General features: G+C 48.7%; 2 protein-coding genes and 4 long non-coding RNA genes across 7 annotated transcripts; 5 read left to right on the plus strand and 1 right to left on the minus strand.

Annotated features, from left to right (window-relative positions):
* The first annotated feature begins 1,142 nt into the window (after window positions 1-1,142).
* LOC135290776 (serine/threonine-protein kinase PAK 3-like) lies at window positions 1,143-7,918 on the plus strand. Its single transcript, XM_064404712.1, has 5 exons — window positions 1,143-4,021; window positions 5,151-5,263; window positions 5,788-5,905; window positions 6,544-6,643; window positions 7,076-7,918. Exons 1-5 carry the CDS (start codon window positions 3,992-3,994, stop codon window positions 7,309-7,311), a joined length of 597 nt encoding a protein of 198 aa, XP_064260782.1. The 5' UTR covers window positions 1,143-3,991; the 3' UTR covers window positions 7,312-7,918.
* A 12,242-nt stretch (window positions 7,919-20,160) lies between these two features.
* On the plus strand, window positions 20,161-23,132 carry LOC135290193 (uncharacterized). The gene is made up of 5 exons (XR_010352901.1): window positions 20,161-20,573; window positions 20,704-20,824; window positions 21,409-21,989; window positions 22,346-22,460; window positions 22,813-23,132. It is a non-coding gene; the product is annotated as an uncharacterized LOC135290193 (long non-coding RNA).
* A 5,248-nt stretch (window positions 23,133-28,380) lies between these two features.
* LOC135291044 (uncharacterized) lies at window positions 28,381-34,145 on the minus strand. 2 transcript variants are annotated; one of them, XR_010353913.1, is made up of 3 exons: window positions 33,772-34,145; window positions 30,146-30,259; window positions 28,381-29,234 (listed from the first exon to the last, which is right to left on the minus strand). It is a non-coding gene; the product is annotated as an uncharacterized LOC135291044 (long non-coding RNA). The 2 variants fall into 2 exon arrangements; XR_010353912.1 differs by lacking the exon at window positions 28,381-29,234 and having other exon boundaries at window positions 29,797-30,259.
* A 2,002-nt stretch (window positions 34,146-36,147) lies between these two features.
* LOC135290897 (serine/threonine-protein kinase PAK 3-like) lies at window positions 36,148-45,351 on the plus strand. The gene is made up of 7 exons (XM_064404916.1): window positions 36,148-36,282; window positions 37,229-37,292; window positions 39,169-39,217; window positions 40,347-40,459; window positions 40,984-41,839; window positions 42,273-43,168; window positions 43,317-45,351. The coding sequence occupies exons 2-5, from the start codon at window positions 37,231-37,233 to the stop codon at window positions 41,159-41,161; spliced, it is 402 nt and encodes a 133-aa protein (XP_064260986.1). The 5' UTR covers window positions 36,148-36,282; window positions 37,229-37,230; the 3' UTR covers window positions 41,162-41,839; window positions 42,273-43,168; window positions 43,317-45,351.
* Window positions 45,352-50,941: 5,590 nt separating this feature from the next.
* Window positions 50,942-55,630, plus strand: LOC135291110 (uncharacterized). Its single transcript, XR_010353977.1, has 4 exons — window positions 50,942-51,808; window positions 52,649-52,815; window positions 53,782-53,902; window positions 54,993-55,630. It is a non-coding gene; the product is annotated as an uncharacterized LOC135291110 (long non-coding RNA).
* Window positions 55,631-55,853: 223 nt separating this feature from the next.
* LOC135290436 (uncharacterized) lies at window positions 55,854-57,379 on the plus strand. Its single transcript, XR_010353210.1, has 2 exons — window positions 55,854-56,113; window positions 56,466-57,379. It is a non-coding gene; the product is annotated as an uncharacterized LOC135290436 (long non-coding RNA).
* The last annotated feature ends 11,600 nt before the right edge of the window (window positions 57,380-68,979 follow it).

Below are 68,979 nucleotides of genomic sequence, written 5' to 3' on the forward strand. Positions count from 1 at the left end.
GCCTGAGCATCCAGCATCAGTAAGTGGCAGCTCTGGGTAGTGCTGTGGCTGGAGCAAAGCATAGCTGCAAGTTTCTGATCAGACAGCACTTCCCATGCCTGGCTGAAGATGCTGAGGGCTGGAATCTTTTCCAGCCCTTCCCCCAGTCAGTTAGGCTTGGAAAAGGGGAGTGGAAATTGGATTGTTCAGACATCTGAACAGTAGGCAGTAGGCACCTTCCTACTGTTCTGAAAGGGGCTGTGAATTTGTCTTAGCAAGAGACAAGAGGTAGCATTAGGATGTCTTTGGATGCTCCTGGGGTACAAGTGAGGCCCTTGGTGGCCAGTGGCTGTGCAGGCTCCCTGTCCCCTGTGAGGAGAGCAGTGCAAAGATGCAGTTCAAAAGCTTGCAGGATATGAGGTGGCACTGTCCCCAGGAGGGACCTGGCCCTCCCCACAGAGCAGCTGTCAGTAGCTAAAGGAAGAGCTGAGCTGCAGCAGGGCCTGTAGCTGAATATAGGTAAGGTTGTGAATGACAGGTTCTTTCCTGTCCCTCGTGCTGCTGACTGTCCACAGAGCACAAGGGCAGCGTCAGCACCTGCTCTGGCTGCCTCTGTACCTGAGGAAGAGGCTGAAGAGGAGGAAGGTGCCAATGAACCTGGCCCTGCTGTCAGCCCAGGGCTGGAGCAAACAACACCAGTAAGTGCCCCCTTTGAGTAGCAGCGTCTTTGGTGTCATTTTGTCCATCATGTAAAAGTAGCTTTTGGATTTTGTGCCTTGAGCTGTTGAAGCAAGCTGCACAAGCTGGGAGGTGAAGAGCCCTGGGTGTGGCCAGCAGCATCTTCCTAGGGGTGTGCATTTGAAATGAGATGGGAGGGGCATCTCTGCCAGGCACATTTGTGACCCAAATTCATTTCTTGTCCCAGAGCTCCACCTCCTCTGTCCTGGCAGCTGCAGGAGCTGCAGCTGAAGGCTGGGAAGAAGGCTCCAGTGCCCAGGCTGGAAGCTCAAGCACGAGCAGCTCATGCACCTAGAGCACAACTAGCTCCTCTGGCAGCAGAGAGCAGCAGCGAGAGAGCACAGAGGACAAGTGCCTGGCCATGCTGAGTAGGTCCTTTGTGATCCTTGTGTGCCGGAGCGGTGCCTTGTGTGTGCGTGTGTCGGCATGAGCTGTCCCACCTCCTGCTCCTGCTCAGCTGAGTGCCAGGTCCTGAGGCCTCCACACAGGACCTGTTGTTGTGCCCTGAGGTGGTGAGGGATCAGCGGGGTGTTGCTCCTGCCTCTGAGAGCAGCTCGGCCTGGTTTGGCTTTGCCTGAGCTTCCCTGTAGGCAAAAGGCCAAGCAGAGCTTGCTTCTGGCTGAGCAGGAGGCTGTGACCTCGCGAATGAGTAGGCCTCAAGGAGCTCCTGCGGGGCCCAGCTGCTGTGGGCACGGCCAAGGTCATCTTCAGCACTCAGCCTGTCCTAAAGGCTGAGGGGCCTCATTCCTGAGGCCATCACAGTAGCTTATAACATGAGCTGCTGCTCCTGAAAGGCTGAAGGGCATTGTTTAGGCAAAGTCCTGCTTAAAGCTGGACATCTGGGCTCTGCTGGAAGCACACTATTCTTCCTGTTCTGGAGAGAGCAGCTGATGATAAAAATTGATGCCAGAACCCAAGATGCCTTTGATGTTTGCAAGGATGAAAGCTTGTGTTGAATGTCACGGAGTGTTCATTGCCAAGAACAGCAAGGTTTTGTTTTTCCTGCTGCCCTTAATGTTTCTAGAAAACAATCATTTCTCTTGGTTAGAGTTTTCTGATCCCTGTCTCCTCTGACTGTTTCTCCATGTGCTTAGATTGCAGTTTAGACTTTTAGTTTAGTGCAGGCCATCTGCGCTGCAGGGCTGCTTGTCTTGCTGCTGCTGTTTTTGAGGTGGTGCTGGTGCGGTGGTGTTGTTGTTTCCCGACTGACTGAGTTGAGAGGGCCCAGTGTCCCAGAGAGTGGGGCTGCCTTTGTGATCTGCTGCAGGGTGTGATCTCTTTTGAAGTGAGCATCTTTCCTTGGGCTTTTTACAGAGATGCTGGTGAGCAAGGGAGATCCTGAGGCGAAATACACAGAAGTGGAAACTCTTGGCAAAGGGTGAGTGCAGCCACAGTTCCTTCTTCAAAGCAAGGGGCTGTGCGTTTTGCTGGTGTCACATCTCCCTGGAGTGACAATCTCCAAAGCTGCTCAGACACTGCGTTAAGATGATGCCTGGTGATCTCTCAGTGCTGGCCAGCATTTATACCTGTGGTCTAAAGGCACAGCATAGACACCGGGATGCTGACAATGTCTTTCCTGCAGCAAAGAGCAGCACCTGGCAGATCTCCTGTCCCTCAAGTGTGTTTGAACCTGTTTGCCGCTTTTTGTAGGAGAAATAATTTTTGAGTGTCTCAAAATAATACAAAATACGTGGGAATGAAAGGAGGAGAAACCCCATTGCCTCAAAGGTCAAGTTAGCTATCAGGAAGCAGCTCTCGGTAACATTTCTTTCCTGTATTTTGCTGAAAACAAGATTCAGTGGTCAGGATGACCACCACCTAGTCTAGAAGCCAAAAGCAGAAATGAAAGCAGCACCTCTCTTTTGTGACTGAGGTGGCAAAAGACAAAGCTTCAGGGGAATGCCCAGTGCCAATGCACTCTAGAGGAAAAGGCATCATTTGCCTGATGGCAGACCCCTCATGGATCCTGTGGGGTTTAGGCCTTTGCTGCAAAGAATCCACCAAGCTGTTCCCCTTGAAAGCCAGCTCTGCTGACTGTAGATGGGATTGATTTGCAACATTTTCTCTGTACCATGTGTCCTGGTTTAGGGCAATTTTGGGAGGAAACCTCCCGACAGGGCCCCTCCCAAAAGGAAACCCACATGGCCACTGCCCCCAGCCGGTGTGGGAACAATTTCCTTGGAGATAAGTGGAAAGAAGTTGTTTATTTAACAGGCAAAGCACTCCCCAGCACACAAAATGAACAATACTGGATGTCAAAACTCATTTGCTGCTCTGAAGAGATGGCAAGTTCAGAAAGTCTCTCCTGGGGTTTGTCACTGTGTTATCTGTCCCTCCAGTGCTGGGAAAGGCTGCAGAGTAGGCCCTGGTGGGCTACAAAGTGTGAGCTCTCGATGTTTTGCCGGGTCCCAGTCTGGAGCAGGTTCGAATGGTTCCAAGAAAGGGGAAAGAAAAACAGTAAAGGGAAAACTCAGACTGCCTTAGCCAGCTAAACTAACTAACTAACTAAAAAGCAAAAGGAGTGTGGTGCTCTACCCCAACTGTGCCTAGACAACAACACTGGAGTTCCGTGTTCCAGCAGACTGCGGGGCAGAGTGCAGTTGATAACAAAACTCTGTGCTCCCTCTTCTCCTGACACCTACTGTCTGATCCAGTCTTGGAGGCACAGAATATAACATCCAGCATAAACAGAACATGTGACTGGGGGTGCAAGCATCATAATGTCACCCCAGAACAGAAGCCAAATGTACAAGAAGTCACCAGAAAAGCAGAGTCCTTCCAGTGTCAGGTGCACTGAAGAGAAGCAGCTGCCAATGGTTCTGGACCCAGAGCACAGCTGTCTAAGGATCCTGTGTTTTGAGGACTTCTCCATTTGTGTGTGCAGCAAGGGAAGCCTTTGCCTGCTCTGGCTGTGGCTGGACACTATTTTCCCTGCAAGCTGGAAAAGGAATCTGTGTCTAGAGGATTTCCTCCAATGGCTGTTACAGGGCTTCAGGCTTCTCAGAAGGCCTGAGTGGTGGTGCTTGGGTTTAGCAAACAGACTCCAAGGAGAGATGTGAGAAGACCCAACTGGTAAATTCCTGGAAGAATCAGACACATGGACAGATAGAGAAAAGAAAAAGGAGAAAAGACCCAGAGAAGAATCTGTCGTGTTCCACTTACTGTTTGCCCAAGGACTTTTTTCCCGTTGGACTGCAGTGTTTTGCACTTGCAGGGACTAAAGGATATCTTTCTCTGCTGCTGTTTTGTTTCTAGGGGTTTCGGCACTGTGTGCATGGCAGTGGAGTCTGCCACAGGAGAAGAGGTAAGCGTCAAGCAGCGCCGCAGCTTCTGCAGCTCTCGAGTGCCCTCCCCTCTGCTGTGAGCTGTGGCTGAGCTTTGGGTCGCCAGCAGAGCTTTGCTGCAAAGGCAAATGGAGTGCAGAGCAATGTTTGCCTGCCAAATACAGTGGGGACAGATTTTGTCCTTCCCAGCTGCCCCAGGGGATGCAAGGAGGCCAAGCGGTATCGTTCAGAGGAGGACACGCTGGCTGGGTCTAAGTGCCCAGGTGGTGTCTCAGAGCATGGCACTGCTCTTTGGGGCTGCAGGGTTCCTGAATTCTCATTTCTGGCTGTTAGCCAATACATGGGAATCGTGCTGGTAGTTCTGTAGCCACCTGCAGTGCTGCCCTTGGGATCTGTACTTAGAGAGAGAGAGGTCTGCAAGGAGTCTGTCAAGGGCCTAAGCCCTGCTCAGAGCCTGGGGTACATCCCTAAAGGATCCAGGCTTGGGTTATTTCTTTTTACAGTCAGGCAGTAATTGCAAATATCAGTGGTGTGAAGTAAAGTATTTTAGTGGAATGAAATGCAAATTCCTGAAGTGAGGAAGTGCTAGGATTGTCTATTTTGTCCTTAATGATGGTTTCATCATCATGGCATTTTTTCTGTGAAATAAGTAGGGTTGTATTTCTTAGGGGGAATAACCCTCAGGATGATTTTAGGACAGCATTGTATCTGTCCTGTCTGTAAGAGTTTGCTTTGTAGTTGTGCAATGGAGAATGCCAGTGGTTGCTGGAGGAATGATCAAGCCCCCTAGAAGTGCCCAAGGTTTCCCAGCACTTTTGCTCCATTTTTACTGGCACAAAATGGCTTCCTGCTTGCAAGAGGTGTGTCAATGACAATGGGAATGATAAAGTAAGGCCCTGGGGGAAGACGGTGGGCACAGTGAGTGTTGTTAGAGGTTTGAGGTGGAGAGCTTAGACCCTGTTTACAAGGCAAAGGGTATCTGTCTCTCTGTCCAGGGAGGTGCCCAAGCAAGCAGTCTGATGTCCAGTCACAGGGCAGTTTGGCCCAGCCCAGCTGGGCTACGGTCATCCCATAATCACTGTCTCCATCTTCGCCTTGTGGACGTGTGCCACACACTTCTTTGGTTCATGGTTTTCCATGTTGTTTTAGGTGGCCATCAAGAAAATTAGTCTCCTGCAAGGGAGCAGCAGTGAGCTGTGCCTGAATGAAATCCAGGTCATGCGTGGCACTAAGAATGCCAACCTTGTGAACTATGTAGACAGGTGAGTGGTTCTGCTGTCCTGCCATGAAAGGTCATTCACATCCTGCAAGCCAGAGGTTCAACCACTCCTTTGGGCGCTTGCAAAAGAGGATGGAGCTGTTAATTCCTGTTTCTGGGCTGATTTACAGCATCTTGGAAGGAGATTGCATTGGGGCTGCATTAATCTTTCCTGGCATACCTAGTGTGAAGGGCGCTTTCAAAGACAGGACTGGGCCCTGTCTTACTGAGCCAACAGCCTCCAAGTTCCTGTCCTCTCTCCACATTGTTTTGTTGGGTTTGGGGTTTGATTTTTCCCCTGGGTTTGAAGTGCTAACAAAGCACTGTCTATTGTATTTCCCTTGGCCTGTTGCATTGGTGTGGATACCGAGCTGTCTTTTACACTGCACAGAGTTCAAACCCTGTAGAGCATAGTGAATGACTACTCACTTCCTCCTGTGTTCCTCTGAGAGAGACACAGAAAACAAGAATCCACCAGGTCATGTAAGTGCATGCCTTCATCTCCATGCTGTTGTTTCCTCCTTTCAGCTACCTGGTGGACGAGGAACTCTGGCTCGTGATGGAATACATGGACGGAGGTTCTTTACATGATGTCATCAGGGAGACTCACATGGCAGAAGGAGAGATAGCAGCTGTCTCTCGGGAGGTAAGGGATGGCGCTTGTGCTTCCCATGGCTTGGTCGGGATGGTCCTTCCAAATGGGTGATAAGGAGAGGAGAGATTTCATCTTCCAAGACTTTCTCTTATGTCCTTGGCAGTAGCAAGACCATCTGAAGTGCCTGCCAGTGTCCCTGCCCTTCTTCTAGCGTGTTTGTGTTTGCCTCTCTAAACACTTCCCTGATGCCTGTGTGTGCTGCATTCCTTCCCTGTAAGGGCAAAGGTGATGGTGGCGCAAAGTGAAGCAAGGGGCAAAGACAAAGAGATACTCACAGGACTCTCCCAGAGCTCAGCCTCAAAGGAGAGCCTTGCACCCAAAGTGGTGTTTGCAAAGGCATCCACTGCTGTCTGGCTGGAGAGAGCACAGCCACTGCAGCAGGGCTCCTTCAGCCTGTGTTTGCCGAGCACTGGCCAGAGGAACAATTGCCCCTTCTCTCTCAGAAGCAAACACACCCTCACTTAGAAAGGCACTGCTGTCCTCGTGGTGGAGCAGCAGGCTCTTGCCCTTGCCAGCAGCCTGTCCTGCCATGGCTCACCATCCCCCAGGAAGTCGGTGTTTCAGATGTGCCACTTCCCTGCTTCTGGGATGAAATCCACTTAGGCTCGTGTTTCTTTTTCCTCTCTCAGTGCCTGCAAGGCCTGGATTTCCTGCACTCCAATCAAGTGATCCACCGCGATATCAAAAGCCACAACATTCTCCTGGGCTTGGATGGATCTGTCAAGTTGGGTGGGTGTTGCTGGCCAGGCTCAGCCGTGGCGGGCTGCGGTGTGGGGCTGCCTTTGGGTGGCTGCCAGTTCCCTGCAGAGGGGCCTGTGGCAGTGCAGGCTGCCCTGCTGCAAGCACAGAGCACAGCCACAAGGTGCAGAGAGGTGTTGCTGGGAAGAAGGGCCCAGGAGTGGCTTTGGGTTGTGTGTGTCCCTTCCCAAGCAAGGCAGTTTCAGTCTAATAGCTTCAGGGACTAAAAGCCACTGCCTGAAACTGGGGACTTTTGCTAAGTGGCCAATTCTGTATTTCCTCGGCTGCAGGCTGAGGAATGGCTGTATGGCCCCTTTACAGCTGGGTTCCACACTGCATTCTTGGACGTTGGTACAGTGGGGATTTCTTTTGTTTGCTTTCCTAATTCACGCTGGCTTGATCAGAGTGGTTTTTCCTCCTCAGCTGATTTTGGCCTTGCTGCTCAGCTCACTGCTGAGCAGAGCAAACGGAGATCAGCTGTTGGGACTACTTACTGGATGGCGCCAGAAATTTTCACCAGGAAGCCCTATGGCCCCAAAGTGGACATCTGGTCTTTTGGAATTGTGGGGATCGAGATGGTGGAAGGAGCGCCTCCGTACCTGATGAAAACCTCCCGCACGGTACGCTGCAGCTGCTCTCAGATACTGCTGTCACCCTGACAAAATCTGCTCCCATCCTTCTGCCTGGGAAGCTTGCCAACACCTGAAAATGATAGGTTCCAGGCTGCACAGTCTCTTGTGCTTCTTGGCCAGATCATCCCCTTGCCATTTTTGTGCATGAACAACACCAAAAAATCGTGATGCCTTTTGCTTGGCAGAAGCTTTGCCTCAGGGAGCAGGGAGCAGTGCTGAGCTGCATTTTGTGGAATAATCCTTGGAAATAGTAGAATGAGATGGAAGTCCTTCTTTTAAAATGCCTGAAGAGGTGGTGTCAGTGCTCAGAGAAGCAAAGTGTGCTGTTGCTGATGGAGCTGCTGCTAATTCCAGCAGCCAGTGAAATCAGGGGTCAAGGCAAGAGCCTTTGCATACTGGACTGGCTATGGCTGCCTCTGGCTTTGGGTTGTTTTAGTAGGGCTAGGAAAGGCATCTGGCACCCTGTGGCAGGGAGTAAAGTGCCACTGGAGAGTGGAGCTTGTCCAGTGGGGTCTGTGTGAGCAGTTTGGGGTGCAAAGGAGACAGGTAGAGTGTGGCATTTCCTTCTTCTCTAGGTTCAACAGCTGATAAGCACCGGGGCCCCCCCGAAGCTGCAGAAGCCCAGGCAGCAGTCGGCGTGGCTGCGAGACTTCCTGCACTGCTGCCTGGAGAGGGACGAGGACAGGCGCTGGTCTGCCCAGGAACTTCTGCAGGTAAAAGGCAAAGCGGCTGCACGTCCTGGATGTGCAGACAGCATTGCACAGAATGCCCTCCTTTCTGTATCTTTCTGGTAGCCAGAGAAAGCCTGTTTCAGCCTGTGGGGAAAGTAGAAGTTCATTGCTTCTTTTTCTCTTTGGGCAGCATCCGTTTGTTACATCAGCCAAGCCGACCTCCACCCTGGTGCCTCTGATCATGGCCACACAGCAGTTTATGTCTGGCAGGAGATACTAGCCCTGGAAGAGGCCTTTGTTGTTGTTTGTAGTTTGTAGTCTGTAGTTTCTAGCTCGTAGTTTGTAGTTTGTTTAGAGTGAATAAATACTATAATAAATAAAATCTTCACTGTGTTGGAACTTCTCTTTGTTCTCACCTTGTGAATAGGCTCTAAATTTCTTCTGAATGGTCTGGTGTTTCTCCAAGGTGGGAAGACCCATGGATGGGGTTTGTGACATGGTTTGTTTGTGAGCAAAGGTCATCTTCCTTCATCGCCTCCAGGCCACAACCTCTTGTGGAGATACAGGCTTGCAGCTGTGACTAGAGGAGCAGAGCAGGACAGAATGGAGCCGAGCAGTGGTGTCACTGCTGGGGATGCTGCTGTGCCTGTGGTTGTGTTGCAGCTCTTGGGAAAGGTTGGGAGTGTCTGTGTTGCTGTGGGCAGAGGGGGAGGGATCCAGGCTTCTCCACAGTATCAGGCACAGGTGAGTGTCCAGTGGGAAGGCAAGTTCTGCCATGGGAACTGAGGCCAACATGAGGGAGTGAAAACTTGTTCAGTTTGGATCTGTGTGAGCCACTGTGGACACTGCTAGGGGACTTCCTGGGGCTATGCCCTGGAACAATGTTCCCTAGAACTTTAACCTCTCCCATGGAGTCCTGTTTTTCATTTCAATGTACAGTGATTATTGAAAATTATTGAAAATCATTTACTGTGTGATGTTTGGTGTTAAGTGACAGTATATTTGATGACATTTAAATTCAAATTTAGTTGCACAATATTTAACAAACTTCCTTTCCCAGTTTTCCTGTTGTACCCCTCACTTCCCTGAACCCACTATCCCTGAGAAGGAGAGGATGGGAGATGGAACCTGCTCAAGAGCACAGGTGAGCCACCAGTCATCTGCCATCTCCCCTCCTTTTCTGTCCTCTTGCCAGGACAGCACTGGCCATGCCAACCTGGAGTCTACCCTAACCCACTTTCTGACAGCCCTCAGCCCTACTCTTGCCTTCCTACTGTATTAGCCATTCCCCATTTTTGTTGGAATTCATGTTTTAGAGATCAAACTTACAATGAGATTTCACAATAAAACAGCCAGAGGACCGACTCTGTTGCCCCCACAGGAGACCTGTTCCTGGCCCTGCCAGAAGGTCCCCCACAGGCCAGTCTGCCGGGGTCGGCTGCCAGTGGTCTCTGCCCCAGCACGGGAAAAGGTGGTTCTGGGCAGGCCGCACTCTCGAAGAAGGAGTCTGGACTCTTGCTTTTCGGTCTTCAGTTGAGTTTATTGTTCCTTATCTACAAAGTTTTTCTGTCTGTCCAGCCGAGGTCTGATCAGCAAGACAGCCAAGGGCACTCTCTCCCGCCCATGGGGCGGTTGTCTCTTTTCTAGTAAAAACTACGTAGAAGATATTTACCTTTAATTTCCAATACTTTTCGCCCTTGTTGGCAAGTGCACTTTCCCTATGAACCAATCCACACATGCCAACATCATCCTGAACGTGGATGCCAAGGAGAAGAAAGAAGAAGGACAGGACATGCCCAAATTCCTCCATCTTAGTACCCCTGACCCCCATGTACAGAATTTCAAAACCCCCCTGTACAACATATAAAACCCCCCTGTACAGTGCGTTATAATTCAAGTTTTATCAAGTGAGTATCTTCCCCTCACCATTCAGGCCTGAATTTCTCTCATTTTCTCACATTCAGGTGTCTTTGGCTTCCTGCCAGGGTCTCTGAGACATCCAGGGCATCCAGAGAGATGCTCTGGGTTCCGACACTAGTCCTCCATCAAAGCTTTTCTTTTGATTTGTGTGTTTGGTGAAGGGCACAGGGGAAGGTGCCACCACAAGTCCTTTTGATTTTCTGTTCTCTTGTTTTGTGGGTGAGTGAGGGGGAATGGAGTGGCAGGGAGCAACCTGGGTCTCAGGGCTTTAGAAGCAAGGGGGAATGGAAATCAAATTCTCTTATTGTTTAGCTGTGCTCTGCAATATGAACCCACCTGTTAATTTAAATTGTCAAGTTTAGTTAAAGTCTATTAAGTGTTGTGTTGTTTTTAGTTAAGACAAAATTATTATTTTAACTATGATTGTTATACATTTAATTATAAATCAAACAAAAAAGGGGGAGTCGTGGGAGCTTGTGCTGGAGGGCAGGGGCCAGGAACTGACCATACAGCCACACATCAGACAAACAACGACCAACACCAAGCCTCAGGAGAAGAGAAGCCACAAGGGATGACACCCAGACAACTTATGGGGAGCTTCTCATGAAGAGCAGAGGACTCTGGATTGGGAGTGGCCATGCAGATCAACAGCCTGCCTGGACCCATCAGGGCAGAGGGAAAACAGGTGATGGCTTTGGGATGGGCACCCAAATCTGCCTACACTATCCCTCAATGCACCATCCAGCACCAGGAGAAGCTTTGCTTCATTTTTTCAGTATTTTATCCAATTACTTTTGATTTTTTCTTCTTGCTACCTTCAACATCTGTACATAGTCCTCTCATTCCTTTGATGTTTCTACCTCTTCCTTTCTTTGCACCTTCCCCTCCCTAATTGTCAGCTGAACTATTGACAGATGGCTTTTTTCACCCACTGGTACCTGATGTGCCAGCAGCAAAATAATTCTCATTATTTTGCCCCTAACTGCCTTCTCATTGGGGCACTGTCACAGCTGGCAAAGCTTTGGTCTTTCATGTGTTTTTTGGGCAGGAGGTGGGTGAGGGCAGACCAAGTGACTTCCTAAGGCCTACAATGCCCTGCAAGCCAGACCTGTTCTCTTTCAGGCAAATCTTCTTGGAAAGGACGTCAGAATTCCATCATGGAAATGAAGCACTGTTGACAGAGGACTAGACTCTGAAAGGATTTGAAAGGGGAGAGGAAGCTCAGCTTGCACATGAGCCACAAGAAGCTTTCTCCCCACCAGAATTTTGGCATCACAATAGCAGTGCTCCATGCTGGCCATCTCTCCCCAGGATATCCCCCACGTGCACGCCCCTCCTGCTGGCAATGGGCTCACTTTGCTGTCTTGTGGGGCAGAGAAGGGAACAGGCACCCAGAGAGGGAGCATTTCACTGTGTTTCAGAAAATGACAGCAGAGCAGCCTTCCTCAGCAAAGTCATCTGAAATGACTTAAGAGTCCTAATAGTCTGGAACGCCTCAAAGGTAGGGGTCAAAGATACAACAAAACTCAAGAGACTCCAACCTCCTCAGCATATCATTTCAGTCAGGGTACTGGGTTCAGGCCAAATACCATTCCTGACTTTACCTAACCCTTCAGTTGTTCTCAAACCCAAAATCCTTCTTGTCTTTTTTCAGCTTAACCACTTATGCCTCTTTGTCTACAGCTGGAGAGAGCTTTCCAGCTGCCACCTCTGCTCCTCTGTCAGCACCTTTTCTGTTTCCAGGGGCCACCAACAGTTTCACATGCCTTTCTTCTGCACAATTACGCTGTATGCATCCCCTACCATTACTACACGCAGTTGTCTTGGTGGAGTAATTTTGTGCTTTGCTCTGAGGAGATGGCAAGAGGTCTAAAAACTTGCCGAATGTCATAAAAACCACAGCTTTGGAGATTTGATCAAAAATAGGGTGTTTATTTAAAGGGGAAAAACAAAGGGGGGGAAAGAAAAAGAAGAAAGGAAAGAAAGAAAAAAGGATAATATCGCAGGCCTGAGGATTGAGGAAACCTTTACCCAAACCGGCGTTTGGCCCCAAGACAAGAACCCAACGGCCCTGCAATGAATGCAGTTAGTCTGCCCTCAAATCTGGATAAAGGTCTTTAAAAAGAGATATTGACCGAAGTCTGTAGTGGGTGGTCCCCTGCTGTGGCTAAGTCACAGTCCAAGGAACAGTAAAAGACAGCAAAGGCAGCTCTTCAGGTCTGGTTGCCCCTTTGATATTCTCTGTTTCAGCTATGAAATGAGAATCTCTATCTGATGACATTACAAAAGGAATTCCTAATCTTAGTAGTTTTTGTTTTATTATTACTTGAGGTGATTCTTAGGGTTGGGTTTTTTGTTTGTTTGTTTGGGGTGTTTTTTGTTGTTTGTTTTTTGTGGGTTTTTTTGTTGTTGTTGTTGTTGCTGTTGTTGTTGGGGTTTTGTTTTGTTTTGGTTTGGTTTGGTTTGGTTTGGTTTGGTTTGTTTTTTTTAATGACAAGAAAAAGCCTCTGGGCATGCAGAAAATGGGTCCACTAGACTGCAGCAGGATTCATGGCTGGACAAGGCCATGACATTCTCCTGTGGGAATTGGAGAACCTGGCCTGCAGTCTACAGAGTTACCCTGAAGACCATGTACTGTCCCCGGAACAAGACAGACCATGTGCTGTCCTCAAACAGATACACCAAGCAAGAAGGAGCATTGTGCCCAGATGAAGCCAAATGCCAAGCACACACAAGTGGGAACTGCTAATTTGGCACACCTTAGCTAAAGATGCTTATGGTGTGACAGCCAATCAGTAATTAACATGCATGTGTGAATGCAGCTACTGAACCAAGGAGCATTAAGCATTAGTGGCGTGAGACAGTGTCTAGGGAAGGATAAATGTGCCAAAGTTGCTTAACAGAGCAGAACAGCATGTAGCCACAAGGGCTGTGAGTGTCGTTCCTCGGCCGACTCTCCGTGGGACCCTCTTCCCTTTGGCGCCTGTGAACAGGGACTCTCTTTGCTGAAATGCAGTTCGCTTAAATGCAGTTCCCCTAAATGCGGAAGACTCCGAGCATCAGGTTCCCAGGCACAGCAGGAATCTATGGATGCACTAATGGAGCACTAACATTCTCACCCTGCTCTATTTACTTTACATTTGAATACAGGCTGGTAGAAGGAGAGATCTGGCTTTGATTTCTCCCCAAGTTACCTGTTGCACTTTCAGCTTAGGAGTACATGTAAAATGCAGCTAATCACTCTCTCTACCCATGAATATTCCACCAGTGGACTGACATAGAGAAACATCCTTTTTCTCTTTCTACCTTCCCAAGTGGTGCCATAATGAACAGGAGACTTGCAGAAATCACACAGAAAATCACCACAATTGCTGAAATTAACACTCAATTCCATGATAAACGATTGTGAGAAAACACTTGACAGCATCACTGAACAAACTCAAGCTTGGGAGAGAAACATTCATTTTAGCACTGATCAAGGGGAAAGAAAAAGAAATGCTGTAAAATTTCCAAGTGGAAGATAAGGAGAAAGCCAGGAAGCACAGGAAGAACAAGGCCCTGTCAGATGAGCTGTGGAAGGTAACTTTGTGCCCCAGCTCTGTCAGAGGACGTTCCCTGTCATTGGTGCAAGCAGCTGGAGACAGAAATACTGCTTGATTTGGGGGCCACAGTCTTGGTAAGTGCAGAAGTGGTTCAATAACGTGACATGAGGGAGTTCCCCCAGAGCAACTGGGATGCCTGAAAGAAGTGAACAGCTCACCACAGCCCGGCCCCTCAGCTGCTTTTCCTTCTGACCCTCCTGGGGAGGCTCTGACATTTCCTCTTCCCTGATGGAAGTGCAGCTGCTGCCAAGGGAAACGTCCCCATACTGACTCAGTGTTCCCTTTGCTTCCCAATGTCCCATCTGCTGTCCCTGTCCAGGAGAGCTGCTCTGCACGGGAGGAAGAGACCCAGGGAGAGCCTGGGAACATGGGGGGCTGCAATCCCTCCTGATCTAGTTCTGTTTATGGATGGGTAGAGTTAGACTTGGATAGTTACAAGTGTAGGGATATTTACATACATTGACTGATATTTGTATAGGTGTCTATGTATGTATATTGTTATATTGTATAATGTTATATTGATGCATGTATATTGATCTGTTTACATCTGTAGTTATATTTACATACTTGTACATTTGTGTAGGTAGTTCTATTGCTGGAGTTGTATGGATTTTTTTGAATCGTCCATTGATATTAGTACATTTATGTTTGTTATGTGTGTATTATATGTCACATATGGAATAAAATATGTAGTACATATTTACATCTATATATTCTTATGGATATGTATGTATTTACTTCTACTTAAATATATATGGAGTTGTATAGTTCTAAAATTGTATTTATTTAGTTCTGAATCTAAGATTCTTTAGAGAGGGATATTGATATTCCTGTATTTGTATACAGACTGTAAAGTGGTAGTAATGTGCAAAAAATTTCATTGTTAAACTTCAATTCATACTTGTGTATAGTGAGTTGTTGTAGAAAGTTGCAATAAACTAAACTTTTTAACTGAAGTTGATATTTGTATATATTTACAAAGCAAAATTCTCACAAAAAATTAGATTTTAAACTTAAATGTATATTTGGATGTTCATACATTGGCAGGACAATTGTAGCAAATTAAAACAAATTTAATTTTTAAACGAAAGGGTTTTTTATATATTTCTACATTACTAGTGCAGGTGCAGGTGTAGCTATCTGCAATAAATGCAATGATTCAATTGAAGGAAGTGTAGATTTGTGCTACCCAAAGCCAGGAGCAGATGGAAATGCTGCAGGATTGGGCCATGGAAATCCCCGGCCATGCCCAGCACATGCCCCACCTGCACTCAGGCTGGGCACGGGCAGCGCAGGTTTGGGATGGCAGCAGAGCCACACGTTGGCTCAGCACTGGCTGCCAAGGCCTGCTGAGAAAACTCCGGGACTCCACTGAGAGCAAAACTCCAAGCAGGAGCCACCTGGAGAGGACAAATCCACCCCCCATCCCACGGGCAGCTCTTTAGGAAGAGCTCCAAGTGTCCCCCTGAAGCTCATCCCAGAGCCCAGAAGCCAACAGGGATCCCGAGCCAGCTCTGCTGCCTTTGGTAGTACTTGGGCTGGAGAACTGGGAAGCAACAAGTTCTGACAAGCACTGAAATGATGGAAGCCCTTTGTGTGAAGTTCCCTGAAGGAACTCCCAGGGACACAGATGCTATAATAAGTAGTATGAGAATACACAAATGCAGTAACACCAGGAGATGGTCTGTATGACCCACAGGCAATGGCTGAGAAAAAGATTAAGTCTATATTTTATATCTTCTATTTATTATAGTATCTATATTAAAATATATAGTATGTAGTCTACAGATGATAAATTACATATATAATCAATTCATATGTGTTGTGTGATACATTTTGACATATTTTGATAAATATTTTTATTTTGTATAGATTTGATATGTTCCTCCAGCCTGGAGAGTGAAGATGTACAGCAGTCCAAAACCTTCTGCCCACACAGCAGTCAGCCCCGGCTGTGTGCATGCACACCCACCCACTGTCCTTGCTCTCCTCAGCACTTCAGGGCTGCTGTTTGCACAGAACTGGGATGAATTTAACTCAACAGAGCCACGAGTGAGGTGTCCAGCTGGTCATGAACACTCTCAAATCACATTATCACATGTCCTTTCATTCCTGCTGGGCACTGAGGAACTCTTAAAAGCACCAAAGACACAGAGAAGAGGTGAAAAAAATTGGCATCATGCTACTGCTGGTATCCTCATGGAGGAAAATCTGTTGGGTTTCTTAAGGTCATAGCTTTCCAAAAACTAGGAAAACTGCTCAACACTACAAGCCCAATTGTGAGTGGTTTCCTTGACTTGGCAAAGCTGGGATGGTAACAGTGGACTCTGTCCTTGGCTCAAATCACCTGCCCTCACCTGCAGACAAAAGCACCACCACCAGCAGAAGCTACATCACTCAATTTTCTCAAAAAACTGGGTTAAATTTGGGAGAGAAAAGGAAAACATATCAGACACTGTGGATTAATGACAGGACTCTGTGAAACAGTTGCAAAGCAAAGGGCAGCAGCTTCTCTCTGGGACACTCCTTGTGCTCCAGGGCAGCCGGGCTGTCCCAGCTGCCCAGGACCCGGCGCTGCGTGGGCTCTGCAGAGCTGCACAGCGGGGAGGCAGCTTCGGGCACCTCAGCCCCTGGCCAGGAGTGGCTTCTTGCTCTGGAGGGCTCCCTGGGGGCAAATGCAGGCTGCTGGCCTTCTGCTCTTGGCCCTAGCCTGGCCTTGCAGGGCTAATCCTGTTCCCTGTCTCAAATGTGCTAAAGACAGACTTGTTTGTTGCCAGCTCTGCACAGCATTGATTTGCACCACAAAATACTGAAGGACTGAAGGCCAAACTTCAGACCCTGGCTGAAGCCTCAACAACAGAACCTGAGCCAAAGCTGCCTTCTAGGTGACCCTTCCAACCAAATGTTCTGTGTATCTGCTCCTTAACCAAGTATTGCTATCAAAAGGATCAATGCATCCATTCACTGGGGAAACACGTCTGCACCTTTCTGCAGTAGGAAAATGGACAAGGCCACACCTGGCCCTGGCTCCTCCTTGAGCCCTGGGCAGGCTCGGGGAGAAAACCAAGAGGAGAATGAAATCAGATGTCCCCCAGCAGAAGCTGTCACGTTGCCTGTCCAGCACTGTCAAAGCCGGGCTGCTCTCACAGCGCAGTCGGAAGCCTCGTGGCTGGCAGAGGTGGAGGCACCGCAGGATTTCCCAGTTCCCGGCCGTGGCTCTCCAGGGCTTGGCTGGGACAGCTTCCCCCAGCTGATGTGCGGCTCTGGATGAAGGGGAAAGCATTGGGGTATCTGCTGATCTATCTTTCTTAATCACTAGAGGCAACCTTTTGTAATAATGCTGGGGTGCATTGCTTGGCTTCTCCTCTTCTGACTTTCTTGCATTTTGCATTACAGTAAATGACACTATTCCTCCAGCTGGTGTCTGTGTCTGCATCTCTGACCCTCCCCACCATCAAAACAAACACACAGCCAGTTTAGGACCAGACCTGCCTCTCTGCCAGCCCATCTCTTGGAAAAATCCCTGATGGCCATCTCTGCAAAGGAAATTCTCACTTGGCAACTTCCTTTTCTGCAGGTGGGTGAGAAAAGGAGCCACTCCCAGCTCTGGACACCTCTGGAAACCAGCTTCTTTCAGCAGTCACAGCCCTGAAATATCAACCTCCTTCCTTAACCTGACACTGGGAGCTCCCACCAAGAGGCCTTTTGTCCAAGGATGCCCACAGAAGAGCTCGAGGAGGGAGCAGTTTGGAACACAACTCCTCCAGAGTTTAAACCTGCCTTTACCTAATGAGCACACACCAACCTGTCCCAAAGGGAAAGTAGGCAGGAAAGAGAAGTGCCTTTCCCACAACAGCAAACATTTTGATTTCTTTTGTTCCAGCTGGAGAGTGGAGAGCATGGCCTACACCTCAGTTTGGGAAGGAACCCTGGGAATTGGCCTGATCTGGGAGCCTAGCAGAGGGAATTTTCCTAAAGACATGGAAAAGATTCTCTGGAAGCAAAAGATTATGACAATATTTCTGCAGGGAAAAAAAAAAAAAAAAAAAAAAAAGAAAAAAGAATTGAAGCATTTCAAGAAGTTCCCAGACTGAAATTTGTGTCCCAACATGACAGCCCCAAAGTCTCTGTGGTGTGTCAGGAAGCTCAGGAATGAACCTGCAGGGCTTGGATAAACATCATTGGTGTGCGTCCCCCAGAGCACAGGCAGCTCCCCAACAAGACTTCAAGGCTGAGGGACAAAGCTTCCCCCTTCAGCTCTCCACAGCAGCTCTAGGGAGTCTCTCTCCATTGCAAGGTCTCCTTTGTCAGTCTACAGTGACAAGAGCTGGCTGCAGGAGGCATTTGCATTGGAACTCTCCCCAGATGGGGGGAAGAAGAGGCGATTCCTGAGGAAAGAAACGTGCGACACCATCTGGGAAGACACCAGCATGAGTCCCCCACAACTCTAGGCCATTAATTGGTGCCCAAAAAGTAGGTAATAAAACAGTGCTCCATAGTGTGGGGCCCATAGGGTAGGTATTGGTTTGTTCATCACCAGTAGGGAGGGGGATAGCTCCACCACAAACTCACTCGCCTGTTCTTCACACAGTACTAGTTTTATACTTCTTTTTTTTTTTTTTTTTTTTTCCTTCATGGGCACATTAAACTTTCCTAACCTTCATCTTGTAGCATATTTTCTAATTATAGGATTTAAAAGCCCTGGTGGCACACTTGCAGTTTCTGCACGAGGTGGTCATCACTCTCCTGCTGGTCGTTTTGGATGAAGGCTCAGAAGGCTTCCTCGGGCTTGAACTTCTCACCTCTCATTTCTGCACAGTCTACGAGATTGTCTGCTCAAACACCAAGTGGTTACCGTTTGCAGTTAGCTTGCTCTGCTAAATGTGCTGATTTCTAGAAAGCGCTTCATTCCCAATCCCTGTTACAAAGGAAATGCTTTTTTTGGCACAGCTACAGCTTTTAGCATAGCTCAAGCATTTCCTCATTGCCTCAGCACCAAAAAGAAGCAAAGTAGGAGGGGGCAAACCAGGGACGCTGATGGGGCAACATTGTCTTCTTGCCCAGGCATTATAATTCCTTGGGTAAAGCAGCATCCATCCATAGGCCAGCACTTTAGCTTGGATGACAATGCTGACAAACCTGCTGCCCATCCCTGCTGCTGTAGCTGACTCGAAATCATGAGAAATGTGCCAACTCTGCCAAAGACTGGCAGACACGGTGAGATAAAAAGAGCCAGTCTGCTGAAAATGAGACCAAATGAATGTTTTCTAATGCCCCCTTCTCATCCTTTCCCCAGCCAAGCCAGAGCAATGTCCTTCCTCTCTGTCACCGATGGTGACCCAGGCACGGGATGCACAGTGGGGACAGAGCCCGCAACTGCTCCCAGTGCCTTCGCCACGGGCTTCCATTGCCCTGAAATGCCGTGCCGGGCGCTGCCCTTCCGTGCCGTGCCGTGCCGTGCGGAGCCCGGCCAGCGCCGGGAGCCGCCCCGCCCGCGCTGTGCCTGCGGCCCCGGCTCTGCCGCGCTCGTCCCCGCCAAGTCCGGCCCGCGCCGGGGCCGCGCTGGGCGCGAGCGCAGCGCCCCCCTCCGGCCGCGCGCCGCCGGCGCAGCCGCGGCCGTTGCGCCGCGGGCGTTGCGGCCACAGGCGGCGATCGGAGCCATGGCGGAGCTGCCGCTGCCCGCCGGGCTCAGCGCCAGCGCCTTCCCCGCCAAGCTGTGGCGCCTGGTGAACAGCCCCCGCGTCCGCTCCGTGCGCTGGGACAGCCGCGCCCAGGGGCTGCTCGTCGACCGCTCCCTCTTCGAGCGGGAGCTGCTCGGCCCGGGCCCCGCCCCCGGGGGCGGTGGCGCTGGGGCGGGGCCGGTGCCGCGCCCCTTCAGGGCCACGCAGTTCAGCAGCTTCGTCCGGCAGCTCTACCGCTACGGCTTCCGCAGGGTGCCGTGCTGGCTCGGCGCGGCTGCGCCGGGCGATGCCGGGGGCTGGCTGCACTTCAGCAGCCCCTGCTTCCGCCGCGACCGCCCCGACCTTCTGCTCCGCCTCCGGCGCCGGAGCGCGGCCGACAGGCGGCGGCCGGCGGCGGGCCGGGAGGGCCGCAGGCGCCCGCCCTGCGGCTCCCGGCAGCTCCCCGGGGCGCGGCCGCTGCCGGACGGGCGGCACGGGCGCGGCCGCTTCCAGCCGCTGCCCCGGGAGCGGCCGCCGCTGCCGCCCGGGCGCCCGCCCAGCGGCTTCCTGCTGCTGCAGCGGGAGCGGACGCTGCCGGACGGGCGGGAGCTGCGCAGCCCCCAGCCCGGCCGCCTCCAGCAGCGCCCCGGGGAGCGGCCGCTGCTCGCCCGGCGCCCGCCCTGCAGCTTCCACCTGCTGCACCGCGACCGGCCGGTGCCGGCCCGGCGGGAGGGGCCGAGCCGCTTCCAGGAGCTGTACGGGGAGCGGCCGCCGCCCGCCCAGCGGGAGGTGCTGGCGATCCCGCCCTGCGACTTGCTCGGGCTCCACGGGGAGCCGCTGCTGCCGCTCGGGCGGGAGGGACCCCCCAGCCGCTTCCAGGAGCTGTACGGGGGGCAGCTGCCTCCTCTCGACCGGGAGGTGCTCCGGCTCCAGCCCTGCAGCTTCCAGCAGCTGCACAGGGAGCAGCACCCCCAGCCCCCGGCTTTTGACCCACGAGGTAGGAAAAGAGTTGTAGCCTTGTTTTTCCCAAACATACTTAAAAGTGACCGTTTGAAGTATTTTTCCACAAGGCTCTGTCATTCTCAGCCAGCAATTGTCAAGCCTATTAGGAAGGGGAACCTAGAAGGCCAAAAAATTCTCTGCCTTTTTGTTCCTGCTTGCTGCCTGTGATGTTTGATCGAAGGCAGCAATAGAGCTCTGTATCCCAGAGCCACATTATGGAGCCTGACCAATGGGTTTGGATTCTTGCAGCCACCCCAGGCACTTCAGCATCCAGTGCTCCACCTGGCACTGCTGGTGCAGCATTAACAGCCTCCAGCTCAGCCCGTAACACACCTGAGGAAGAGCAGTCACCAGCAGTGGATCTTGCCTTTGCTGTGGAGCAAATGATCCGGGAGATCAGGAGATCCCTATCTGAAAGGTCTCCCTCTGCCCAGGTAACTCCATTGGAGGGGAAAGGAAGAGGCTGGGCTTACATGGAAAAGAAGAGAAACTTGCATCCCTGATGTGATTCCAAGAAAATACCAAATGATCTTGAGCTTTCTTTCTTTCCATTGTTCTTTCAAGGGCAATATTAATGCTGTGCCTGAGTCTTCAGGAGGTGAGCCTGTGGACAGAGCTGCAGCAGAGGAAGCCTCATCTGGCACGGAGAGCTGCAGGAACAGTTCCCCAGAGCCCGAGGAGCCTGGTAAGGACAGAGCCCCCCTTGGTTTAGAGAGGTGTGAGATGGCTGCTCGGAGCCTGCCTCTGGCAGCAAGGGAGATGAGCAGAGTTGAGCTCCTGTCTGCAGGGCTGGTGCTTCCTGGTGCCTTTAGTTCAAATCCTGCACGGGCACAACCTCCCCGAGCCCTGCCCTCCACGCTTCTCCAGAGGCTCTGACACTGAGTCCTCTGCTGTGGCAAGGGAGCAGGGAATAAAGCTGACCTTGTGGGAGTTGTGTCACCAAGCTGGATGTCCCAGTTTGGTTCATAACTCAGCCCCACCAGCCTTCAGCTTCAGCCATTTCAGTGGGGACTGAGGTCTCTCTGTCACTGAGACTGTGTTTCAAGCTCAAGACTTTGCTGAGACTTTATCAGGATACTTAAACACTTTACAGAGTTCAGTTTTGAACCCTTGGAAGGATCCCTGTTCTTTAAAGAGCAGGCTTCAAATTGCCAAGTCAGAGTTTGCCTTTCAGGCCATCTTTTACAGTCCCTTGTAGAAGGACAATTGGTGCTCAAGGAACATTTGCACAAGGGCCAATATTGACTCAGTGTTCCCTTTGCTTTCCAGATCACATGTGACCGACCTCTCCAGGAGGGCTGGCCTGTGTGGCAGGAAGAGACAGAGGGAGAGCCTGGAACATCGGGCAAGTTGAATTCCTCTGTCTCTAGTTATATTTATAGATGTATATAGTTATGTTTATTTATCTAGGTAGTGTATTTATAGATTTATGTGATTATATTTATCTGTATAGATAGAGATCTGTACAGCTAATTTATTTTTGGTTTTACTGGTATATCGTTATAGCTTTAGATATGTTGTTGTAGTTATAGATGTGCACAGTTGCACTTATACCTGTGTATAGTTACATTTACATATATACATTTGTAAATGCCTATTTATATTTGTATATGGGGGTTTAGCTACGTAGATTGATATTTATATACACCTTTTTTTAACCTCTTGCCCTGTTCTGCTTTCTCGCTCACCTCTTGCTTTCCCCCTGTGCCCCCTGTGTCCCCTCTCCCTGGGCTGGGTCCGAGCTGGCGGCCGGGCCGGGCGCAGCAGCAGTTCCAGCCCCGCGTGTCCCTGGAGCGCTGGGAGCTGCTGGTGGCCCCAGGCACTGTCCCCTGAGGAGCTGCTGAAGGACGGTGAGACTGAGGGGGCTGAGGGGGCTGAGGGGGCGGTGGCGCTGAAGGGACGGTGACCCTGAGCTGCTGTTGGGGCTGAGGGCTGTGGGGCAGCCCAGGGCCATGGTGGCACTGAGGTGACAGGCAAGTGGCACAGGCTGAGGGGGTGGCGGGTCTAAGGGGACGGGATGGGTCAGAAGGGACTGAGGGGGGTGAGAGGACTGTGAGGGGCTGGAGAAGCTGAAGGGGGCTGGGGGTTTGGCGAGAGCATGGCGGGGCTGAGGGGATGGAGGGGCCAGATGGGAGCACAGAGGGCTCCGGGACTGCAGCTCTGCCAGGCCTTGGAACCAATTTCAGAGCCTCCACTTTTGCCACAGCTGTAATGACCACAAGGACAGCTGGAGACTGCCAGGAGCCAGCAGAGAGAAGCCGAGGGCCAGCAGTAGGAGCAGTGAGCGGGGCCCTGCTGCTGCCAGCCTGGAGAGAGCCCAGGTGAGGCCCCAGGGCCGGGGAGGCAGGGTGGGGCTGAGGCTGGCGTGGGCTGTGGCCGTGGGCCCTGCCCGTGCTGGGGCTGCTCAGCGCAGCTGCCCCGGCTGGCACAGGGGCTGTCCTTGGGCAAGGCAGCTGTGCCGGCAGGGCCCGGGATCTGTGCCGGCTCTGCCGGGCTGCCGGGGCTGCGGGACGGTCCCGCCGCGGCTGCGCTCACCACAGCCCGGCCCGCTCGGCTGCTTTCTCTTTCTAACCCTCCTGGGGAGGCTCTGACATTTCCTCTTCCCTGATGGAAGTGCAGCTGCTGCCAAGGGAAATGTCCCCATACTGACTCAGTGTTTCCTTTCCTTCCCAGATGTGCCATCTGCTGTCCCTGGCCAGGAGATCTGCCAAACTTCATCTGCAGGCTCAGAAGAACCGGTGTCCTTCGGCCACCCTCAGTTTCCTCTGAAGATGGGATCACCTGCAGAGCAGAGGGGACCAGCTGCAGCTCCAGGCCCAGCTCTTGCCAGTCACAGCTGAGCCTGTGGCAAGCTCCAGGAGCTGCTGCCATCTCCCTCCCTGTTGGTAGCTCACTCCCTCCAGTCCCCAGGCCCCGCCCATCCATGTTTTTCCCTCCCAGCTCACCCCTTCGCTTTGCCTTCCCTTATTAAACAGTTTGGCTTTTTCATTTGACTCGTGGATCTGTCCATGGAGCTGAAGCAGCACAAATTCTGAGCCTGGGGACACGCAGGGCCCTACTGCCATTCTCTTCTACGCCGTCATCTGTGCACGGGCAGGAAGGAACAAGGGTAGCTCAGGCTACAAAGGTCCCTGTCCTGCTGCTCCAGTTGCACAGCACTGTGGAGTTAAAGGTGGTGCTGAGCACGCTGAGGGGAACAAGGACCCTGGGTTTTAGAAAAGCCAGCTTGAGTATGCTCTTCCATGGCAAGCATCCACCAAGGGCAGAGGAGCTTGCGATGCTGGAAGTTCTCACCAAGAGCTTCCTGAAAGTACAGCAATGCTCCATGCATACACAGGGACAGGAAGAGGGCAGAACCAGAGACCATGGTGGCCTAACAGTGAGCTCTGGGTGTGACTCAAAGCAAATGAAGCAGCAGCAGAGGCGCGAGCGTCCCAGTGGCCGCAGCGCTGTCAGGCAGTGCCTGCAGGCTGGGTGCGCTTCTGGCAGCTCTGCTCTCCCCACAAGTGAGGAATTGCAGCCCCTGCCTCAGGCCCAGTCAGAAAGCCAACCAAGTGAGACCAGAGGCAGGGGACCTTCCCAGCTCTCTTGGGCATGGCTGCAAAACAGCCACTGCGTCTTCCTGTGCCCGTGTTTGGGGTGTGCTGAGCCCAGAGCCGGCCAGCTTGTGCTCTGCTGTGCCAGGAGCGCTCTGGGCGGGCAGAAGTGCTGTGTGCACAGCGGAGCGTCCTGCAAGGGGCTGACCAGAGCCTCCTGCGGGAACAGGGCTCCGCTCCCTGGCTGGGAACAGCCTGCTTTTGCTGCCCTGAGCGCAGGCAGGAGTTCAGGCACGTGCAGAGGCAGCGGGCAGCTCGTGTTTGTAGGGGCCCGGGGCTGCGCGCCCAAAGCGACGCGTGGGCGTGGGGAAGGAAGTGACACAGAGCTGGGGGAGGGAAGATGAGCTCGAGCTGGAGTGCCTGTGCTGCAAGGAGCAGAAGGAATTCAGCCTTGCCAGGGTTTCTGACATTTGTGTTGGTGTTCCCTGGGAAATGCTGACATTTGGGGAAGTGCCTTTGGAGGAGAGGAGCTTGATTCTCAAGGCAACTGCTTCCCCAGGAGCCCCCAGTGAGGTAGGTGCAATTACAATCTGCACCCCAGCTCATGCTCAGTATTTACTACAATCTTAAATAACAATAAAGTCAAACACAACAGATGACTGATGTTCCTACCTTCTGCTTCCCAAACACAGCCAAGGGTGGCAGCAGCTACAGCTCCATTCTCCTGAGCTCACAGCGCAGCGCAGCTGCTCCAGCCACACCAGCACGGGACTGGCCGCAGGTTGTACAGCCCGTGCCTGAGCCAGGATCAAAGCGCGTTTCCTCTCAGGTAATGGGAGCCCCGCGCTCTTCCACAGGAGAATGAATGTCAAGAATGCCAGAGCAAATTGAAGTCTCTTGAGCCTGGTGAAGGTGAAATCTGCTTCTGTCCTTGTATAGAGCTATGGGTTTGTTTACATGGCTTCTCCTTCCCTTTTCTGCCTGGCTTTCTCACCTGCAGTTTTCCAAAGAAAAGTGAAGCCATAGGTGGAATAAATAGACTCCACAACCTGATGTAGTTATGAAGTGGGTCTGTATTGTCAGCACCGGGCACAAGTGAGATAGCTCTCCTGAAAACTTGTGCCCTGAGCCCTGGTTTGAGCCCCATCTTTTATTCACAAAGGTGCTCCATATACATGACATTCAACCCCTGGCCCTGCCTGTCCTCGCCTGGCATGATAATTAGATCCATGCCCTTCTGAGCATGCCTTGTTCATGGTGGGGGTGACATAGGAGTCTTTGGTGGTCTCTGAGGCTGAAGATTGTGGTCATCCGTATGGCTGAACTTTTCAACTTTTCTCCTTTGTGCGTGTGCTTTGGTCCCTTGGTGCTTATCTGAGTACGTCTCTCAGTCTTGATGAGCTTGGAGAGAGAGAGGAGCCCTTTATCTGGGTTTCTGCATCCTTGGTCTTCTCCCAGTATTGTTCTTTATGCAAGAAGCTTCTAAAATTGGCGTTTTTCTATTCTATAGAAAACCTCTATAGACAGAGGTTTCTTAAGTAAATGGTTAAAATTCAACACATAATTCTGCAAGCTAAAATTTAAATGCTTAATTCATATTGCTAACTCAAGGGAGTTCCAAAAATCTCTCTTTCAAAAGCAACAAACCTTTGAAAGGTTAAACCTCAACATAACTGTGATCCTCAATCAATACCTCCATTTTCCACTTGCTTAAACTCTCTTTGTCCTGGGCACTCTGTATGGCCTTTTTCCTGGAAGCTCTCTGGCTGTCTTGAATGCTTATGGAGTAAAACGTAATCCCTGATCTATTTTCAACTCTCTGCACAGACAGAGACTGCTGGAAGGGAGGTAGGACTGGTATTGGGGACCTGGCAGCTTGTCCAGGAAACAAAATGATTGAAATTATGGCAATGTGGACAAGGCATGCAAGTCCAGGTGGTAAGCTCAAACATGCAAGTACTTGCAGTTTCCCCTCAGTACTTGACAGTTTAGGGGTATGGTCTCTTCTTATTTCTGTCTCTTAATCCTCAATCCTTGCCACACTCCTTCAACATCTTTTGCATTGTGATCTTCCATGTTTTCTCCCTCCCTTCTTCTTTCTGTGACTTTCTGTACACGCCAGACAATCTGTCATACACTGTCAGCTTGCTCAGTCACCCGAGCAGTGATAATGATGGTGTAGAAATTGTAGTGGCACAGTAGGCAAACGTGTCATGCTTCTGTGTGCCCTCTGCAGGCAAAGCTGCTTCCCAAAGCTTCAGTCAAACTTGGAACAAAGGCTTGTCACCACTGCTTTGTTGTGGTTTATGCATTGATGGAGCAACACTTCTGTCTCAGCCCGCTTAAGCCACTGCAAAGCTGGAATTGTTGCTTTAGCAGCAGATGTGATGGCAGGGTTCTTACTGCTCCATAGTAAGAACTCTGCAGTTCTTCTAGAAGAGGTTTGTGATCTTTGTGCAATAAGAGCGATGCCTTAAACTGCTGCAGTGCAAGTCATGCACTCGTGAGATGTGTTTTCAGACACAGGTATTTCTATATATGCCTAGTGAGTGGCCTCCTGGGGAGCAGGGACAAACGAGGAAGGAAAGTGGGCTGATAAAACATGCTTCTGCTTCAAAAAAAAGCCATGACTTCCCTTCACAGAGAAGGATATAAAATTTTTCTTCATTGGCCTGAAGGGAATAAACAAGTCTCTCTATGTCCTGATCTTTTACTAGTCTGAAATTGTTCAGAAAGGTTGTAATTTTTTTTTTTTTTTTTTTTTTTTTTTTTTTTTTTTTTTTTTTTTTTTTTTGGTGGGGGGTTGGGGTCTGCATTTCAAGCCTGTTCTCCCAGCAGTCAGGGCCCTGCACAGCTGCTGTGGGTGGGGCAGGTGCTCAGGTAATTACCAACAGGTGCTTGGTAATTACTAACAGCCAGGTGAGAAGTTGGCTTGTGCCTGGTTGAGGGCTTGAGGACTGTGGTGAGAGAAGGGCCAGGGAGTGGAGTGGAAAATACTATTTACACAAGCAGGTATAGGTGGATGTCTGGGGTGTAGGTGGGATTTAACTGGTTTTGGTACTGCATTTATGAAGAATTGAACATTTAACTCTGAGATAGGACTATTTAGTTGCTACTCTAAATGCTGGGTTTACTGACATGGAATGTAGTTTCTTTGTATTTTGCTCTGAGAGTGTCTCAACAACATTGACGTCCAATTACAGTCGTCATAAACACAAGTTAATATCTTACTTTTTGTTGCAAACAGAAGCTGAAAGGCCCAATGGATCTTGCATTCAGTAATGTACACATTTCTAAAAGAAGTGGCTCTCTCCTGTTCCTGTGGCTGGCTGGTCTCTTCAGGCTAGAAAAACATTTCTGGGAGCATTTTCTTGCTGCTCCAATATCTCTATGCCCTTGGAACCTGATGCAAATACTGCATGTTTCTAAAATTATCTCTAGGCCCTTCCATTTTCTACTTTGCACCTGTCACCTAGGGGAGAAACCAGTCTGATAAGGTTTTATTTTTTGTAGGCCTCTCCAATTGCAGCCCATTGTATTTAGCTGCAAAATCCTAAATCATGCTATCAGGATACCTGAAATGGACACTGGTAGAGAGTAAAAAAACAATGCCTGATACAGATGCTATCAACTATTTTTAGTTCCTGACAGTCCAGTATTGCCCTTACCCAAGGACTGTTCTTGTTTTTTTCTCTTTTTCTCAGTTCTCAGTTCTGTGATGGCTGAGAAACAAAAATCCCAAGTAAGGGTATCCAGAGTAGATGGACATGATGAGAATTCGGGGTAAATTTGACCATACACTGATCTGTAGGATTGCCCTCCTCCATGGAAGACTGTAGTGGTGTGATTGCAATCATTTCTGCTGGTCGGTGTTTTTAGTGTTAACACAGCTCCCCAGGGAGCCAGCCAGATTTTATGACTCTCTTTGGAACTGAAGGAAAAAGAGAAGAAAATGTGTCTGTGGTGTTTTCCTGCAGCAGTTCCACATGCTATTTGTGGCATGTAACAATTAGCTTCCACACCTAGGAACTGCTTGTGCTGCAGTCTTAAGTGTGCTAGCTGTGAGAGCTGCTTCTGGAGAAAGGTGATTTCTATTACTGCTGTGTAAATTCTTCCTCCAGAATGAGAACAACCCAACAACTTCCTAGTTGCTTCCAGATGGTTGCATAAGGGTTTGTATTTGTACCCCTGTTGTTGGATGTTTGAATTCTGTAGTCAAGCTACCCAAAAGGTCCAAGAGCTGTATCCAAGCAAGGGTGTGTTTGGATGGTGGTCTGGGACAGAGAGTATTCTCCTCTGTAGTTAAAACTGGCCAAGTTTAAGCTTTTTAATTGACAGGCATTTTTAACTGGAAAAATAACAGTTTTTGAAAGAGAGAGTTTTGAAATCCCCATAGTACATAATGTAAACCTAGAGCATATTTTACAAGCTCACTTTGGGAACTGCTTGCAATTCAATGTTGCCTCCTGAGGTCTCTCAAGTTGTGGGTGTCTTAAAGAAGAAGAGAAATAGGAATTTACGAGAGAGGAAACAGAACTCCAGAACTTTTCACTACACCCGTCCTGTACCGAAGTGGCTGTTGTGAAAAATACAGCCAGCCCCATGAAACTTAGCAGTGTGAAGAGACTGCTGCACAGCATCAGCTGAACTTCAGTGTGTCTGAGCCAGTACTGCTGGCACAAATGCCGCCAGCATTATCTCTGCACCCTGGGACACTTCCCAGTTCCTGTGCCTTGACACTGCTTTCCCATGGGGCTGGGGAAGGCGTTTGGCTCTATGAACTGGCTGGTGCTGTGAAACAGGTCCATTTTTGCAGATGAGGTGATGGTGTGCACGTGTCCACATGTCTCCCTGCCTTAGTGCCCTTTGTGAGCTTCTTACTTGAGCTGGGATTTGTGGAGTGGTTAAAGCTTGCTGCCTTTTATTTCTTTGCTCCTATTCAGAGAAATGAGTTGTTGAAGTCCCTGAAATGTTCTGTTTTCATCCTTATGCAAGACAGTGAGGAATGCGTTCTTTTCATCCCTTAGGTAATTCTTTGCTTTATTATTGCATGCAGTGAGATAGGATTAGTGTGGGTTACAAGCAGTAAGAGAATATGGAATCAGACAACAATAAGCACAAGTGCAAAAGGTAAAAATAGTCTCAGGAATTAACCTAGTAGTTTGAGATTTCTATGAATATATAAAACACTTGCAACAATGCTTAAATCTTTTTTTTTCTTTCTGATAAAAAATGTATTTTCAAGTATTTTGCATACGGGATTCCCCTGGGATGTAAGAACGTGAAGCATTTCAAGTCTGCAGCTTCAGGAATGAAATAAACTTTTGACTCAAGTTGTCAACCTGAATAAACTCTGAACTACCCCACAGCAATTGCAAGTTATAGCTAATAATGATGGAATAAAACCACAATTGCTCTTTTTCCTCTTAGCATTTTCTCCCTGGTCCTATAAAGATTGGGTTTGTGCCTTGTTCCTTAGTTTGGTTTCCAAACCATTCCATGTCCTCAATAGATCTGGAGAACTGCCTCATGCGTAGGTCTGAAGAATCAGTTTTGAATCTAGGAAATTAAAGGAAGAATTGCACTTCATAAGCTTGGGCTTCTGGATTGAAAGCTTTAGATCATTCAAGCAGACATTGCTGAGTGTTCAACCTGGTCTGGCAGGCTCCTCTCTCTGAAAGGTGGGCAACTGAAACCTCTGTGTTTGCACAGAAAGGCAAGTTATAGGATAGCTGGGAATTGGCTCTGGCCAGCTGGTGTCCCAGGTGTCATCTTTAATAGTTGTTTTCTTATGTTATTAGTAACCAGGCCATTAGGCCAAGCACCTGTATTGTTTGGGTTTTTGGTTGGTTTTTGTTGTTTTTTTTTTTTTTAATTTTTAAAAATTATTTGAGGGTTGGTCTGTTTGGTTTTGCTTCTGTTTGCTTGTTTTAGTTTTGGCTAGCTGCGTTGGCAGGTGGCTGTGAGTGCACTGTAGTACCCCCAGCGGCTGCCCAGCTCTGCTCTATTATGTTTCTTTTTCTTAGCCAGGTCTCATAAGCCCTCAAAAGAAATATAATACAGCCAAGGACAGCTTATGTATTACTTTGGGGGCATAAAATTAGCAGGATGACTTCTGCAGCAGTGTTAGAAACAAAAAGGTTTAATAAAAGGCATAATAACAAAGAGAAAAACTCGAGCCAGGTGCAGAGGTCTGCTCCTGGTAAAAACACCTCACAAAAGCACTTAGCTCTTTTCTCTTCTTTTTCTCCCTGATGGATCAAGCAGGACTTTTTGGCTTCTATCCAATTAGATGTCCTCAAGTATTTGGTGAAGTCCCTGAGGTCCCATGAGGTGGCTTTTCACCTAATCCTTGAGAGAAACTTTTGGCCTTCTTTCCTTTTTTCGGGGACAAAGGCTAGTTTTGCCACTCTGCCATTAGGGTGCACACTCCTACAGACATGGCTCTGTTTTCTTTCTTGCTCTCTTACCTCTGTGGCACTCAAAGCCATACTTGCTATTGTAGTCATTAGCTACAAGGTCCTGCTAGGATGGTTGACTAATTCAGGAACAAACAGCCATGCTGCCATACCAGGGACACTGCTCTGGAAATGGGCAGAAAGAGAAACCATTCAATGTTTTTCACTTTAGAAATGTTCCATTGCAGCTTTATCTGCAGCAGAGTTACATTTACTGTACTGTCCAATACAATTCCATGTGTCCAGAGCTAACTTTAATCACATAACTTAGGAGTGTCCAGCTGTAAATCTCACAGCCATGGGATCAAAAGTCCTTTCCACTTCTGGTTAAGTGGCTCTCCTTTCTGGGTCTGGATGTACACCCAGTCTCCTGAGTAGTGAGGACATTCTTGAACATTCAGGCTTATTAGTGAGACCAAAACAACAAACTTGCATGATGATAAAAGCATTTCCTCCTAAGGGTTACAGATGCTCTAGCAGCAGCATTTCGGCCTCCATGCATAAGGGTGGCAGACAAGGCTCAATAGCCAGGAGTGCCAGAAGCAGGCAGGGCAGGAGCAGTTTGCAAAGCTTCTGGTGGCAGACAAGGCTCAATAGCCAGGGCTGCCAGAAGGAGGCAGGGCAGGAGCAGTTTGCAAAGCTTCCTTAAGAATCCGGGGAAACCGAATCCCCATTTAATCCCCATTTTCTTTCCAGAGAGCATCTTGGGATATTTCAATCCACCACCTTCTCTCAACAACCATAACTTTTTGGAGGTGATGCCAAGATTTTGTTTTCTCAGTTTTGATCCTTAAATGCTGAAATAACTTACAACAACACAGACGAAGGTCAATGGGCTTCAGCTCTTTCTCATGCATTGCTTGGGGTTCTCTCCCCTGCAAGGGGTCCAAACTTGTCACATCACAGGTTGTTCCCCGGGCAAAAGACTAGGAATTTTCACCATGTGCTTCCTTCTCCAAAAGTTCTATTTCATTCCCCCAAATCCAAATTCGCAAAACATTCTCCATTTCCCTTTCTTTGCAATCATTGCTTATTTTCCCGTGTAGTTCAACCACTTCTGTTGCAGAATGAGGTAGCACTGCCAGACACTGCATCCTGATAAGCGAATTCCTTCTTTATCAGTGAGCAGGGCTTGGGATGAGGAGGGAAGAAGATTGGCTTTGCAGAGCCGAACCTCTCCTCCAGGGAGCAGAGGAAGGTGACATCATCTTCGGGGCATCCTACCTCTGTATTTTATAGGGGCTGGCGGAGTTTAGAGTGAGGGGCGGGGTTGGACTTTGAGGCATTAAAGCCCTCCCAAGGGCTGCAGGGCTGACCTTGCAGTCAGGAACGCCCTGCTGTTCCTGGAGTCTGGAAAACACTGCTTCCAGACCTTCCCCAGCACTGTTAAATTGCAACTCTAAACCTCTCTGGCTTTGGAGGAACATGTTTAACTGATTTCTCATGGTTTGGGGGCTGGCTTCACCCTGGCATTCAATTCCTGCTCTGGCCTCAGGCTGGCTATTGTTTCAGGTTCTGAGGCAATTTGCAGCTGATGGGCACCATACAGCTCTGAGTCAAACCTCCATGCATATGGATACCACGCATGGTCCTTTACTGGGAGTTTTTAATTTTCTTCTACCAAATTTCATGTTTCTCCACAAGTAACTGTGGATGGTGCTAGTTCCTCTCCATCCCCATCTCTCTTTAGGGCTGGACAAGCTTTCTATATAAGCTTTTAGCAAGTGCGGCAGTGGAGAGCAGTTCAGATCAGTTTCTGCGTGGGATTCCATTACTTTTCTGCCAGAAAAGAGCAGCTTTGACTGAAAATTTATTTCTCCTTTGTTATGTCATGAACAGTTAATGCTGTATAAAAGGCCCAAGTCACCTCAAGAGTACCTGGCTTGCTGTGCCAATTAAAATGCAAGCATCCAAAAATGTTGCTCTGTGAGACACTTTAAAAGGACTTCAACTTGTTCATGTACTCTAAGTTAGAAAAGCAGGAGAAATACCGACGAGATGTTCTCAAGAGTTCGGAATAACATAAAAACCCTTGACTGGCAACGTTTGAAAATCAGAGAACTTTAAAGGCAAAAATAATTTAGAGCAGGATTCAATCAACATAAAACATTCCATGAAGGATTAACTTAGCCCATTTAACTTATAATCTCTGCAAGTTAATTTACATTTAGATTATTAAACCTGTTAGATTTTAAATTATTCAAAACTCTGAGAGGAGGGAAAAGGGAGAAGAAAGAGAAAGAGAGAATGACAGAAAAGAACCAACATAGCTATCACTCCAGGTTCCAGTGGTGTTCAGCTGATAGAAATTCCAAGAGGAGGTAGGGTCAAGACATGTGGTGGCCACATATCCCAAGGTAAATAGCCTTTGGCTCTCCTGGGGCCTTCCCCCACATGGGGCTCCCACTCACTTGGCCATTTAGGAGCTGGGTTAGGGGCTCCAGACACAGGTGTGGAGCATTGCCTCTGGTGTGCCAGGGATCAGCGGCCACTGCTGGGCTGGGATACAGGCCTGGGGGTGTGGGGCGTGCTGAGTGGGGCATCGCCTCACCAGAGCAAGGCTTCATCTGCCCCTTTCCCTACATACAAGCCCCTGAAGTGTTGAGCCAGCACTCTCTTCTAGTCCCTCACAGCAAGGTGTCCAGGTTCCTGTGCTTCTTGGCTGTCAAGACTCCACAGATTTGCAACTGGATCTTAAGAAACTTGGACATCTATTCCTTCCAAAAGCGGCTGCATGAGGGTTGTTTATACTTTCTAAGGCATTCCCTCCATTCTATGTCCTCTTCTTGAGGTGGTCCTTGTAAAGCCTCTCCTCTCTCCCCTTCTCCATGACAATGGAAAGGGACAATGGAGAAAACAATCGATGAGAGGTTAAAACTATTAGAGTTACAGTGTAGTGAGGAAATAAAAAGCAGTGCACAACAATAAGAAGAAAATTGTGCAAAAGGGGTACTGGCTTATGCAACAAAGGTGAAGTGTCACATGGGGCTGCTGAAACAAAGACAGGATGGCGAGGGCTTACAGAATGGTTCTGATGGTAGATGGGGGCTGCTGGTGCTGCCTGGAGCAGCTGTGCACCTGCAGTGGCAGTTTCCTGCTCCCTCTCTGCAGCAGGGATGGTGGCAGTGGTGATGGTGATGGGTGTCTCTCTGTCCCTGCAGAGCTCTGTTTGGCACTGCCGCTGCCATCAGTCTGCCACGCTGGGCATGTGTGTGGGAATGGGATCTGCCGCTTCGCTGCCTCTTCCTACCACCCTGCTGGGCTCCACTTGGCTTGGCTGGACTCACTTGGGATCAGTGTCACCACTGTGGCTTGCCTTGTTCTGCTGGAGCAGAAAAACAGTCCCACATGCCACCCTGGCCCTGATGGTTTCAGCTGTGTGTCAGAGCTGTCATTTCTGTGCCACCCATCTCAGCCCCATCTCCTAACAAATACTGTGGAAGGACAAAAATGGGGGAAAAATGGGGTGGTGCTTTGGTCCCAAGGCCTCCCTGCTAGAGTGAGTCAGACAGAACAATCCTCCTTGCATTCTCTGTCATGGCATTTCCCTGCTGAAATCACACCCATGGCTATGATGTAAAATGTTTTGAATATATAGTATTCAATAATATAATATACATACATACATATATACATACATATATATATATAGAAAGATCCATGACCATGTCTCTGTACCTAGGAGAAACCACTAAATGTAATTAAAGCAGTGCTTCTTCTCCTTGTTTTCTGATTTCTAGAACAAAGGAATAAGCCTTCTGGTTTTTGCTCAGCAGAAATAGTGGCCAAAGACCACTAATGTGGTTCCTCACATCCTGGTCCCTTCTCAGTGCTCAGCTTCTCAGTGTGGGCTCCAGGGGCTCAGTGTGTTTCTACTCTTAGATGCCTTGAGCAACAGGTGATGGACTAGGAGGGCTTTGTGTGTTGCTTTGTAACAGAGGAGAACTTTGCAGGCTTTTTTTGGCATTAGGTGTAGAGAAGGTCTGGTTCTGTGCATGAATTCACAATCCAGCCTAGGGCGGCCGCTATTGTGATGTCAGCGGCCGCATCCCGGCGTTGTCAAGGCAAAGTTGTTGTGCCGAGGCCTGGAAGGGCTCAGTGTGCAGAGCAGCTCTGTGGCACTCTCACTGCGGGCAGAACCTGCTGATCGACGAGGTCTCTGCCAGCAGGACTCTCAGTATTTTTGCTTTTCCCCACAGGCGTTGTCTGCTGCAGACTTGAGCAGCGCTGCTCAAGCCATGGAGGGAGTGTGTGCTGCAGTTTGCACAGCTTTTTCTGTGGCAGAACCACTGGGACTTTCTCAGTCCCAGGTTTCTATGGGTTGAGTGGCCAAAGAGGACAAAAGGTAGACATCAGGCAGTATTTTGTGCTGTTGACGTGCTTGCTGTGTGACACAGGGGTTGCAGCTGGAGTGATGTAGTGAAAGCAGAATGCTCTGTCTTTGGGTTGACTTTTTGGTGGGCTTGCCCAGCACAGGCAGTTTTCTTTCAGCATCTGGTTGTTTTTCCCTTGTGTGTTGCAGGTCACATCAGCCATGCCTGGAGAGAATCCGGTCTTTGGGTGAGTGGGAAAGGAGCCTCTGGCCTTGGGAGCATTTGACAATTGTGGAGCAAGCTGTGAGCTGGGCCTGTTGCAGACCAGTGCCAGCCTGGTTGCATGAATGAAAGTACAGTCCAGACTCTTTGCAGCAAGAGCAGCAGCAGCAGGAGGAGCCTGGGCTGTTTTCTGCAGTTCCTTTTCAGAGCTTTTAAGCAGCTGGAAGTGGGGTTGCTTGGTGCTTTAAGCCATGAGAGAATTTCACCTGCACAAGAGAGTGCAGTCCCATCTAATTGTCCCATTTTACTTGAGTTGGAGCAACTTAGAATCCCATTTCCCTACAGATGATTTCTCCTTAGTGCATCTGGGTCTAGAGCTGAATATAAAGAAGGTCATGTGTCCCTCATGCTGCTGTCTGTCTGCAGAGCCCAACACCAACCTCGGAGGCTCCTCTGGCTATGTGTCTTCCTGCGGAAAAGGCCAAAGAGGAGGAAGATGCTCCCCAAACTGCACCTGCTGCCACTGCAGGGCCTGAGCATCCAGCATCAGTAAGTGGCAGCTCTGGGTAGTGCTGTGGCTACAGCAAAGCATAGCTGCAAGTTTCTGATCAGACAGCACCTCCCGTGCCTGGCTGAAGATGCTGAGGGCTGGAATCATTCCAGCCCTTCCCCCAGTCAGTTAGGCTTGGAAAAGGGGAGTGGAACTTGGATTGTTCAGACATCTGAACAGTAGGCAGTAGGCACCTTCCTACTGTTCTGAAAGGGGCTGTGAATTTGTCTTAGCAAGAGACAAGAGGTAGCATTAAGATGTCTTTGGATGCTCCTGGGGTACAAGTGAGGCCCTTGGTGGCCAGTGGCTGTGCAGGCTCCCTGTCCCCTGTGAGGAGAGCAGTGCAAATATGCAGTTCAAAAGCTTGCAGGATATGAGGTGGCACTGTCCCCAGGAGGGACCTGGCCCTCCCCACAGAGCAGCTGTCAGTAGCTAAAGGAAGAGCTGAGCTGCAGCAGGGCCTGTAGCTGAATATAGGTAAGGTTGTGAATGACAGGTTCTTTCCTGTCCCTCGTGCTGCTGACTGTCCACAGAGCACAAGGGCAGCGTCAGCACCTGCTCTGGCTGCCTCTGTACCCGAGGAAGAGGCTGAAGAGGAGGAAGGTGCCAATGAACCTGGCCCTGCTGTCAGCCCAGGGCTGGAGCAAACAACACCAGTAAGTGCCCCCTTTGAGTAGCAGTGTCTTTGGTGTCATTTTGTCCGTCATGTAAAAGCAGCCTTGGGATTTTGTGCCTTGAGCTGTTGAAGCAAGCTGCACAAGCTGGGAGGTGAAGAGTCCTGGGTGTGGCCAGCAGCATCTTCCTAGGGGTGTGCATTTGAAATGGGATGGGAGGGGCATCTCTGCCAGGCACATTTGTGACCCAAATTCATTTCTTGTCCCAGAGCTCCACCTCCTCTGTCCTGGCAGCTGCAGGAGCTGCAGCTGAAGGCTGGGAAGAAGGCTCCAGTGCCCAGGCTGGAAGCTCAAGCACGAGCAGCTCGTGCACCTGGAGCACGACTAGCTCCTCGGGCAGCAGAGAGCAGCAGCGAGAGAGCACAGAGGACAAGTGCCTGGCCGTGCTGAGTAGGTCCTTTGTGATCCTTGTGTGCCGGAGCGGTGCCTTGTGTGTGCGTGTGTCGGCATGAGCTGTCCCACCTCCTGCTCCTGCTCAGCTGAGTGCCAGGTCCTGAGGCCTCCACACAGGACCTGTTGTTGTGCCCTGAGGTGGTGAGGGATCAGCGGGGTGTTGCTCCTGCCTCTGAGAGCAGCTCGGCCTGGTTTGGCTTTGCCTGAGCTTCCCTGTAGGCAAAAGGCCAAGCAGAGCTTGCTTCTGGCTGAGCAGGAGGCTGTGACCTCGCGAATGAGTAGGCCTCAAGGAGCTCCTGCGGGGCCCAGCTGCTGTGGGCACGGCCAAGGTCATCTTCAGCACTCAGCCTGTCCTAAAGGCTGAGGGGCCTCATTCCTGAGGCCATCACAGTAGCTTATAACATGAGCTGCTGCTCCTGAAAGGCTGAAGGGCATTGTTTAGGCAAAGTCCTGCTTAAAGCTGGACATCTGGGCTCTGCTGGAAGCACACTATTCTTCCTGTTCTGGAGAGAGCAGCTGATGATAAAAATTGATGCCAGAACCCAAGATGCCTTTGATGTTTGCAAGGATGAAAGCTTGTGTTGAATGTCACGGAGTGTTCATTGCCAAGAACAGCAAGGTTTTGTTTTTCCTGCTGCCCTTAATGTTTCTAGAAAACAATCATTTCTCTTGGTTAGAGTTTTCTGATCCCTGTCTCCTCTGACTGTTTCTCCATGTGCTTAGATTGCAGTTTAGACTTTTAGTTTAGTGCAGGCCATCTGCGCTGCAGGGCTGCTTGTCTTGCTGCTGCTGTTTTTGAGGTGGTGCTGGTGCGGTGGTGTTGTTGTTTCCCGACTGACTGAGTTGAGAGGGCCCAGTGTCCCAGAGAGTGGGGCTGCCTTTGTGATCTGCTGCAGGGTGTGATCTCTTTTGAAGTGAGCATCTTTCCTTGGGCTTTTTACAGAGATGCTGGTGAGCAAGGGAGATCCTGAGGCGAAATACACAGAAGTGGAAACTCTTGGCAAAGGGTGAGTGCAGCCACAGTTCCTTCTTCAAAGGGAGGAGCTGTGCATTTTGCTGGTGTCACATCTCCCTGGAGTGACAATCTCCAAAGCTGCTCAGACACTGCGTTAAGATGATGCCTGGTGATCTCTCAGTGCTGGCCAGCATTTATAGCTGTGGTCTAAAGGCACAGCAGAGACACCGGGATGCTGACAATGTCTTTCCTGCAGCAAAGAGCAGCACCTGGCAGATCTCCTGTCCCTCAAGTGTGTTTGCACCTGTTTGCCGCTTTTTGTAGGAGAAATAATTTTTGAGTGTCTCAAAATAATACAAAATACGTGGGAATGAAAGGAGGAGAAACCCCATTGCCTCAAAGGTCAAGTTAGCTATCAGGAAGCAGCTCTCGGTAACATTTCTTTCCTGTATTTTGCTGAAAACAAGATTCAGTGGTCAGGATGACCACCACCTAGTCTAGAAGCCAAAAGCAGAAATGAAACAGCACCTCTCTTTTGTGACTGAGGTGGCAAAAGACAAAGCTTCAGGGGAATGCCCAGTGCCAATGCACTCTAGAGTAGAAGGCATCATTTGCCTGATGGCAGACCCCTCATGGATCCTGTGGGGTTTAGGCCTTTGCTGCAAAGAATCCACCAAGCTGTTCCCCTTGAAAGCCAGCTCTGCTGACTGTAGATGGGATTGATTTGCAACATTTTCTCTGTACCATGTGTCCTGGTTTAGGGCAATTTTGGGAGGAAACCTCCCGACAGGGCCCCTCCCAAAAGGAAACCCACATGGCCACTGCCCCCAGCCGGTGTGGGAACAATTTCCTTGGAGATAAGTGGAAAGAAGTTGTTTATTTAACAGGCAAAGCACTCCCCAGCACACAAAATGAACAATACTGGATGTCAAAACTCATTTGCTGCTCTGAAGAGATGGCAAGTTCAGAAAGTCTCTCCTGGGGTTTGTCACTGTGTTATCTGTCCCTCCAGTGCTGGGAAAGGCTGCAGAGTAGGCCCTGGTGGGCTACAAAGTGTGAGCTCTCGATGTTTTGCCGGGTCCCAGTCTGGAGCAGGTTTGAATGGTTCCAAGAAAAGAGAAAGAAAAACAGTAAAGGGAAAACTCAGACTGCCTTAGCTAGCTAAACTAACTAACTAACTAAAAAGCAAAAGGAGTGTGGTGCTCTACCCCAACTGTGCCCAGACAACAACACTGGAGTTCCGTGTTCCAGCAGACTGCGGGGCAGAGTGCAGTTGATAACAAAACTCTGTGCTCCCTCTTCTCCTGACACCTACTGTCTGATCCAATCTTGGAGGCACAGAATATAACATCCAGCATAAACAGAACAGGTGACTGGGGGTGCAAGCATCATAACATCACCCCAGAACAGAAGCCAAATGTACAAGAAGTCACCAGAAAAGTAGAGTCCTTCCAGTGTCAGGTGCACTGAAGAGAAGCAGCTGCCAACGGCTCTGGACCCAGAGCACAGCTGTCTAAGGATCCTGTGTTTTGAGGACTTCTCCATTTGTGTGTGCAGCAAGGGAAGCCTTTGCCTGCTCTGGCTGTGGCTGGACACTATTTTCCTTGCAAGCTGGAAAAGGAATCTGTGTCTAGAGGATTTCCTCCAATGGCTGTTACAGGGCTTCAGGCTTCTCAGAAGGCCTGAGTGGTGGTGCTTGAGTTTGGCAGACAGACTCCATGGAGAGATGTGAGAAGACCCAACTGGTAAATTCCTGGAAGAATCAGACACATGGACAGATAGAGAAAAGAAAAAGGAGAAAAGACCCAGAGAAGAATCTGTCGTGTTCCACTTACTGTTTGCCCAAGCACTTTTTTCCCGTTGGACTGCAGTGTTTTGCACTTGCAGGGACTAAAGGATATCTTTCTCTGCTGCTGTTTTGTTTCTAGGGGTTTCGGCACTGTGTGCATGGCAGTGGAGTCTGCCACAGGAGAAGAGGTAAGCGTCAAGCAGCGCCGCAGCTTCTGCAGCTCTCGAGTGCCCTCCCCTCTGCTGTGAGCTGTGGCTGAGCTTTGGGTCGCCAGCAGAGCTTTGCTGCAAAGGCAAATGGAGTGCAGAGCAGTGACTGCCTGCCAAATACAGTGGGGACAGATTTTGTCCTTCTCAGCTGCCCCAGGGGATGCAAGGAGGCCAAGCGGTATCGTTCAGAGGAGAACACACTGGCTGGGTCTAAGTGCCCAGGTGGTGTCTCAGAGCATGGCACTGCTCTTTGGGGCTGCAGGGTTCCTGAATTCTCATTTCTGGCTGTTAGCCAATACATGGGAATCGTGCTGGTAGTTCTGTAGCCACCTGCAGTGCTGCCCTTGGGATCTGTACTTAGAGAGAGAGAGGTCTGCAAGGAGTCTGTCAAGGGCCTAAGCCCTGCTCAGAGCCTGGTGTACATCCCTAGAGGATCCAGGCTTGGGTTATTTCTTTTTACAGTCAGGCAGTAATTGCAAATATCAGTGGTGTGAAGTAAAGTATTTTAGTGGAATGAAATGCAAATTCCTGAAGTGAGGAAGTGCTAGGATTGTCTATTTTGTCCTTAATGATGGTTTCATCATCATGGCATTTTTTCTGTGAAATATGTAGGGTTGTATTTCTTAGGGGGAATAACCCTCAGGATGATTTTAGGACAGCATTGTATCTGTCCTGTCTGTAAGAGTTTGCTTTGTAGTTGTGCAATGGAGAATGCCAGTGGTTGCTGGAGGAATGATCAAGCCCCCTAGAAGTGCCCAAGGTTTCCCAGCACTTTTGCTCCATTTTTACTGGCACAAAATGGCTTCCTGCTTGCAAGAGGTGTGTCAATGACAATGGGAATGATAAAGTAAGGCCCTGGGGGAAGACGGTGGGCACAGTGAGTGTTGTTAGAGGTTTGAGGTGGAGAGCTCAGACCCTGTTTACAAGGCAAAGGGTATCTGTCTCTCTGTCCAGGGAGGTGCCCAAGCAAGCAGTCTGATGTCCAGTCACAGGGCAGTTTGGCCCAGCCCAGCTGGGCTACGGTCATCCCATAATCACTGTCTCCATCTTCCCCTTGTGGACCTGTGCCACACACTTCTTTGGTTCATGGTTTTCCATGTTGTTTTAGGTGGCCATCAAGAAAATTAGTCTCCTGCAAGGGAGCAGCAGTGAGCTGTGCCTGAATGAAATCCAGGTCATGCGTGGCACTAAGAATGCCAACCTTGTGAACTATGTAGACAGGTGAGTGGTTCTGCTGTCCTGCCATGAAAGGTCATTCACATCCTGCAAGCCAGAGGTTCAACCACTCCTTTGGGCGCTGGCAAAAGAGGATGGAGCTGTTAATTCCTGTTTCTGGGCTGATTTACAGCATCTTGGAAGGAGATTGCATTGGGGCTGCATTAATCTTTCCTGGCATACCTAGTGTGAAGGGCGCTTTCAAAGACAGGACTGGGCCCTGTCTTACTGAGCCAACAGCCTCCAAGTTCCTGTCCTCTCTCCACATTGTTTTGTTGGGTTTGGGGTTTGATTTTTCCCCTGGGTTTGAAGTGCTAACAAAGCACTGTCTATTGTATTTCCCTTGGCCTGTTGCATTGGTGTGGATACCGAGCTGTCTTTTACACTGCACAGAGTTCAAACCCTGTAGAGCATAGTGAATGACTACTCACTTCCTCCTGTGTTCCTCTGAGAGAGACACAGAAAACAAGAATCCACCAGGTCATGTAAGTGCATGCCTTAATTTCCATGCTGTTGTTTCCTCCTTTCAGCTACCTGGTGGACGAGGAACTCTGGCTTGTGATGGAATACATGGACGGAGGTTCTTTACATGATGTCATCAGGGAGACTCACATGGCAGAAGGAGAGATAGCAGCTGTCTCTCGGGAGGTAAGGGATGGCGCTTCTGCTTCCCATGGCTTGGTCGGGATGGTCCTTCCAAATGGGTGATAAGGAGAGGAGAGATTTCATCTTCCAAGCCTTTCTCTTATGTCCTTGGCAGTAGCAAGAGCATCTGAAGTGCCTGCCAGTGTCCCTGCCCTTCTTCTAGCGTGTTTGTGTTTGCCTCTCTAAACACTTCCCTGGTGCCTGTGTGTGCTGCATTCCTTCCCTGTAAGGGCAAATGTGATGGTGGCGCAAAGTGAAGCAGGGGGCAAAGACAAAGAGATACTCACAGGACTCTCCCAGAGCTCAGCCTCAAAGGAGAGCCTTGCACCCAAAGTGGTGTTTGCAAAGGCATCCACTGCTGTCTGGCTGGAGAGAGCACAGCCACTGCAGCAGGGCTCCTTCAGCCTGTGTTTGCCGGGCACTGGCCAGAGGAACAACTGCCCCTTCTCTCTCAGAAGCAAACACACCCTCACTTAGAAAGGCACTGCTGTCCTCGTGGTGGAGCAGCAGGCTCTTGCCCTTGCCAGCAGCCTGTCCTGCCATGGCTCACCGTCCCCCAGGAAGTCAGTGTTTCAGATGTGCCACTTCCCTGCCTGTGGGATGAAATCCACTTAGGCTCGTGTTTCTTTTTCCTCTCTCAGTGCCTGCAAGGCCTGGATTTCCTGCACTCCAAGCAAGTGATCCACCGCGATATCAAAAGCCACAACATTCTCCTGGGCTTGGATGGATCTGTCAAGTTGGGTGGGTGTTGCTGGCCAGGCTCAGCCGTGGCGGGCTGCGGTGTGGGGCTGCCTTTGGGTGGCTGCCAGTTCCCTGCAGAGGGGCCTGTGGCAGTGCAGGCTGCCCTGCTGCAAGCACAGAGCACAGCCACAAGGTGCAGAGAGGTGTTGCTGGGAAGAAGGGCCCAGGAGTGGCTTTGGGTTGTGTGTGTCCCTTCCCAAGCAAGGCAGTTTCAGTCTAATAGCTTCAGGGGACTAAAAGCCACTGCCTGAAACTGGGGACTTTTGCTAAGTGGCCAATTCTGTATTTCCTCGGCTGCAGGCTGAGGAATGGCTGTATGGCCCCTTTACAGCTGGGTTCCACACTGCCTTCTTGGACATTGGTACAGTGGGGATTTCTTTTGTTTGCTTTCCTAATTCACGCTGGCTTGATCAGAGTGGTTTTTCCTCCTCAGCTGATTTTGGCCTTGCTGCTCAGCTCACTGCTGAGCAGAGCAAACGGAGATCAGCTGTTGGGACTACTTACTGGATGGCGCCAGAAATTTTCACCAGGAAGCCCTATGGCCCCAAAGTGGACATCTGGTCCTTTGGAATTGTGGGGATCGAGATGGTGGAAGGAGCACCTCCGTACCTGATGAAAACCTCCCGCACGGTACGCTGCAGCTGCTCTCAGATACTGCTGTCACCCTGACAAAATCTGCTCCCATCCTTCTGCCTGGGAAGCTTGCAAACACCTGAAAATGATAGGTTCCAGGCTGCACAGTCTCTTGTGCTTCTTGGCTAGATCATCCCCTTGCCATTTTTGTGCATGAACAACACCAAAAAATCGTGATGCCTTTTGCTTGGCAGAAGCTTTGCCTCAGGGAGCAGGGAGCAGTGCTGAGCTGCATTTTGTGGAATAATCCTTGGAAATAGTAGAATAAGATGGAAGTCCTTCTTTTAAAATGCCTGAAGAGGTGGTGTCAGTGCTCAGAGAAGCAAAGTGTGCTGTTGCTGATGGAGCTGCTGCTAATTCCAGCAGCCAGTGAAATCAGGGGTCAAGGCAAGAGCCTTTGCATATTGGACTGGCTATGGCTGCCTCTGGCTTTGGGTTGTTTTAGTAGGGCTAGGGAGTAAAGTGCCACTGGAGAGTGGAGCTTGTCCAGTGGGGTCTGTGTGAGCAGTTTGGGGTGCGAAGGAGACAGGTAGAGTGTGGCATTTCCTTCTTCTCTAGGTTCAACAGCTGATAAGCACCGGGCCCCCCCCGAAGCTGCAGAAGCCCAGGCAGCAGTCGGCGTGGCTGCGAGACTTTCTGCACTGCTGCCTGGAGAGGGACGAGGACAGGCGCTGGTCTGCCCAGGAACTTCTGCAGGTAAAAGGCAAAGCGGCTGCACGTCCTGGATGTGCAGACAGCATTGCACAGAATGCCCTCCTTTCTGTATCTTTCTGGTAGCCAGAGAAAGCCTGTTTCAGCCTGTGGGGAAAGTAGAAGTTCATTGCTTCTTTTTCTCTTTGGGCAGCATCCGTTTGTTACATCAGCCAAGCCGACCTCCACCCTGATGCCTCTGATCATGGCCACACAGCAGTTTATGTCTGGCAGGAGATACTAGCCCTGGAAGAGGCCTTTGTTGTTGTTTGTAGTTTGTAGTCTGTAGTTTCTAGCTCGTAGTTTGTAGTTTGTTTAGAGTGAATAAATACTATAATAAATAAAATCTTCTCTGTGTTGGAACTTCTCTTTGTTCTCACCTTGTGAATAGGCTCTAAATTTCTTCTGAATGGTCAGGTGTTTCTCCAAGGTGGGAAGACCCATGGATGGGGTTTGTGACATGGTTTGTTTGTGAGCAAAGGTCATCTTCCTTCATCGCCTCCAGGCCACAACCTCTTGTGGAGATACAGGCTTGCAGCTGTGACTAGAGGAGCAGAGCAGGACAGAATGGAGCCGAGCAGTGGTGTCACTGCTGGGGATGCTGCTGTGCCTGTGGTTGTGTTGCAGCTCTTGGGAAAGGTTGGGAGTGTCTGTGTTGCTGTGGGCAGAGGGGGAGGGAGCTGGGCTTCTCCACAGTATCAGGCACAGGTGAGTGTCCAGTGGGAAGGCAAGTTCTGCCATGGGAACTGAGGCCAACATGAGGGAGTGAAAACTTGTTCAGTTTGGATCTGTGTGAGCCACTGTGGACACTGCTAGGGGACTTCCTGGGGCTATGCCCTGGAACAATGTTCCCTAGAACTTTAACCTCTCCCATGGAGTCCTGTTTTTCATTTCAATGTACAGTGATTATTGAAAATTATTGAAAATCATTTACTGTGTGATGTTTGGTGTTAAGTGACAGTATATTTGATGACATTTAAATTCAAATTTAGTTGCACAATATTTAACAAACTTCCTTTCCCAGTTTTCCTGTTGTACCCCTCACTTCCCTGAACCCACTATCCCTGAGAAGGAGAGGATGGGAGATGGAACCTGCTCAAGAGCACAGGTGAGCCACCAGTCATCTGCCATCTCCCCTCCTTTTCTGTCCTCTTGCCAGGACAGCACTGGCCATGCCAACCTGGAGTCTACCCTAACCCACTTTCTGACAGCCCTCAGCCCTACTCTTGCCTTCCTACTGTATTAGCCATTCCCCATTTTTGTTGGAATTCATGTTTTAGAGATCAAACTTACAATGGCTTATAAAACAGCCAGAGGACCGACTCTGTTGCCCCCACAGGAGACCTGTTCCTGGCCCTGCCAGAAGCTCCCCCACAGGCCAGTCTGCCGGGGTCGGCTGCCAGTGGTCTCTGCCCCAGCACGGGAAAAGGTGGTTCTGGGCAGGCCGCACTCTCGAAGAAGGAGTCTGGACTCTTGCTTTTCGGTCTTCAGTTGAGTTTATTGTTCCTTATCTACAAAGTTTTTCTGTCTGTCCAGCCGAGGTCTGATCAGCAAGACAGCCAAGGGCACTCTCTCCCGCCCATGGGGCGGTTGTCTCTTTTCTAGTAAAAACTACGTAGAAGATATTTACCTTTAATTTCCAATACTTTTCGCCCTTGTTGGCAAGTGCACTTTCCCTATGAACCAATCCACACATGCCAACATCATCCTGAACGTGGATGCCAAGGAGAAGAAAGAAGAAGGACAGGACATGCCCAAATTCCTCCATCTTAGTACCCCTGACCCCCATGTACAGAATTTCAAAAGACAAGAACCCAACGGCCCTGCAATGAATGCAGTTAGTCTGCCCTCAAATCTGGAAAAAGGTCTTTAAAAAGAGATATTGACCGAAGTCTGTAGTGGGTGGTCCCCTGCTGTGGCTAAGTCACAGTCCAAGGAACAGTAAAAGACAGCAAAGGCAGCTCTTCAGGTCTGGTTGCCCCTTTGATATTCTCTGTTTCAGCTATGAAATGAGAATCTCTATCTGATGACATTGCAAAAGGAATTCCTAATCTTAGTAGTTTTTGTTTTATTATTACTTGAGGTGATTCTTAGGGTTGGGTTTTTTGTTTGTTTGTTTGGGGTGTTTTTTGTTCTTTGTTTTTTGTGGTTTTTTTGTTGTTGTTGTTGTTGTGGTTTTTTTGTTTTGTTTTGGTTTGGTTTTTTTTTTAATGACAAGAAAAAGCCTCTGGGCATGCAGAAAATGGGTCCACTAGACTGCAGCAGGATTCATGGCTGGACAAGGCCATGACCTTCTCCTGTGGGAATTGGAGAACCTGGCCTGCAGTCTACAGAGTTACTCTGAAGACCATGTACTGTCCCCGGAACAAGACAGACCATGTGCTGTCCTCAAACAGATACACCAAGCAAGAAGGAGCATTGTGCCCAGATGAAGCCAAATGCCAAGCACACACAAGTGGGAACTGCTAATTTGGCACACCTTAGCTAAAGATGCTTATGGTGTGACAGCCAATCAGTAATTAACATGCATGTGTGAATGCAGCTACTGAACCAAGGAGCATTAAGCATTAGTGGCGTGAGACAGTGTCTAGGGAAGGATAAATGTGCCAAAGTTGCTTAACAGAGCAGAACAGCATGTAGCCACAAGGGCTGTGAGTGTCGTTCCTCGGCCGACTCTCCGTGGGACCCTCTTCCCTTTGGCGCCTGTGAACAGGGACTCTCTTTGCTGAAATGCAGTTCGCTTAAATGCAGTTCCCCTAAATGCGGAAGACTCCGAGCATCAGGTTCCCAGGCACAGCAGGAATCTATGGATGCACTAATGGAGCACTAACATTCTCACCTTGCTCTATTTACTTTACATTTGAATACAGGCTGGTAGAAGGAGAGATCTGGCTTTGATTTCAGCTTAGGAGTACATGTAAAATGTACTCCTAAGCTGGAGTTGCACTTTCAGCTTAGGAGTACATGTAAAATGCAGCTAATCACTCTCTCTACCCATGAATATTCCACCAGTGGACTGACATAGAGAAACATCCTTTTTCTCTTTCTATCTTCCCAAGTGGTGCCATAATGAACAGGAGACTTGCAGAAATCACACAGAAAATCACCAAAATTGCTGAAATTAACACTCAATTCCATGATAAATGATTGTGAGAAAACACTTGACAGCATCACTGAACAAACTCAAGCTTGGGAGAGAAACATTCATTTTAGCACTGATCAAGGGGAAAGAAAAAGAAATGCTGTAAAATTTCCAAGGGGAAGATAAGGAGAAAGCCAGGAAGCACAGGAAGAACAAGGCCCTGTCAGATGAGCTGTGGAAGGTAACTTTGTGCCCCAGCTCTGTCAGAGGACGTTCCCCGTCATTGGTGCAAGCAGCTGGAGACAGAAATACTGCTTGATTTGGAGGCCACAGTCTTGGTAAGTGCAGAGGTGGTTCAATAACGTGACATGAGGGAGTTCCCCCAGAGCAACTGGGATGCCTGAAAGAAGTGAACAGCTCACCACAGCCCGGCCCCTCGGCTGCTTTTCCTTCTGACCCTCCTGGGGAGGCTCTGACATTTCCTCTTCCCTGATGGAAGTGCAGCTGCTGCCAAGGGAAACGTCCCCATACTGACTCAGTGTTCCCTTTGCTTCCCAATGTCCCATCTGCTGTCCCTGTCCAGGAGAGCTGCTCTGCCCGGGAGGAAGAGACCGAGGGAGAGCCTGGGAACATGGGGTGCTGCAATCCCTCCTGATCTAGTTCTGTTTATGGATGGGTAGAGTTAGACTTGGATAGTTACAAGTGTAGGGATATTTACATACATTGACTGATATTTGTATAGACATCTGTCTATGTGTATTGTTATATTGATGCATGTAAGTTGATCTGTTTACATCTGTAGTTATATTTACATACTTGTACAGTTGTGTAGCTGTGTAGTTTTATTGCTGGGGTTGTATGGATTTTTTTATTGGTCCACTGATATTTGTATATTTATAGATAGGTTTGATATGTGTATATTATATATGTCATATATGTAATGAAATATGTAATACATATCTACATCTATATATTCTTATGGATAGATATGTATTTACTTCTACTTAAATATATATGGAGTTGCATAGTTCTAAAATTGTATTTATTTAGTTCTGGATCTGAAATTCTTTAGAGAGGGATATTGATGTTTCTGTATTTGTATATGGGTTGTACAATTGTAGTAATAGGTAAAAAATTTAATTGTTATACTTCAATTCATATTTGTGTACAGTGAGTTGTACAGAGTTGCAATAAAATATTTTTTTTTAACTGAAGTTGGTATTTGTATATATTTACAAAGCACAATTCTCGCAAAAAATTACATTTTAAACTGAAATTGATATTTGCATGTTTATACATTGGCAGCACAAGTGTAGCAATTTAAAACAAATTTCATTTTTAAACTTAAGGTTTTTTGCATATTTGTACATTACTAGTGCAGGTGTAACTATTTGCAAGAAATGCAGTGTTTCTATTGAAAGAAGTGTAGATTTGTGCTGCCCAAAGCCACGAGCAGATGGAAATGCTGCAGGATTGGGCCATGGCCAGCACATGCCCCACCTGCACTCAGGCTGGGCACGGGCAGCGCAGGTTTGGGATGGCAGCAGAGCCACACGTTGGCTCAGCACTGGCTGCCAAGGCCTGCTGAGAAAACTCCGGGACTCCACTGAGAGAAGAACTCCAAGCAGGAGCCACCTGGAGAGGACAAATCCACCCCCCATCCCACGGGCAGCTCTTTAGGAAGAGCTCCAAGTGTCCCCCTGAAGCTCATCCCAGAGCCCAGAAGCCAACAGGGATCCTGAGCCAGCTCCGCTGCCTTTGGCAGCACTTGGGCAAATGAGCTGCAGCAAGGGGGAGGCAGCAGTGACTGTGACTGCTGCAGGCTGGGGATGAAGGAAGGGCCATGGACACAAGTGCTGAGGTGCTCCAAAATCCAGAAGGAGGCTGGAGAACTGGGAAGGAAAAAGTTCTGAAGGCACTGAAACGATGGAAACCCCTTGTGTGAAGTTCCCTGAAGGAACTCCCAAGGACACGGATGCTATAATAAGTAGTACCAGAAGACACAAATGCAGTAACACCAGGAGATGGTCTGTATGACCCACAGGCAATGGCTTAGAAAAAGACCAAGTCTATATTTTATATCTCCTGTTTATTATAGTATCTATATTAAAATATATAATATGTAGTATATAGATGATGAATTACATTTATCATAAATTCATATGTGTTGTGTGATACATTTTGATATGTTTTGATAAATATTTTTATTTCATATAGTTTTGATATATTCCTCCAGCCTGGAGAGTGAAGATGTACAGCAGTCCAAAACCTTCTGCCCACACAGCAGTCAGCCCCGGCTGTGTGCATGCACACCCACCCACTGTCCTTGCTCTCCTCAGCACTTCAGGGCTGCTGTTTGCACAGAACTGGGATGAATTTAACTCGACAGAGCCACAAGTGGGCTGTCCAGCTTGTCATGAACACTCATGTGGCAAGGAACAACACAGAGCTCTTAAATCACATTATCACATGTCCTTTCATTCCTGCTGGGCACTGAGGAACTCTCAAAAGCACCAAAGACACAGAAAAGAGGTGAAAAAACTGGTATCATGCTACTGCTGGTATCCTCATGGAGGAAAATCTGTTGGGTTTCTTAAGGTTGTAGTTTTCCAAAAACTAGGAAAAAATCCTACTGCTCAGCACCAGTAGCTCAATTGTGAATGATTTTCTTGACTTGGCAAAGCTAGGATGTCAACAGTGGACTCCGTCCTTGGTTCAAATCACCTGCCCTCACCTGCAGACAAAAGCACCACCACCAGCAGAAGCTACATCACTCAATTTTCTCAAAAAGCTGGGTAACATTTTTGAGAAGAAAGAAAAACATGTCAGACTCTGTGGATTCATGACAGGACTCTGTGAAACAGTTGCAAAGCAAAGGGCAGCAGCTTCTCTCTGGGACACTCCTTGTGCTCCAGGGCAGCCGGGCTGTCCCAGCTGCCCAGGACCCGGCGCTGCGTGGGCTCTGCAGAGCTGCACAGCGGGGAGGCAGCTTCGGGCACCTCAGCCCCTGGCCAGGAGTGGCTTCTTGCTCTGGAGGGCTCCCTGGGGGCAAATGCAGACTGCTGGCCTTCTGCTCTTGGCCCTAGCCTGGCCTTGCAGGGCTAATCCTGTTCCCTGTGTCACAAAAGTTCCCAGACTGAAATTTGTGCTCCAACATGACAGCCCCAAAGTCTGTGGCGTGTCAGGAAGCTCAGGAATGAACCTGCAGGGCTTGGAAAAGCTGTGCGTCCCCCAGAGCACAAGCAGTTCTCCAACAAGACTTCAAGGCTGAGGGACAAAGCTTCCCCCTTCAGCTCTCCACAGCAGCTCTAGGGAGTCTCTCTCCATTGTGAAATCTCCTTTGTCAGTCTACAGTGACAAGAGCTGGCTGCAGGAGGCATTTGCATTGGAACTCTCCCCAGATGGGGGGAAGAAGAGGCGATTCCTGAGGAAAGAAAAAGGCAACACTGTTTGGGAAAACACCAGCATGAGTTCACTACAACTCCAGGCCAGAAATCCCTTGAATAAAGCAGCATCCATCCATGGGGCAGCACTTTAGCTTTGAAATCAATCTGACAAACCTGCTGCCCCTTCCTGCTGCTGTAGCTGACTCTAAATCACGAGAAATGTGCCAACTCTGCCAAAGACAGGCAGACATGGTGAGATAAAAAGAGCCAGTCTGCTGAAAAGGAGACCAAATGAATGTTTTCTAATGCCCCCTTTTCATCCTTTCCCCAGCCAAGCCAGAGCAATGTCCTTCCTCTCTGTCACCGATGGTGACCCAGGCACGGGATGCACAGTGGGGACAGAGCTCGCAACTGCTCCCAGTGCCTTCGCCACGGGCTTCCATTGCCCTGAAATGCCGTGCCGGGTGCTGCCCTTCCGTGCCGTGCCGTGCGGAGCCCGGCCAGCGCCGGGAGCCGCCCCGCCCGCGCTGTGCCCGCGGCCCCGGCTCTGCCGCGCTCGTCCCCGCCAAGTCCGGCCCGCGCCGGGGCCGCGCTGGGCGCGAGCGCAGCGCCCCCCTCCGGCCGCGCGCCGCCGGCGCAGCCGCGGCCGTTGCGCCGCGGGCGTTGCGGCCACAGGCGGCGATCGGAGCCATGGCGGAGCTGCCGCTGCCCGCCGGGCTCAGCGCCAGCGCCTTCCCCGCCAAGCTGTGGCGCCTGGTGAACAGCCCCCGCGTCTGCTCCGTGCGCTGGGACAGCCGGGCCCAGGGGCTGCTCGTCCACCGCTCCCTCTTCGAGCGGGAGCTGCTCGGCCCGGGCGACGCCCACGGGGGCGGCCAGGGGGTGGGGCCGACGCCGGACTCCTTCCAAGCCACGCACTTCGGTAGTTTCGTGCGGCAGCTCAACCTCTACAGCTTCCACAGGGTGCCGAGCCGGGTTGGCTCATCTGAGCCCGGCGATGCCGGGGGCTGGCTCCACTTCAGGAACCCCAACTTTCGCCGCGACCGCCCCGACCTCCTGCTCCATATCAAGCGCCTGACCAGGGCCAACAGGCAGCGGCTGGCAGCGGGGCTGGAGGTGCACAGCCGCCAGCCCAGCCGCTTCCAGCAGCTCCGCACGGAGTGGCCGCTGGCGTCCTTCCCCGCCGGGCAGCCGCCCAGAGCCGGTGAGAAAGAGTGGGAGCTGTGGGCGCGGAGGCTGGCGTGGGCTGTGGCCGTGGGCCCTGCCCGTGCTGGGGCTGCTCAGCGCAGCTGCCCCGGCTGGCACAGGGGCTGTCCTTGGGCAAGGCAGCTGTGCCGGCAGGGCCCGGGCGCTGTGCCGGCTCTGCCGGGCTGCCGGGGCTGCGGGACGGTCCCGCCGCGGCTGCGCTCACCACAGCCCGGCCCGCTCGGCTGCAGCTGGCCCAGCCGTGCGCCGTGGCTGGCGCTGCTCCTTGCCTGGCCCAGAGCCCTGTCCCGGTCAAGCGCAGCTGGAGGGAGCCTCCTGTCCCTGTAGAGCAGAGGAGAAAGCACCGGGCAGTTGGGTTTCTGGCAGTTGCCTTCTGCCAAGGAGCAGCAGTGGGACAGTTTTCCCAGACAGTTGAACGAATAGGGCAGAGCTAATTAGACAAGGAATTGTTAGTTGAATAGCCCCAGAACATGTGGGGATTTTTTTCTTTCTCACCCTGTTTGGGAGGATGGGAGCTTTTGTCTTTCCTGATAGAAGTACAGTTGCTGCCAAAGGAAACACACCCAAAGACCAATAGTGACGCGGCCTTCTCTTTGCTTCCTTTCTTCTTCCCTCACTGCTACACAGTGCTCTCATACCAGGACCTCACTGCTGCCTCACCTGAGGGTTTACAGCTGCCTCCAGGCCCTTCCAGGCTAAGTGCAGGTGCTCAGGAGTCTGACTTCTTCCTGACATCTCCCAAGAAAGTCTTTGCCTCATCTGGATTTCTTGGGGTTTCATCAGAGGAACCAGGCACCAGCAAATTTCATCTCAAGCGTCAGCTCATCATTCCGCTGGTTCCCATAGACCGCAGATGCCGCCCTGAGCTCACCGTTTCTCTGCGTCCCATAGACCATCACAGCCCTTCCATGGCCTCTCCAGAGGGAAGCAGCTGCACATCTTCAGAGCAGTATTTGCCAGCCTGCAGTTCATCAGGTAGGGAAAGAGTTTCTACCCTTGCTTTCCAAGCAGGTCCTGGTTAGTGACCCTTTAAAGAGTTTTCCTGCAGTGCTCTATCATGGGTAGATCTCAAGCGAGAATCGGGTAGAAAGTGTCAAGTCGCCTAGGAAGAGGGATCTTGAAAACAGAAGGATTTTCTGCCAGCTTTTCCTGTCCTTGCTGCAGATTTGGAGGGTGTTCTGGGCATTTTCCAGACAGCCCTTCTGTAGGGGTACAAGGGCAAGGCAAAAGATATTGCCTAACAAGTCATCAGTGTTAGGTGCACTCCCCTCTTTCTTTGAATGAAGCCAGACTAGGATGGTGAGAGGATATTGCAGAGCTTTAAGACTGTCTGCCCTGAAAATCAAGCCAAACCACTGAAATGAGCTCTGCCTGCCCCAGAAGAGTTGGAGCTGCAGAATACAGCCTCACCCACAAGGCTGGTTTTAGAAAAAACTCACGGTTTAATTTCAGCATGTGTGTCTGAAGATCTGGGCTCTTCCTGGGTGAATCCACTTTCTGTGGTCTTTTGTGATGAGAAACCAAATGTAGCCAAATCCCAAAGCTGCTGGGAAGATGCAAAAGGCTGTGATTATAAAATGTGTGTGTGTGTCTATATCCCTTTTACAATCCATGCTTTAATCTGTGTACATGTGAATTAGGATAAATATTTTTTAAGAGGAGAACTCACTCCCCCAGTCCCCTGGCAAGTCTGAATACATTTCTGGAACTGAGGTTGCTCTGTGCTTCCTGTGATGTTTGATCCAAGGCAGCACTAGAGCTCTGTGTCCCAAAGCCACATTGTGGAGCCTGACCAATGTGTTTGGATTCTTGCAGCCACCCCAGGCACTTCAGGCCCCAGCGCTCCAGCTGGCAGTGCTGGTTTTGCACCATGGACAGCCCCCAGCTGGCTGTGGAATACTCCTGGGCAAGAGGAATTGCCACCACCAGATCTGGACATGGTGCTTGAGACGCTGGAGGAGATGTTTTCTCCCTCTGCTCAGGTAACTGCATTGGACAGGGAAGAAAAGGGCTGGGAGCTGAGAGCTTGTGAATGTTGTTGCATGGCTAAGAAGCAAAGGCTTCTTGAGTTCAGCTCCGTGAATGGACAGGAAAAGATTTGCTTGGTGAAACAAGACTTCCTAAAGAAGAGGGAATGAAAAAGTCTCCCCCTGAATAAGGATGAAGAGGTGTGAGCCTGTGTTGGTCAGGTTTGGGTGCCTGTTTTCCTGGGAAGAATCCCTCGTGCAGGGGTGTTTGTGGTGAGGAAGTGGAAGCTTTGTAGGTTCTAAGAGGCTTTGTTTGGTGGGAAAGAAGAGAAGAGTGTTTGGAGAATTGCCAAGTGTCCCGTGCAGGGAGGGACATGCCAGAGGCTGTGCCTCTTTTGGGTGGGAAGGCCAAGGCAAAGCAGGGCTGGGCTGCAGCTGCTGCTGCTGCTGTGTGAGCCCTGCCGGGCGTGTGGGCGCTCCCAGAGCCGTGTGTGGGGCTGGGCTGGAGCTGCAGCTTTCTTGTCCTCTGGGTAACCTGGTGCCTGCAGCCCAGTCTCCATCTGGGAAATCCTCAGCTGGGCAAACTGGCCAGTCTTGCTGTCCATGTTGCAGAGCTCAGTCACCTTGCTCTTGGGCAGCTCTGTGGGAAGAGATGTGTGTTCCCACGCAGTCCCTGCCAAGCTGCAGCCTGGATGAGACTGCTTTGCTCAGGGTTGTGGAGGAGGAGCAAATCTCTGTGCCAGGACTCCTTCCTTAGCAGCCATTCCATGTGTTCAGTGTCACCCCCACGTTCAACACTGTCAGCTTTGACAGCTTTTGGACTGTGTTTGAGAAGTGAAATTGTTTTGACTCTTGAAGGGCTTTGGGGCCCAGAGTTCTTGTTAGGAACAAGGGATTAAGAGTGTGAGCCATGGAGTTGTTGGACCAGGTGTTTGGTGTAACTGGTGAGAAGGGTTTCTTCCTTTCTGTTTCTCTTTCAAGGGGAATATTAATGTTGCCCCTGAGTCTTCAGGAGGGCAGCCTGTGGACAGAGCTGAAGCAGAAGGAGCTTTGCCTGGCACCAGGAGGTGCGGGAACAATTCCCAGGAGCCCGAAGAGCTTGGTAAGGACAGAGTCCCCCTTGGTTTAGAGAGGTGTGAGATGGCTGCTCGGAGCCTGCCTCTGGCAGCAAGGGAGATGAGCAGAGTTGAGCTCCTGTCTGCAGGGCTGGTGCTTCCTGGTGCCTTTAGTTCAAATCCTGCACTGGCACAATCTCCCCGAGCCCTGCCCTCCACGCTTCTCCAGAGGCTCTGACACTGAGTCCTCTGCTGTGGCAAGGGAGGAGGGAATAAAGCTGACCTTGTGGAGTTGTGTCACCAACTCAGGTGTCCCAGTTTTGTGCTGAAGTCCGTGGATAAATTTGCTGTAGGGTGTCAGTGCTCTGGAGGCAACACTGAGTGACTCTTGAAGGGAGAGAAAAAAACCACAAGAAAAGGTCAGTGTAGAAGTCTGAGCTGTTTGTCTCCAAGCATTAAATCAATGTTGTACCAGTCTGCTGGTAGGTGTAGTGAGATACATTAAAAATACAAGCAGCAGAAGCTCTGAGGCCAAGCAAATCATCAGTCACAAATCCAGTAGCTCAAGGAAAACCTGAAATTACCCCAAATTAGTGAGAACTAAAGGAGAGATAGAGCACTTTGGATCTGCATGCTTGAGCAAAGCTGGTGCAGCCTGCAGGCCTGCTAGGAAGTTCTTTCCCTCCTAGCTGTTCATCCCAGAGCTGGTGGTTGTTTTGGAGGAGCTGTTGCTCACTGCAGAGGGCAGGTTGCAGACGGCAGGGAACGGTGCTGATTCATAGCTCAGCTTCCAGCAGCCCTGAGCTTCAGCCATTTCAGTGGGGACTGAGGTCTCTCTGTCAGCACAGAGAAAGAACGAGGCTGGGCTTCTTCGTGGCAGCTGGGGCTGCCTGTGTTTCCAGCTCTCATGGGTGCCCTTTGCACTGCAAGGGTTTTGACTTAATTGGGATTCTTCAAAACTTCAGAAATTTTGAATGCTTGGATGGATTCTGACTCTTTAAAGAGCAGGCTTCAAATTGCCAAGTGAGACTCTGCCTTTCAGGCCATCTTTTACAGTCTTTGACACAAGGACAGTGACTTCCAAGAGGAAAGATGCACAGAGGCCAATATTGACCCAGTGTTCCCTTTGCTTCTCAGATTTCCACCTAATCTACCTTGCCAGGAGGGCTGCCCTGCATGAGAAAAAGGATCGGAGGGAGAGCCTGTGACCATCGGGCAGGTGGAATCCCTCCATTTATACATAGATTTATAGATTTCCATAGTTCTATTTATATATCCATGTAGTTACATTGATTGATTTATACAATCCTATTTATATATCCACATAGTTATATTTGTAGGTTTATAGAGGACATATATATATATATATACATCTATACAGTTAAATCTATATATAGTTTTTGATGTGATAGAATTACATTTATGTGCATGTAGTTACATTTATAGATTTTAAAATTTACATTTATATACATATAGAGTAATAATATATTTTTAATATTTTTATATTTATAAATCTGCATCGATATGTAGTTAGAGTTATATGGATTTTTAGATGGATAGATTGATGTTAGTGTAGGTCTAGGCAGTATTTTTACCTCTTTCCCCTCGGCTGCCTTTTTCACCTCTGGCTTTTCCCCCTGTGCCCCCTGTGTCCCCTCTCCCTGGGCTGGGTCCGAGCTGGCGGCCGGGCCGGGCGCAGCAGCAGTTCCTGCCCCGGATGTCCCTGGAGCGCTGGGAGCTGCCGGTGGCCCCAGGCACTGTCCCCTGAGGAGCTGCTGAAGGACGGTGAGACTGAGGGGGCTGAGGGGGCTGAGGGGGCGGTGGTGCTGAAGGGACGGTGACCCTGAGCTGCTGTTGGGGCTGAGGGCTATGGGGCAGCCCAGGGCCATGGTGGCACTGAGGTGACAGGCAAGTGGCACAGGCTGAGGGGGTGGCGGGTCTAAGGGGACGGGATGGGTCAGAAGGGACTGAGGGAGGTGAGAGGACTGTGAGGGGCTGGAGAAGCTGAAGGGGGCTGGGGGTTTGGCGAGAGCATGGCGGGGCTGAGGGGATGGAGGGGCCAGATGGGAGCACAGAGGGCTCCGGGACTGCAGCTCTGCCAGGCCTTGGAACCAATTCCAGAACCTCCACTTTTGCCACAGCTGCAATGAAGACCACGAGGACCGCCGGAGACTGCCGGGAACCAGCAGGGAGAAGCCGAGGGCCAGCAGCAGGAGCAGGGAGCAGGCCCTGCTGCTGCCAGTCTGGAGAGGGCTTGGGTGAGGCCCCAGGGCCGGGGAGGCAGGGTGGGGCTGAGGCTGGCGTGGGCTGTGGCCGTGGGCCCTGCCCGTGCTGGGGCTGCTCAGCGCAGCTGCCCCGGCTGGCACAGGGGCTGTCCTTGGGCAAGGCAGCTGTGCCGGCAGGGCCCGGGAGCTGTGCCGGCTCTGCCGGGCTGCCGGGGCTGCGGGACGGTCCCGCCGCGGCTGCGCTCACCACAGCCCGGCCCGCTCGGCTGCTTTCTCTTTCTGACCCTCCTGGGGAGGCTCTGACATTTCCTCTTCCCTGATGGAAGTGCAGCTGCTGCCAAGGGAAACGTGCCCCTACTGACTGAGTGTTCCCTTTGCTTCCCAGATGTCCCATCTGCTGTCCCTGTCCAGGAGAGCTGCTCTGCCTGGAGGACGAGACCGAGGGAGCGGCTTCAAAGATGGGGCAGCTGAGATTCCTCTGCTTCGAGTTCCATTTAAAGAGTCTGGACTTGCACATAGAGAGGGATATGTACATATGTAGGCTTCTATTTGTATGGGAATATTCCTGTATGTTATTATATTTATGTTTTTATGGATGTATTACATGTATATGTATGCATATATTTACATATATGTTTATAATTACATCTATGTGTACATGTATGTGTCTCAGTATACATGTATGTTGTTGTATCTGTTTAATTTCCTAGGTTTACAGCTGTGTAGGTATCTATTTGTGTTTATGCAGTTATAGGTATATGTATCTTTAAATGTTGTTTTGGAATTTGTATTGGTCGATATGTCTGTTTTTATATTTTTAATGTATATTGATCTATTTCTTTCTATTTAATGATATTTACATATGTGTCTAGATGTATAGCAGTATGTTTGTATTGATACAGTTGGGTGTATGTTTGGATTGATGATATTTTTATACTTATAGATAAGTTTGTTTTATATATCTACTGATATATATATATTGTATGTAATATGTAATGTTTATATTTACATCTGTAGATTTTTATACTTTTATATGTATTTATATAGATGTTATATATCTGTGTATTTAATTGCATTTCAACATGTATGAAGTGATGTAGTTGTATAATTCTATCTATTGTATTCTTAGTGTAGGGCTGTTTAGAGAGCAAATGCACATTTTAGTATTTCTGTATGGGCTGTCTGTATTGCTTGTAGTAATATGTAATAAATTAAGTTAAGTCCTTAAACACCTAATTAATCTTTGTGTATAGTGAGTTGTTGCAGAGAGTGGCAATAAATAAGTGTTTCTTATCTGAAGCTGATATTGTATATTTTTACACAGACTGGTTGTAATAATCTCATAAATTCCTGGTTTTTACCTAAATTTAGATTTGTATACTTCTGTGTTTTCAGCACAGGTGTAGCAATTTGTAAGAAATGACATTTTTCCACTGAAACTTATTTTCATGTATTTGTCCATCAGCAGTGCAGCTGTAGCAATCTGCAAGAAATTCCATTTGTCAGCTGCGATGGGGGTTTTGTGATTTGTGCTACCCCAAGCCATGAGCAGATGGAAATGCTGCAGGATTTGGGCCATGGAAATCTCCGGCCACGGCCAGCACATGCCCCACCTGCACTCAGGCTGGGCACGGGAAGCGCAGATTTGGGATGGCAGCAGAGCCACACGTTGGCTCAGCACTGGCTGCCAAGGCCTGCTGAGAAAACTCCGGGACTCCACTGGGAGCAGAACTCCTGCTCTGTGGATATGCAGATAATTCAGTCCATGTTTGGTTCTTTACAGACAGACACACACAGAGAGCTGTAGGCAGCGCTCAGTAACCCGTGACATACTCGATTGTGGGAACTGAAATGGATATTTCTCTGTTTAGAGATAGGGGCAGCAGAGTGGTGCCATTCTGCAGCCATCTTGTATCAGGCAGTGGTCGCTCTGTCTAAGCAGTGCAGTTGCAGCAGTCTGTAATGAATTTCCCTTTTCAACTGACATTGGCTTTGGGGCACTTCTCGTTTCCGTGATGAGCGACCACATCAATGTTTGTCCCTATTTCTTCACTGATCCTGAAGCTTTGACGAGTGTGTGACAGGCCATGGCACCCAATTCCTCACAGGTGTGTCCAGCTGTGGGTAAGAGACCTGTCTTGTCTGTGAAACATCCGTCTGAGGGTATTTGTCTGAGAGTTGTGGTCCATCTCCAGAACCCCCTCAGGCAGCACCCTGGCTAGGGAGGGGAAAAATGTAAGGGGATTTATGGCATTTCTTCTCTTTTAACATGTATTTGCACTAAGCTGTAGCCTAAACTTAGTAAAGCAAAGGATAGACTTTGTTTGGTCATGCCGTGTGGAGCAAATGGTGCAGGAACAGCCACAAGCCAAACTGCAGGAGCAGCTTCTTCTTGGTCCTAACAGGACATTGTGTACAAGAAAGCACCACAACCTTACTGATTCACCTCTTAGGTAAAACCACAATGGTTCACCATGTCAAACTAGCTGGAGATGGAAATAACAAACATCCCTGGGCTGGGGCAGAAGCCTGGGAGTCACACGCTTGGAAAAAGAGAGCTGGCAAAGCCAGCCCAAGGCGCAGGCACGCATTTGGCTCCAGGCAAGAGGGAGCTTGTACTGCACAGCTCGGAGGGACTCCAGGCAGAGGAGCCGGCCGGCGGCAGGGAGCAGCTCCCGCTGTCACTGCCAGGGAAGGACTCGCAGGACGCAGGAGGAGCGGGCACATCGCGGATGGACAGCGGAGCCCCTCCTGAGCCCCGAGGTGACCCCTCCTGCTGCTGCAGTCACAGCACAGCCACCTGCCCTGCAGGCTCTCTTTGCCTTCCTAAGCCTCAAGCTGTGTCGGTGTTTTTCCTTTTCATGAACGGGCCGGGGCTGCTCGGGTACAAGACTTGAGCGTTATTGGCGGGATCAGCCTCATTACATGGTTGAGACAATAGGCAGAGGGCAAAGCTCACGTACAGCCAGAGATTTCTTTCTTACAGAGCATCTTAAAAACTTTTTAGCCAATAGCATGTTGCTAAAGCTTACAGACAGTTGTTTTAACCGATTACTAAAAGTACACGTACACCTGCTTCAGACAGTACTTGCTTATCTTCTTTTTATTAACAATACACAATATTCCATTAGTAAGCTTAAAACTTTCTAGTATTTTGCTAAGCATATTTTCCTGCCATCTAAAAGTCTATCTTAGCCAAGCCTAAGACTCAAGCTCTTGTTTAATATCCTCACTTGCTCTACTATTGTAACATTTGCTACTTTCAGACTTTGCAGCTGCAGATAGCTCTAAGTGTCTTGGCTCTTTCTGTTTCTAAGGCCTGCTTTCCCAACTTTCTAAAAATCTTCTTAGCTTTACTAATTCCTCCACAACCCACTGCAGGAAGCAAATCTGATTACAAATGATAGCAATTATACCAGATCAAAACTTGTTGGCCCACTGCTAATCCTGGATGTTTAATTTTTTAGACTGCATTAAGTACCATCTGTGTTTCCAAAGGTGGTGCTCCAAATTTAGGACCGTGCATTCTCTCCTTCAGCTGATACACACACACACACACACACACACACACACATATATATTTATACACACATATATGTTTGTAATTTTCTATGTTTGTAACATCTGTGTGAAGAAAGGGTAAACTTAAGAAAGTGTACTTGTTTCACAGCAGCACAGTTCCATAGAAATTTATTTGAATTTTTTTTCTGAGGTACCCATATTATAAAGACACTTTGCTAAAACTAGTAAGGATGAGAGTTGCAGGGCTGGTTTAAAATCGAATCCAAATTTGATTTCATTCTGTGCAATATTTCCATTAAATCTGAATAATGCCCAGGACTAAAATACTAGAATTCTATTTTCTTTTTTTTCTTTTTTTTTTTTCTTTTTTTCTTCTTTCTTTTTTTCTTTTCTTTTTCTTTTCCATAGCAAACAGGGCATAGGTATAGTTTTGATTTTTAATTTAAATAGAGTAATCCACTGGACTAATTGCTACCTTGGAACTTCTTTATCATTTACAACTACCCATGGCTTTCAGGAACAGAAAGATTAAAGGAAGGGAAGAGAGCAAATCTTTTAAAGCTATGACCTGAGAGTTATTTTACATCCATTTGGAGTTACTTTACATCACTTGGTTAAATACACCATTACCTAAAAATCATGTATATATGTACTTGGTAAGAAGTATCAACTGAATAAACAAGTTCTCATCTAATTATTTTTTGCTAGCCTCATGTTCTCTTCTTATTTAGTAAAATCAGGAAGAGAAACACTGCTGTTCTTTGAAAAATTAATCTGTTAAAATATTGACAACCCTGATGTTTGATGTAGGAGTCTACAAGCAATAATTTTAATTGTCACCAAAGAAGAACAAAAGGGACACATCATCTGTGGTAAACACCAGACATTGTTGCCAGTAGGGTTGAACAAACTATCTGTATGATGTTGTACAGCAGTTAACGTGAAGATCTCATCAATGATGGAGATAAGAGACACTGACCCTTGAGGATTCAAAGAATCATTTGATAACAATAAGAAGAGCTTATCTTGCCCATCTTAGTTATACTTAAAATGTATTTTATAGGAATTTGATTTATACTGATTGAAAACTCATCACTTCTTGTATGTTGCTGAATAATTAATGCTGATTATTTTAGTCTCAGCCCACAGACTTCAAAGATAAACACATTGCTCCAGCTTGCAGTATGGAACCGGTATCACTTGATTTTGTCACTGAAGTATCAGGAAGTGTTGTAAATGACACAGACTGCCATGGCGAGGTATTCCCAGGATCCGGTCAGCACTGCAAGTAAACCTAGGTCTGATTTGCAGTCTGGCAGCAAATTTGCTGAGAGCAAACCAAATCTCTGAAATTGCCATGGCTATAAAGGAGAAAATGTGCCAGTAGAAAAAAGCTGGATAACAGATTCGGTAAGAAATCATAAAATGACAATTAAGCAACACTATTGCAGAATTGTAAACACAAGTGGCCAGTATCATCATATCCTGTTTAGAAAGGCAGCAAAAGTCATAGTTAATCATTGCATAGTTAATTATTCTCCTCATTCATCTGGGGGTTGCTGAGGCAGCAGCAGCAATGCTGTTCCATATCAAAGATTTGTTATTGTTCAGACCACATTCTAAAATCTCTTGATTATCCACGTGCAGCATGACTTATTCTTTCAGCTAATATTTGTGCTCTTGGTAATAGGATAGTGCAGCCATGGATCGGAATAGGCATTTTAGATCACTGATTTTATGGTTTCCATCTAGGAAAAGTAATACTAAAAAAGCTTTAACATTCTTCACATTTCATTCTTTCAAGCCATCTAAACCAAGAATCACTTTTGTCTAAGTTTTTGTCTTTGCTCTTCTGGGTAGCCCCAAGATTTGCACATGAAGGCTTGCCAAGCCTCTGATAACCAGGTATCTAGAATTTACTCTTGTGGTCTCAGCACAGCCATCTAATACTGTTTTAAATGCAACATGTCCATAAAGAGCCTACAGATACCACCCAAGACCTGCAGAGCACACATGTCCTTTTGGACAGACAAATAAAAAATGGCATCTCCCCTTAAAATTGCTCTCTAACACTCTTAGGCAGCTCCATAAAGTTTCTGTAGTGGGACTGCATGTTCTTTGCGGTCCTTATTTCCCCCACTAAAAAGGAGGTGTATTATTGTTGGTATTTAATAATTTTGGGCTGTACTTTAGTTTCCATGTGCCTGTTCCTCCATAGGAGCCGGGTGTCCAAACTGCCTGTAGAGCTGGTGGAGATCTCATCCTCGGTTCAGGTGCCTTCAAGTGGGCATCTTGTTCAATTTAATCTACCCTGTGGAATATGTTGTGCCTCATTTGCTGCTCCAGAAGGAAAAAGGTCTCCCACACACACACACACCCATGCACACCTCTACAGACATGGGGTTCAGGGCAGGGGTCTCACGTACAGGAGATGAGCTGCTGAGGCTGAAGGTACGCTCATCTTCTTTAAACAGATAAATATTAATTAGATATAGATATAGATATAGATAGATAGATAGATAGATAGATATAGATATAGATAGATAGATAGATATAAATATAGATATATCGAAATAGATAGATAGATAGATAGATAGATAGATAGATAGATAGATAGATAGATGACAAAGATATATAAAGATATAGATAGATATATGAAAATTCAGCTCAGCTCAGAGGCATGAGGGGCTGCAGGAGATGTTGGCAGCTGCAGATCTGCTCAGCTGGCACTTCTGCTCTTGACTCCCAGGATAAACCCAAGAGGCTTTTTTGAGGAGGTCTCCATTGGTGGGAACACAGCTTCATGAAGGGCACTGACTTTGGGAGTCTGACTTCTGAAACAAATGAATCCCTTTCCTGAATCACTGTGATATTTGGCAGGTATGAATGGTTATAGTGACACTCACTTAAGGAGAGGGTCACACATGGATGTGATGTAGCAATAAAAACAAAACAACCACACAAGTGGAATGCACTTTCTGACTCTTTCCGGTGAACTGTCAGCACTTTTGTCCCTACTCATGTGACTGCTAGAAGAATAGAAAGGAGAACAGCAAATTCAATCTGAAGAGTGGTGTGAAATACCAAAATAAGACTTCCAGAGAGCAGAGGAATGATTGTGATTTATAAGCATGTATCTCATTTTTATTGGAGGAAACAGAGACTGATTACAAAGGATATCCAGATCACTTTAATGTTCTCTCTGTCATCTTTTCACAAAGCATGCAATTTCCAACCCACTGCAATCAGTGAGAATCCTTTCACGGACCTGAACAGGACAAACGTTTTTATCATAATAGAAGGCACTTATGCATGGATATTTAGAGATGATAGCCAGATGTGATAGCCAGTCTTGTCTTTCTTACATTTGTTCTGGTTTTCCTACCATTCCTTTTGGTCAGCAACTTAATAGCAGACTTCAGAGATTGCTTGACATAGTTTGACACTATTTGATTCTGCCTGTATTTAACAGCACTCTGTGGACAATATTAACTGTACTTCGTGCTTTTCCCTACTTTATTTGTACAGCCTTATTTAAAAATAAATGTGAAAAAAAATACATGAAAATTTGTACAACTTGGAATAAAAGTTACAGAGTCGTAGCCATTCAGTGTATCAAAAGGGTTAATGTTTGCAGTATGCGTTTCTGTGTTTTTATTCTCAACTCTACACTAAGTTTCCTTTTGATCCCTAGATTGCTTCCTTGTCTTCTCTGAAGTGCAACCTTCTCAGGCAGGTCTAGGGAATTCCTCAATGTAAACACTCTTTTTCTCTTTAGAAAACGGACATTTTTCCTTACCTGCAAATCACAGATCAAGTCAGGAGAGGATGTTTTTCCAGTATCCTCTAACTGCTTTATTAAACACCGCTCAGAGTATTTAAGGATTGCCATCTAACACGTGAAATGCAAGTTGGTCCGTCCAGGCTTTACTCATTATGCAGCTCTTGAGGCTTAGAGGGATTATCCACCAGTTCCTGAGGAAAGCAGCTCTTGACCACGCCAATTTCCAGACCAAACAGCACCGTGGAAAATTATGTTCTCCCGTGTGTTTGGTACGTCTGCTTCCCCTGGAAGACACAAAATAAAAACGGATCTTTCAAGAGTTAAGTTTTAATAGAAGTGAAGAGCTGTTCATGTTGGTTATTGCTAATTTTGTCCATCCGTTCAGGATGGTAAGAGGAAGGACTTGGAGCTACTGAGAGCATTCAGCTGTTTATTGCAATTTGCAGAATGAGCCGTCAGATGGGAGAGCAAATGTTTACGTAAGCAGACAGGTACAACAGGCCGTTGCTGCATTTTGTAACTTCATAACTCAGCTTACAACTATTTTCTGTTATACATATTTTTAGGCTGTGTTTAGTGGAACCTGCAAAAAACCCACGGATTATTAAATGTGGTAATATTACTTGTAAAGTGTTTCCCTATAGAGAAAAGACTTTTGTACTAGACTGGGAGAGGTTTGTCTCCCAAAAATTATAATGCAAGAATTCAATTGAGATATAGGCAGGTTGTCGTAACGCAATTGTTTTGACTTCGTACTCTAATTTCTTATTTTTGTAATCCTCGAAAAATATTGATTGATCGATCAATCTATTGACTGGTTGCAGAAACCTTTGAAATGCTTACCAGGCTGGCTGAGAATTCACAAGCACACCGCTCTGCAATGTGTGCACAACCACGGCTGCTGAGGCTGCTGTGAATGTGCAGGAGTTTTTCCCAGATGTTGGGCTCCTCCTGTCCGGCACAGCCCTGAGCACAGAGGAATTTGGGAAGGGATGTTGTGATGCCTGTTTGCAGCAGTCTCCAGCCCGGATTAACCCTGCTCTGACGGACAGGTCCCTGCAACGTGCTGGTGCCCGCAGGCGGCAGGAGAGACCCGGGCCCCTTTGGCATCGTTCCTTTTTAGGCCGCAGGACAACGGGAAGGTCGCTGTGCCCCGGGCGGCCTTTGCCGCGGGCTCTGAATTTGGGCATTGCAGGATCTCTCCAGCAGGTCCCCCGCCCTTCTCCGCAGCCGGCACGGAGCTTTGCTGAGAAGGCGGCGCTGCCCGGGGCTGAGCCGAGCCCTGCCCGGCCGCTGCCCCTGCAGCCCCGAGGCCGCCCGGCTGCCGCAGCAGGAGCCGCTCCCCGCGGGCCGGGCCTGCTCCGGCCCTGCAGCAGCTCTCAGGAGCGCCGAGCGCAGCACACGGCATCGAGCCCGAGCTGCTGAGCTTCCATCCCTGCTCCTGACGCTCCGGGGCAGGCTGGGATCCGCGGGCCGGAATGAGCGCAGCAGCTGGGACGCCGCTTTTATCCGCGCTTGGGGCAAACGGGACCGTAGGAAAAGTGTCACTGGCAGCTGTCATTTGTTTGGCCGCTTGGACCGTGAGGAACGCATTTGTTTCTAAGCGCAACCTCATTTGGCTGCGCCGTTTCTGGGAGATACAAAAAGTATTTTACATGAACCTAAGAAAATAGTTTGGGTGTTATCTGATGTGGACATGATGCTACATTTACACAGTCCTTATTTTACATACCAGTGGCCTGCCTCAAAGAACCTATGACTTTGCAGATATTGTTTCCATAATTTTGTATCTTTCAGAGGAAGCAGCACAGTTCATCTGAACTAAGTCCTTCCTTACACTTAAGAGAAAAAACAGGTTGTGTGAGAGCTCTGCTAGCTGGGAATGTGTGAAGGGAAGCATTTAAGACACTGCTATGGAAAGTGCAGGCTGTTTAAGCACACGTTAGGGAAAAGAGCTAGTATATATGCTCATTTATGAAGATAAGTACCAAAATCTGAATTTTTCCTGTATTATACTCAGCCCCCAATATGTTTTGTAATTGTACTTTTCTCTGTATCCTTTCATGCAGGCGTCACTGGCAGTGACATGTTCTGTGCTCAGTGCTGCTTTGGCTGGTTGGTTCGGGGAGATGCCTTTAGTTTTATGGCACACAGGGGTCTAAGGAGGGTGTGCGGGTGTCCCTGTGCTCTGGCACCAGCTGAGGTGCAGGAGCACTTCCAGGGCTGACTCCAGGTGTGATGAGCTGGAGTTAAAGCTGTGCCTTCTGCTGAGCAGCTGATACGACCTCTGACCATGAACAGCTGGGCCTGATATAATAAATAGAGGTCTCTTCCTTTCTTACTAAGACCCAGAGTCTGATAAAATGGGTTCTTCATCCTTCTGAGACCAGTGAATACCAGGGTTCATTTCCACAAATTCCCTGCTTTATCTGCTTTATACCTGCCAGCTACATGAGCCGTAATATCCTGCTGCTCAGCTTCCTCCAGAGACATGGTTGCTGCTTTGTGTGAGGAGCTGCGAATCTTGACTCCATGTTTCAGAAGGTTGATTTACTATGTTATGATACATATTACATTAAAATGATATACTAAAACTATACGAAAAGAATAGAGAGAAAAGGATTCATCAGAAGGCTAGAACGGACAGCAATGGAATGAATAACAAAAGCTCACGACTCTCAGAGAGTACGAGCCAGCTGCACCTGTGACTGGCCATTAATTAGAAACAACCAACATGCACCAATCACAGATGCACCTGTTGGTAAACAATGTCCAGACCACATTCCACAGACATCAGATAGTTAATTGTTTACATTTCTTTTCTGAGGCTTCTCAGCTAGAATAGGAGAAAAATCCTAGCAAAGGGTTTTTCATAAAATATCATGGCTACAGAGAGAAGCTCTCATTTCTTTGGAGAAGGGCTCTTCACTAACAGTTTGACTCACCAGTGGCTCACTGATGTCTCTCTAACTCCCAAGTCGTTTCACACCTACAGTTGCCTTTCGGGGATATACCCTGATGCTCCTTTGATTTCTGTGGGATCCTCTTTGCCTGCCACTTTCAGGAATGAGTTAGAAGAGGCACATAAAAGATTCAAGGTAAGGACTTCTGTTTTCTACTTCATCCTGGGTCATTTCATTTGAAAAGTTTTCGACTTGGATTTTCAACAGTGAATTGCCATTGGCTCAGACTTCAGGATCTCTCAGCACACTCCTGTTTTCAACATGAAAGTTTTTACACTCCAAAATAGTATCTTTCACTGAATTTTACTAAAAAATTGAATGGCTGAAGAACCCTCCACTTCATGGTTTGGCTTCATGAAAATTCCATATTGATCCAGAATAAAGTGGATTTATTTGGATACCCCTGAAAACTCCATGCCTTCCTTCTCCCCTTCCTTTGCTCAATGCAAGGAATATCACATTTCTTATGTCATGATATTTGCTGCCAAGGTCTTTGTTTGAAGATCACGCATTTAGTAATGTTATGTTAAAATCATCTGCTCTGGAATCCCTGCCCAACTTCAAAACCCACACACTCCATTTTTAACTCCAGTTGCACCAGACCTAGACAGCTCTTTCACCTGCTTTCTCGGTTCTAATTGACCAGTCCTTTCTCTCTTTGATCACCGATTTGGTCCAACAAGACTAAAATGCAATCATCCTTTGAAACATGGTGCCCTAGTCGGCATATTTCATGTTTTCCCATTTATTAGGTATCAAGACTTAATTCTGACATGGAATAAATACAGACCTTCAGCTTTAAGAGGCAGAGAACATGAATTCCATTCAAATTGGCTCATTAATATTTATTTCATCTTCAGAGTGACTCATTAACTGTTTGGAGTTTGGATAAGCAATTAATGTGTCAGTGACTCTGACAGACAAGGAAGAGATGGTTGTGAGCACGCAAATAATGGCTTGCTTAGCCATGCAGCATTCTCTGCAGTTTTAAAGAGAATTTCATTACATTTTGGGAGCTTTAAAGAAGCAAACGGAGGACAAAAGTCTTTAGATGTTTGGAAGTATCATGTAATTTTGCAAGCGTTAATGTGAGAATCTACAGAGGATCCAGCTTAATGATACATGTAGTTGTGGATTTTTTTTATTTGTTCACAGGTATGTTTGTGTAAATAACCACATGTAAAGGAATGTTTCTAAGGCTTTACAGGAATATTTAAATCTGATGTATATTCATGCTCTAAGTTCTACATGCTGTGGAAAGAACACAAATGCCTATACAGCATGATTTCCTTCTACAAAACTCTTTTCCCCTACTCATTTCCAACTTGTTCCCTGCTCTTCTTGGGTCAGTCATGGTCTCGATACCTGTGCATTATTTGCTGCCATTCTACAGAACCCAGTGGAGATGCGTGGGCTGCACAACGATGGGTGGATTTCTCTATTTCCACACCTACATATTGTCATGGATTTAATGCTGCTTCTGCTCCTCAAGTCTCTCTATGTCCATTTATCTACTGCTATTGCTCAGGGCGCAGCGTACCTGGATCTTTTCAGCTGCAACAGAATTGTCTTAGCAAACATCTGTGTGAATGCTGTGCACATACACTGTAGTAGGGGTTTAAGAGAGCTGCATCATACAAAACAAGAACAGTGTGCATTTTTAGGAGAATCTGAAGAAGAGGGGATGTAGTTCTGGACACTGGACAGCAGCTCAAAGTGCCTGTTGTTACAGAGCACTCTGTAGATCGTCCTGTGCTCCTTTGTGCTCGGCCTGAGGTGCCACGTGCTGGTCTCTGGGCTTGTACGTAGCCGAGGAGATTCCCATGGAGGGCACTCTACAGCTTCATGAATGCACAAGAACTTTGGGACACAGTTCAGCCTCACACACTTGCAAAACCCCCAAACTAAAGTAAAACACCACAACAAACCAAAAAGCCCCACGCAAAACAAGAACCCATGGAAATGTGTTTACAAGTTATAATCAGTTGTCTCGTGAAACCTCCGTTCTGTAAGCTAAACCACTGCCAACGTTCAGACAGAAGGACAAAGGGAGGTTTTAGCAGGCCTGACGAAGTTTTGGTATGGATGGAGCCTACTGTCCCCCCATGAGAGCCTGCTGGCCCTGCCTTTCTGTGTGGATGGACGGCACACCCCGGCCGTGCGGAGCAGCCTCCTGTGCACCTGCAGTGGGCTCAGCAGCAGCTCAAGCCACCCTCCCCCTGCACTGCCCAAGGGCTGCTCTGGCAGCGTCCTCAGCTCTCTCTCGGCCCCTTTCCCTCCGTGCTGCCCTGGCAGCTGAAAGCCCAGCTGGCCGAGGGGGTGCCTGAGCTGCCAGCCTCAGCTGGGTTCTGCTGCTTGAAGACTGGAGCTGCCACGCTGAAAGAAAATCTAAGTTATGTGTCTCCTGAAAAATAGGCATATTTACATTCTAGTAAATGAGACTTTTTTTCTTTTTTTTCTTTTTTTTTTTTTTTTTTGCCTAACACTGGAAAGAAAGCAAGATCTTTCTTGTGGCATAGAATGGTAGCAGAAAGAGGAGTTTAATAGACTGTATTAAGAGCTTCATTTTTCTTACTTTTTGCTGGAATTGCCTAACTCGAAACAGCCAGAATTGCTCTAATACACTGAAT

Source organism: Passer domesticus, chromosome Z, assembly GCF_036417665.1.
Source record: "Passer domesticus isolate bPasDom1 chromosome Z, bPasDom1.hap1, whole genome shotgun sequence".
NCBI classification, from domain to species: Eukaryota; Metazoa; Chordata; class Aves; order Passeriformes; family Passeridae; genus Passer; species Passer domesticus.

What these genes read in the sequence shown, in the direction of transcription:
- LOC135290776 (XM_064404712.1), top strand. Translation starts at nt 3,992, where the DNA reads ATGGCAGTGGAGTCTGCCACAGGAGAAGAG. An exon ending in CTTGTGAACTATGTAGACAG is followed by an intron (nt 5,264 to 5,787) that starts GTGAGTGGTTCT and finishes TCCTCCTTTCAG; the next exon opens with CTACCTGGTGGACGAGGAAC. An exon ending in TAGCAGCTGTCTCTCGGGAG is followed by an intron (nt 5,906 to 6,543) that starts GTAAGGGATGGC and finishes TTCCTCTCTCAG; the next exon opens with TGCCTGCAAGGCCTGGATTT.
- LOC135290897 (XM_064404916.1), top strand. Translation starts at nt 37,231, where the DNA reads ATGCTGGTGAGCAAGGGAGATCCTGAGGCGAAATACACAGAAGTGGAA. An exon ending in GTGGAAACTCTTGGCAAAGG is followed by an intron (nt 37,293 to 39,168) that starts GTGAGTGCAGCC and finishes TTTTGTTTCTAG; the next exon opens with GGGTTTCGGCACTGTGTGCA. An exon ending in AGTCTGCCACAGGAGAAGAG is followed by an intron (nt 39,218 to 40,346) that starts GTAAGCGTCAAG and finishes ATGTTGTTTTAG; the next exon opens with GTGGCCATCAAGAAAATTAG.